Raw genomic sequence first — 72,089 nt, 5'->3', positions numbered from 1 at the left:
AACCTCTACTGCATTAACGCTAATAGTCCAGTTAGAACGTTTTCGCATCGTTTCTTCAGTCAGAAGTGCAACACCAGTCGTCAGAGGATGAGAAACAGTCATCTGTTGCGCAACGCATTGTGTGTGGGTGTGTGGGTGTGTGGGTGTGTGGGTGTGTGGGTGTGTGGGTGTGTGGGTGTGTGGGTGTGTGGGTGTGTGGGTGTCTGGGTGTGTATTGCTCTTAGGGTAAGTTAGTTTAAGTAGTGTGTAAGTCTAGGGACCGAAAACTTCAGTAGATTGGTCCCTTATGAGCTCACACACATTTGAACATTTGAAAGCAAAAGCAAGAACAGTACATTTTAAATTTTTCATTTGGCACATGAGATTAATATCAAGGCGGCTACCTCAGTAACTAGTCTCGTGTAAGACATTTATTTCAGGTATCACATGTACACTAATCTGACCAAGAGTATCCGAACATCTGTTTGTGAACATCAGTGTCAACACTTGGCCTTTGAGTGTTTGATCCCTACCGGGGACGCTTTTATGTTAATGAATGCCGGTGGAGGACTGACAGCCAAAATTACAGAAAGGAGTGAAGTGGGACGCTGAGGTGTGGAGTGCAGTCGATGTTCAAACTCATTCCTCAGGTGTCCTATTGCCTTCAGGCCGTGACTCTCTTCCGTGAGTGTTACTGGTCACGAATCATTGCCTCACTGGTGCTGCTTTCTGACGGGGTACACTCTCATACTGATACAAACATGTGAGTGAGACTGTCTAAGGACGGATGAGGATTACATTTTGTATTTCACCGAGTATTGCATATTTTTCACAACAAACCACATTCGTCTCCCATTAACTGAGTATGAGCGCAGGAGACGCTGCTGTCGACCGTCCTATACGTACTAGGACTGCTGACAACATATCAATGTACCGATATTTTTTCTAAACAACGGTCAATGCATACCGGCGTTATCTTTATTCCAGGTATATCGACATATCGATATTAAAATGGCACCATCGAGAGTTGAAATATTTTTACACTATTTTTTTTTCTCAATCTTCTGTAAATACACATCAGTTTTGCATCACCCCGGTTTCAGAACTTCTGAAGATAGACGTTGACTGTGGATATTGTTTCGCAAACACAGCCCCTTTTTACTGTTCAGAGACGTCACTAAACCTGCCCAAAGATGTAAACAACCCTGCAGGGAGGAGGTACACCGCTAGTGTTGTCTGTAGTTCAGCCATGCCTAGACGCTCAGTACCGCTGTTCGATCGCGTCTACATTGTTATTTTGTGCCAGGAAGGGTTCTCAACAAGCGAACTGTCCAGGCGTCTCAGAGTGAACCAAAGCGATGTTATTCGGACATGGAGGAAATACAGAGAGAGACAGGAAATGTGGATGACATGCCTTGCTCGGGCCGCCCAAGGGCTACTACTGCAGTAGATGACCGCTACCTACGGATTATGGCTCGGAGGAACTGTAACAGCAACGCCACCATGTTGAATAACGGTTTTAGTGCAGCCACAGGACGTCGTGTTACGACACAAACTGTGCACAGGCTGCATGATACGACAGCATATCGGTGAGGCATTCGTCTTCATGGACCACAATTTGCGCCTCTATAACGTACGTCTTGTGATTGACTTCCTTCGTGATGGCCAGCTAGTTCTCCAGACATGAACCATATCAAACATGCCTAGGATAGATTGAAAAGGGCTGTTAATGCACGACGTGACCCACCAAACACTCTGACGGATACACTCCTGATTGCCGCTGAGGACTGGGACAATCTGGACCAAAATGCTTTAACTAGTTGACAGTATGGCACTATGAATACAGGCACGTATCAATGCAAGAGGACGTGTTCCTGGGTATTAGAGGTACCGGTGTTTACAGCAATCTGGACCACCTCCTCTGAAGGTCTCGCTGTGTGGTGGTACAACATGCAATGTGTGGTTTTAATGAGCAATAAAAAGAGCTGGAATGATGGTTATGGTGATCTCTATTCCAATTTTTTGTACAGGTTCCGGAACTTTCGGAACCGAGGTGTTGCAAAAACTTTTTTTGATGTGTGTATATGAAATACTTTTTGTGAAAGTGTAGTAAGGTAATTTACGTTCACTGTGTGAAGGAATCTTATTACTTTTTGAGCTGCCATCACATCCAGTCTTTCTTTTTGACTGTGTGCAGCAGGTATAGGTGGCACCGGCACAAAGTAGTAGTCCGACTGCGCTGTGGGGGAGAATGGGGACGATGTGCAACGAATATCAAGATTTATGATAAGGGAGAAATAGCAATAGGAAAACAGTTATTAATGCAATAACTGTACTGTTTCTTCACATCAACTTGCTTCAAAAACAGTTGCTCAAACAGATGACCATAATCTAAATGACAAGATTTTGTTTTGCGGTGAACGGGAACGTGTGTGTGTGGGGGGGGGGGGGCAGTGGGGGGGGGGAATGCTGACGTAATTGGCGCTCGGTGCTACCAGCAGAATCTGCAACGTGTAACTTCACCACGCTGTTTTGACACTACAACTGCTAAGTCGCTGGCGTTTGCAGAAATGAAGAAAAAAAAAAAGGAATGAAGTGTTCCAGACAAATCTGATATGGGACGAAACCGAACGATGGACTTACCGAACACCTTTTATTATGCCACTCACATGCCGTTATCGCCAAGAGTGGGCGTGCAATGTTTTCCTTTCTATTGTTGCTCGAAGAGGGATAAGTGCGCAGCTAGCTTGCAGATGTACAGTGTATTTAATAATAAATCAGTACTTGAATATACGGATCTACAACCGGCACTACATTTACAATGTGCAGCCTATATTTTTAAAGGCAGGTACGTCGATAATTTTTCTTCAATGTATCGATATATCGGTACCTATTTTCGTTATGTTGATCAGCGATCACATTTTTTTAAATATCGATGTATCGGTATCCCGAGATTTTTAAAAATATCAACAGTCCTAATACATACCACTACCACCACCACCACCACCACCACCACCACCACTATACTAGTGGATGGGCGTTTCTAGTAGGCAATTCCGCATTACTGAGGGGTGTCCGAACACTTTTGATTAGATAGTGTACAAGGTGGTCCACAACTCCACAAATGAAACTTGGAAGATTATTTATTGGCGTTTTTTGAGTGTTTAGGTACAAGCGACTCGTCGTCCACGTCGCCTCGTTAGTCACGGCATTTCGATTTGATTTCTTAACGTCCTCTCCAGCTGTACTGCACTGAAAATAACTACACAGTACTGCGAATGTGGACTGTGTACTCTGTGAATCTTGTTAGGCAACCGTCTCGTTTCATTCACTCTTGGTAATTGCTGTTGAGAACAGTAACGCCGACTTTGTTCTTCGACCGCTAGCTTTTTTTACTGTACTTTTCCGTCTGTCTCGTGTTTGCTTTTCTCACTGTGTTAATTGTACGTTCACAGTGGTATACAGAAGTACGGCTGGGCTTAGTGTTGAACAGCTGGTCGCTATGCACATGACGTATGAATTCACTGAGTGCAGAGGAAGAGCGTGGAAACGAAACTTAAAAGGGGAGTCCACGACAGTGAGATCACAGATTTACTTCAAACTTGGTTTACGTTTAGTAGGCCATTAAAACAACATAATGCGCATGTAGTAAAGCGCACTATTCTGAGAATTCCGAGAAAATAGCAAAAAAAGTTTTAAGCGTTTATGTAACTCATGTACTTGTACTGAGGTGTCGGACGTTAGAGTTCGTGTTGGTTAAGTGGTTGGTACAGTAGCTCAGTCTTCTGTAATTAAATAACTGAGTAAAGGAATCAACGATCAACTTGAATGGCTGCCATCTGAGGTCCGCCCACACCAAACACAACGAACAATATAAAAAAAAAAAAAAATGCCATTCGTCCTCCATGCCATTGTAGGTAGGGTTTCCAATCAATAAGACATATCCTATAGCCCTGCATGACTCGTAAACTAGCTTCCATTTATTGCCTCTCTGTGGTGAACAGATTTACAGTTTGGGATACAGAATATGAGGGAGTCTGCCCTTTAGAATGTGTGGGAGCTGAATTCTTTATGAAAACAAGAATCGCTCATCTAAGACCCAACTTGATAACATGAGAACTTTCTGGCGTTTGAATTTAAACCAATATCAAGAGCAGTGATATCCTACAAAAATTATTTGCTACTTACATGGAATATTTTGAAAACATTCCGTTTATATGTATCTTCCGTTTTCTTTGTCACTCTCTGCATATGTTGATCATAAAAATATTGATCACAAGATGCTAAAATGAGGGAAACGTTTGTTTTCAGGCAGCTGACAGTAGCATGTATGACATGCGAGGTATAAAATTAAGAACTTCGCTGATGAAATATGCTCTGACTGGATTTTATCACTTCCGATTATCTGTTAGTCGAGGAATAAGAACCTCAAGACAGGAAATAAGATTTTACGAGCCCGGTAAGCTCACATGCTTATGTTAATGAAACATTAGGATTAAGTGTATAATTACAATGAGACTATTTCTCCAGCTACTCAGGCTTAACAGAACTGTGCAGAAATGTCTGAGAATGCTCTACGTGAACTTGACGTAACCCATCTAGTGAAGTTCATTAACAAATTTGTATTTTTAACTTTAATATATCAATGGCTTCGGGCCACACTGGCAAATTGGATGCAGAAGTTAGCAACTCATAGAATTATGGAACTCATTCAACCATACTGACTTACAATAAATTACGTAGACTGTACACTGGACAATTTTAAGCATAAAAAGGACCAGTTTGATGTGCACAGAGAGAGAGAATTCATACTTAGCGTTCTCAAGAAAGAGACCTTAACCAAAGTCCTAAAAATATTCACACGCAATGCAATAATAACGATATTACTTACCAGAAGTAGAGAGAATGTAAGCAACAAACTATGCATGCTGCTGCAGCGTGTGCGACCTACTCCCATGTGACGGTATGTATGTGATAGTTGGTTAGTGATTAGACACAATGATATCTAATCACTCGGTGGAAAAATTTGCCTGTCGTCTTTTAAAGGAACTGACGAATCGAATAACTACGTACTTAATCACTTTTGCACAAAACTTCTCCTGAACGCTGGTCGTCTTTCTGATAAAGCAATATCAGATTATCGAACTTTCATTTCAGTACGAATACGAAGTAATTAAAGATATCGTTCTGTAATTGGCATGAAGTGTGAAGTCTGCATTGTGACGGCCACTTATGAGACTGACAGAGTTGGGCATTCTCAGAATTTTTTTCTTTTGCGTGTTCTAGTTTGCACGACAGCCTGATTGTATCATCGCCATCAGTTTCACAAATATTCGTAGACACCTGCCATGAATACGGGTTTTTTTAACTTTCTATGCAGATTCTTCGAACCCCAGTTCAGATTTTGCCCTTCAGGGATTATACTGCAGTCAGTCACATGAAGTAAATAAACATATTCATATTTGCGTTATCTTTCTCAGTACATAATCAGGTCCCCTGTCAATTTCCCGAAACACTGATAAGTCATTTCATCAGTTTGCTGTGTAAACCGTGTAACTGTTTTGTAGACATGTACTTTCGTAGGCGACTGGTGATTACTCAGTGTCCTTTAAACGAGTCGAAACATCTCATTCTCTGTACCTACAAGTGAGAAACGTTACACCGCGCATCCTCACCTATCATTAGCTGAAGGTATTGTAAGACATGAGTAGTTGCAACCATGAATGATTAGTAGTGCAATCAAAGAATAGTAAACGTTTGTTTTTTCCTTGTAGTCTCAATGCTGCAGCTGTTGATGTATATAGTTGGTCTTGCTATAAGATATTCCTACAATATTGTCCAAAAGTGAAGGAATATCAGAAAAGGAGGATTAAGCAAAGAAAAAATGTGAATAATTACTGTAAGCTTAGTCAAGATTTCTACACAAACTGGGATAGTGCTATGTGTATAGAAAATAAATACTCCGTGTATGGAATAGGAACGAAAGTCAGACACAATGGAAAATATGTATGAAACGCATATTATTTTAAACTGCGTGAGAGGCTTACGCACGGATAAACCGAATGAGGTTCCGCTGCTTTTAACTCTTCCTTAATTAATGGGACACATATTTCCCTCTAAAGTAATATGCAGTTTTGAGAACTGGGACATCTATATCATATCCTACCATCTAGCGATAATCCTTTGGAACTTATGGAACAATACTACTGACCATGGATATATAGAAGGCTATGAGCGATCAAATGGGCAGGGGTGTTTATGGCTTGCACAGTATGTTTCATAAAAATCAGATCAATTCACCTTCTTCTACGTTCTAAGTATGTGTGAAGTAAGTCTTTTTCTTATGCAATATAGATATTGTTTTAAATACCCTACAGTACACAGTACTGCTGGTTTGTACGTAATTTGTATTTAGTGGGGCGCAGGGGAGAGCCAGCAAAGTTACAATTGTTGGCAGACTGGCTCTTGGGGTCCAGGATGCTATAAGGCGCTGGTATCACGTGGGAAATGCCGTAATGTATTTCATCTGGAAGGCCCCATCACCCCATCAAGTCTAACATGTTTTCTGTGCCACTCCTCAGAGGTATAATAGTTTTTATGGATTTTAGTTGTGCTGACGCAAGGTAAGATGTCAATTTGCATGTTTCTTATGGGGAGGAAATGTGACTTCTTTTTAATGAAATTGCGTTGACAGTGTTACGTCTTAACTGCATAATCGTTCATGCTGTTAGTTTTTACAGCTTCTGAGAAAAGGCGTCAATGCCGACAAATTCGCCATCTTGGCGATGCCTTCGGGGCACTTTCTTCAGGTGGAAAACGTGGGAATCGTAAGTGTGGATGAAAGAACAACACCACGGCCATAATTACAGCAATTCTTTATATCAGTGACCTAGAAGTAGCAAATAAAGAAAGAAGAAAAAGAATGTACTGTAAAAAGAACGATAAAAGGGAAGCAGCCGAAAAGAAGGTAGTTAAAAGAAGAGTATGAAGAGCAGGAAACCCAACCTTACAAAAACTCTTTTGGACGTCAACAATTAATATACTGAGTGCACGTATAACTAAGAAAAATTTCAGAATCAAGCCAGAAGAGCAGTGGTTAAAGTACCAAGTGTGTTCTCTGTTTCTCAACTCTTGTGCAGAAATTTGTGAGTCGACAAAGTTTGACTTTTATTTGTGAAAAGTATAATTCAAATCATGTTTCACAATAAACTATAATTATTTGTTAAAACAGTTTTTATCCATTATTTTGAGTTTAAAACTTAGTGCCCACTTTGGCTGCTCACGTCGGCCAAAGTTGCCATTTTGACACTTCGTGAAAATTGAATTATTTCAAGCACTAAACAACGTTCTGTTTTGAAGTAGTTCCACGTCCTGCTAGGAGGGGAACCGTTGTCTCTGTTAATCAAATTGTGTGCCAACCTAATTTAATTTGCCTCTATATAAACACTGTATCAAAAACCGGAAGTGCTGGCAAATATCACAGTCTCATCAAATTTCTACCTGTGTCTCTCCTTTAAGCAACATTGTTACCGCCGATTTTGCCAGCTGTTGTAGTCTCATCTGGCGGGGATGTTTGTGCAGCTATCCAGAACCGTGTGAATCTAGCAAACGATATAAATCTTAGCACGCCAACAAGGAATGTTGTATGTACCAGGCTTTCTAAACCCCAAATCGTCTTTCACTCAGCCGAGTGGTGCCTTAATCTTGGAAGGTAGTCGGAATACACTCTTAAAACTCCTTAAAATTCCTACAGTCTCTAACAATATACCTCCAACGTAAGGAAGAAAGGCCATAAATCTATGATCCTCTTTGTGCACCTCCGGGGTATTCCATACACTATAGCCAGACGAATCAGCTTCTCAAACTGTCTATTTTACTTATAAACAGTCATCAAATGTGCAGGATCTTGGGTTAAATTGTCGGCTTCGGAAATAGCACATTCTGCGCGTTCCCAGAATCCTAAGGACGCCATTAAAGTTGGTATGGTGGATGGTAACTCTTAGCATGCAGATAACGATCGTTGTGCATCGGCTTTCAGTGAATACTATGTCCCAATGTACAATTTTGTTTCTTGTAAACCATGGCGTCTAAAAATAAGAGCCTACATAACTTTCAATCTCAATGGTAATTTTAATGCTGTGATGAAGACGGCTGAAGTGGTCCAAAAACCTGTTGGGAGCATTACATAGATGAGGAAAGATGAAAAAGGTATCGTATAAGAATCGCCAGAAGCACGTTGGCTGAAAAACAGGAGTCCTCAGAGGCTTATCCTCAAAGTCCTTAGAAAATAATTGACAACAATGGTCTAAACATTCCTAGTGGTGTCTGATTGTTCTACACTCCTGGAAATGGAAAAAAGAACACATTGACACCGGTGTGTCAGACCCACCACACTTGCTCTGGAAACTGCGAGAGGGCTGTACAAGCAATGATCACACGCACGGCACAGCGGACACACCAGGAACCGCGGTGTTGGCCGTCGAATGGCGCTAGCTGGCAGGATTTGTGCACCGCCGCCGTCAGTGTCAGCCAGTTTGCCGTGGCATACGGAGATCCACCGCAGTCTTTAACACTGATAGCATGCCGCGACAGCGTGGACGTGAACCGTATGTGCAGTTGACGGACTTTGACCGAGGGCGTATAGTGGGCATGCGGGAGGCCGGGTGGATGTACCGCCGAATTGCTCAACACGTGGGGCGTGAGGTCTCCACAGTACATCGATGTTGTCGCCAGTGGTCGGCGGAAGGTGCACGTGCCCGTCGACCTGGGACCGGACCGCAGCGACGCACGGATGCACGCCAAGACCGTAGGATCCTACGCAGTGCCGTAGGGGACCGCACCGCCACTTCCCAGCAAATTAGGGACACTGTTGCTCCTGGGGTATCGGCGAGGACCATTCGCAACCGTCTCCATGAAGCTGGGCTACGGTCCCGCGCACCGTTAGGCCGTCTTCCACTCACGCCCCAACATCGTGCAGCCCGCCTCCAGTGGTGTCGCGACAGGCGTGAATGGAGGGACGAATGGAGACGTGTCGTCTTCAGCGATAAGAGTCGCTTCTGCCTTGGTGCCAATGATGGTCTTATGCGTGTTTGGCGCCGTGCAGGTGAGCGCCACAATCAGGACTGCATACGACCGAGGCACACAGGGCCAACACCCGGCATCATGGTGTGGGGAGCGATCTCCTACACTGGCCGTACACCTCTGGTGATCGTCGAGGGGACACTGAATAGTGCACGGTACATCCAAACCGTCATCGAACCCATCGTTCTACCATTCCTAGACCGTCAAGGGAACTTGCTGTTCCAACAGGACAATGCACGTCCGCATGTATCCCGTGCCACCCAACGTGCTCTAAAAGGTGTAAGTCAACTACCCTGGCCAGCAAGATCTCCGGATCTGTCCCCCATTGAGCATGTTTGGGACTGGATGAAGCGTCGTCTCACGCGGTCTGCACGTCCAGCACGAACGCTGGTCCAACTGAGGCGCCAGGTGGAAATGGCATGGCAAGCCGTTCCACACGACTACACCCAGCATCTCTACGATCGTCTCCATGGGAGAATAGCAGCCAGCATTGCTGCGAAAGGTGGATATACACTGTACTAGTGCCGACATTGTGCATGCTTTGTTGCCTGTGTCTATGTGCCTGTGGTTCTGTCAGTGTGATCATGTGATGTATCTGACCCCAGGAATGTGTCAATAAAGTTTCCCCTTCCTGGGACAATGAATTCACGGTGTTCTTATTTCAATTTCCAGGAGTGTATATTGTCTCTCTACCACTTTCGCGCCACGAAGCTCTGAGCGTGTTTTTTAGGGAATTTACTAGTTTGAACCTGGGACCTGTTGCTGGCAAGGAGACGCCAGACCACACATGACATGTACAATTCAGAAGAGTTCAGTGAGACTAGCGATGATATAACCAAATACTTAATGATCTCAGCGTCAGCTCCACTGCACTCCCTGTAAAAGAATCTTAATACTAACTAAATTTAGTGGAAGGGGTTAAAGGCTTTCCTATTTTTAGTTAGCTGGTAAAACAACGTCGAAAAAGCAGTTACGTTTTCCATGGGAAATTTTATTCTACTCACAAAACAATTGTTTAGAAATTGCACTATTGGTAAAAGGAATTGTTTTAATACAGGATGGTAAAAACCAACTGCGTTCAACAAAAATGTGAACGAATATTCCCTGAATAGGTTTCGAAGTTCTACAAAGGATCGAAGGATGACCTATGCCATATCACATCTATAATCTAGCTTTAAATTAAGTTTCACAAAAGAGCAAACTATCAAAATGGTCTACAGTGACCCTCAATTATCTTTAATTACTCATTTAACTTGTTGTAAATTACAGTGGCTGATGTGGCTTCTCAATAACTATATAACAGAAAAATCGAGTTTCAGATCTTTACTTCAAGTGGCAAATGTGAACACCATGAGCTTTAATTGACGATCGACACTAGTATTACGCAAAAAGGAGGTGTAACAGATGAGACTTCTGCAGTTCTGAGTGAAGCTTTATGCGCTGTTATGTGGCATCGCGGGTGTTCATTACCTTGTCGGTGTTCGTCAGGGGGCCGCGGCCGGCGCAGCTCCGCTCACCTCGCCGTCTCGGAAGCAACTCTTCTGTAACTTCTCGTTACTACATTTACCAAAGTTGGTTTAGAAAAAAACTATCTGGCTGTGTTTTCATCTGACCAATCAGGGTCTCAATGTTAACCTTAAGCTACGCCTACAAAAATTCTGTCAATCCAATGAGAAACGTGATACTTTTCGTGGTGGGGCAATGTTTTTAAAGTTTGCAACGTAACAGAGACGCTAAAAATTCTCACGCTAAAACCTGCAGCTGGTGTGGTCCTTTTAGCGTTATCGTAAGATCTATACTGTTTTTCTGGAGGGCTCTAGCTTTTAACATGGGCTGGGGGGGGGTCCTTGCCGTAACGGAGACGCGAAAAAGTCTCACACTGAAACGTGCAGGTGGTGTGCCCTAGTGGTTAGCTGGCGACTTGGGTGTCCTGTCCGTCCCTTATCGTAGGGCCTTCTACCTTAACATGGTTCTGCTCTCGGCTTCTGTTCTCGTTTCTCTCCTCGGAACTGCGTCGGTCTCAAGGTGGGAAGGTACGACATGCATTTAGGCATTCTTGTGTTAGTCTGTGGTATTCCATTTGCTCACTCGTTACTCGTATTACTTTGGTTAATTTAATGTCACAACTTATTCCGAGCTATGTGACATGCTACTGGATTTGCTTATCATGTCAGGGTTTTCATGGAAGGTGTTGGATTTGCCTGACACCTTACAATGGGCAATAAACAACTGCCCATAACCACGTCGCCACTCATTAAAAATTTTGCCATTAAATGAAAGATGGCTGGATGTTAGCACAAGGCGACAATGCTTCGCCAGCTCTTCATCCAATTTTTTTCTAATCAAACTCGGGGACTCTTGCAGAGGTACTCGTGGAAATAGATGTAACGTCAAAACTCATTAGTAAATTCGAAGGACTAAGGATCAATGATTTCAACCGTCGAATAAAATCCAACCTAAATGGAGATATGGTGTTCACACTTGTCAACATGTGTACTGAGAACAGATCTCAAATACCAGGTGATCAAAAAGTCCGTATAAGTTTCAAAACTGAATAAATCACGGAATAATGTAGATAGAGAGGTAAAAATTGACGCACATGCTTGGAATGACATTGGGTTTTATTAGAACCAAAAAAATACAAAAGTGCAAAAAATGTCTGACAGATGGCGCCTCATCTGATCAGAATAGCAGTAATTTGCATAACAAAGTAAGACAAAGCAAAGATGATGTTCTTTACAGGAAACGCTCAATATGTCCACCATCATTCCTCAACAATAGCTGTAGTCGAGGAATAATGTTGTGAACAGCACTGTAAAGCATGTCCGGAGTTATGGTGAGGCTTTGGCATCGAATGTTGTCTTTCAGCATCCCTAGAGATGTCGGTCGATCGCGAAACACTTGCGACCTTCGGTAACCCCAAAGCCAATAATCGCACGGACTGAGGGCCTGGGGCCTGGTAGGCCAAGCATGACGAAAGTGGCGGCTGAGCACACGATCATCACCAAACGACGCGCGCAAGAGATCTTTCACGCGTCTAGCAATATGGGGTGGAGCGACATCCTGCATAAACATCGTACGTTCCAGCAAGTGTTTATGAGCCAGTCTGGGAATGATGAGCTTCTGTAACATATCGGCGTACCTCTCACTCGTCACGGTAGCATTTAAAAAATCAGAATCACGCATTTCCTCAAAGATAAAAGGCCTAATAACGGTAGATGTGGTAAATGCAACCCATACCATGACTTTCTCGTTGTGCAATGGAGTTTCCACGACAGTTCAAGGATTTTCGGTTGCCCAAATTCTGCAATTGTGGGCGTTGACAGACCCTCGGAGCGTGAAATGAGCTTCGTCGGTACACAACACGTTACTCAACCAATCGTCATCTTCCGACATCTTTTGAAACGCCCACACCGTATATGCCCTCCGCTTCACTGAATCGCCAGGTAACAGTTCATGATGCCGATGGATTTTGTACTGATAACATCGGAGGGTACGCCTCAGTGCCAACCAAACAGTAGTGTATGGAATGCCGGTACGACGTGCAACTGCACGAGCGCTGACTTCCCGGTGCATAGATGAACCCGCTGCAGTCTCCATTTCTTCTTGAATTGTCTCAGCAGCATTACGCCTTGTGCTCTGTGGGCTACTACGGGGTCTATCATCTAAACAGCCCGTGGCTTCTAACTTCTAAGTCATTCTCGAGACAGCTGCATTTGTCAACGGACGTTTACCCGTTCGAATCCCCTTCCTATGGCGATAAGATCGTAACGCTGAACTAGCTCATTCCCATTCCTGATAATAAAGCTTAACTAAAAGCGCCTTTTCAGGTAACGTCAACATGCTGCGATTGCTGGCGCATCTGATTCTCTCTCTCATTACAGCTCTTTTTAAACACGATTGTCATGCGCAGTCACTGACGTTTTGCTGTCCAGCGCCATCTGCCGGACATTTTGTGAACTTTTGTTTTTGTTCTAGTAAAACCCCATGTCATTCCAAGCATGTGTGTCAATTTTTACCTCTCTATCTACATTATTCCGTGGTTTATTAAGTTTTCAAATTTATACTGACCTTTTGATCAGCCGGTACTTCGCTAGCTATAAATGGGTGCACCTAAATTACAAACAGTAGGGCGTAGAGGTGTTCTAGAATCTAGGCGGAACGGCAGCTCCAGAGTGAAGTTTCTTGCACAAATCGTCAGACAACGAGCGCTTTTTCAAAAGGGAAAGTGTGTTGCCCTTAATACTTTCTTTGGGGTCACTAGATAGTTCTCTGTAAGCTGGGTCGTTTATAGTAAATCCATTTTAATGACGTAATCATAAATTGTCAGTACAGGCGTGGAATTTCTACTGCATCATCGTTTCTAAGGGAACGAATAGCTGCTCTCTCTGCAAAATGAGATGTTAGCCCTCGGTGGCCGAGCCAGACGCAAATGTACAAAGTTATATCGTAGATATTCAGAGATACTATCATTCTTCTACAGAAAATAAGTACCTGAACTGAGTTAAGAAAGCAGTACACAAAATAAGTTACGTTCCAAGATGATTTACGAACGTCACTCCACCTAGATGAAGCGATAATAACCATTCTCACAGTACTATTACGAAGACCAAGTACAAAATGGTATACATAAATGTAATGTCAACAGAAACGTTTGATAATGGCACATATGCCGAAACAAGCTTCTCGTGAACTTACGGAATCAACAAGAAATAAATTTGCAGCTAATTTGGTCGAAAGTATAAACATGACTTCATACTATGACATTATGCAAGCTGCGGGTCTAGTAGGAAAGAATTTTATCTTTCCTTGCTTTTCTCAAGTTTAATTTTTTTTACATCTGTAAAAAGGGCTATGGCAGAATTTGGAAAGAGAAGCATATGTGGAAAGCAGGTAACAGGAAGAAACCATGGAAATATTTGAGTTGATCAACGAAAGAAGTACGAAAATGTTCCAGGAAATTCAGGTACACGGAAATACAAGTCACTTAGGAATGAAAGAAGCAGGAAATGCAGGGAAGTTAAGGCGAACTGTCTACATGGAAAAATATCAAGATACCGAAAGAGAAATGCTTGTGCTGGCCGGAGTGGACGTGCGGTTCTAGGCGCTACAGTCTGGAACCGAGGGGCAGCTACAATACAGTTGTGTGTCAAGGCAGAATTTCGAATAAAAACTCTTTCAGCCGTACAAATTTGTAGTGTTCCAACATTTGAGCAACCAGTTTCAACGCTACGTTACGCAATCCTCAGGTCGCCTGAGCGACGTCTAAGAGAATCCCACCTAAGGTCCAGCCAAAATAGAGCCCAGCATTCTATAATAGTGAAGCATGGACTGCATGAAATCCGGAACAGAAGAGAATCGGAGTATTCGACATGTGGTGCTACAGAAGGATGTTGAAACTTATGTGGGCTGATGAGGAAGTTCTGTGGAGGATCGGCGGGAAAAGGAATTTATGGGAAACACTGACAAGAAGGTACAGGATGGTAGGACATCTGTTAAGACATCACGGAATAACTTCCACGGTGCTACAGGGAGCTTTAGAAGGTAAATATCGTAGAGGAAAACAGACTACTCTGAGATGAAGAGACTGGCAGAGGATTGGAATTTGTGGCGAGCCGCATCAAACCAATCATAGGACTGATGCCTCAAAAAAAAAACAGGAAGACATCCTGTCACAAGCCCTCTTCAAGACTTATAAATATTATACGCACATCTTTTCCATATGGTGTTACTTTTTCCGTTAGCTGTTTGTGGCATAATGTATTTTCTCGCTTGATATACCAGCCTTAAACCCAATTTACTCTTCCATGTTTTCTGCTTGCTGTCCCAATTTTTAATTTATGATTCGGCCTTCCGCGCGACTGCTACGGTAGCAGGTTCGAATCCTGCCTCGGGCATGGATGTGTGTGATGTCCTTATGTTAGTTTGGTTTAAGTAGTTCTAAGTTCTAGGTGACTGATGACCACAGTAGTTCAGTCCCATAGTGCTCAGAGCCATTTTTTGATTCGCCCATATAGCGTTTGCATAGAAGTCTTAACACATAGTCCGCTGCCTTATGTTAACTTCGTTGAAGTGACTGCTCCCTTGGAACAACTGTTCTCCATACCAATACCCACAAGAACATATGAACTGTAAGGTAAGTGTATCGCAAACAAAAACCCCTCCTTATTAAATATTTGCCTAAGTGAGGCAAGACTGATTGTGTTAACAGATGGGGCGACATAATCTGTATTCTCACCAAAGTGCGGAAGTGATGAAACCAGTATTACGTTGATGTGTGACTATTATTCTACCTTTCAACTCGACGTTCACGAGCCTCGCACGCGTTTAGTTCTGAGACACGCTCCCGTTTACTGTCGAAGAGTGTTTGGACAGATGGGCGGAAAAACAGCTCTCGCCCACCAAGCACTCGTGAGGCCAGCTTATCGACGGGTGCGTAGGTTTGTCGTGGGCGTTTCGAAAAGCCGTTAACACGCTTTCCGAGTTTAGTGAACCCAGGCGACGGTATGAACTGTCGTTTTGTCGATATTCTGCACCAGTGCTTTCCTCGCCTCGTTACTTACATTAGCATCTGTGCCTGGCGACAGGTCTTCCGAAGTGTAGAACGTAAAAGCTGTCAACTGCATCACAGCGGTTATCCAGACGAGAAAACAAGACCCAGTTTTCTCGACGCGGCTCTCATTAAAATTTCATGCTTAGCATTAGGAATATCGGCCATGGTTGCTAAACCCAGCTGACAGGTTAGTGCTCAGTTCGGTGACATGCAGTTCATATCCCACTGCTGGGGAAATCGTTTACACCAGAATTTAGCTGGGAATGTGAAGGTGTGCAGTTCTGAGTCACATAAACATGTGGAAATGTTTTGGTGGTAGTAAGGTCGCTCCGTAGTGTGTCACAATAGCCTGTTCGTCGAACTGTCTCAGTAGCTTATCGCGAAAAGAATGACTTCTTCCCTCCGACAATTTCCAACTGAATTCTTGATGTATTGATGCAATACAGGCGTGTTGATCGAACGTACAGGTAGGAAATCTAGCAGAATGCCTCTCAGTTGCTCCGATGTCTTCCTGGAATACCACCTGATGGGATTCACAACAACACCGGAGGCGTCCGCAAGAATGGGCCGTATAACTATGTAAACCATGGAACACTTCTAGATAAGCTCATGTACTGTGGTATGAATGGGACAGCCCTCAAATGGTTTAAATCATACCTAACTGGAAGAGTGCAGAAAGTTGAAATAAGCAGTTCACATAATATGCAAAAAACTGATGATTTCTCAAACTGGGAAACAATCAAGAATGGGGTTCCGCAAGGTTCGGTCTTGGGTCCTCTGCTGTTCATAATATATGTTAATGACTTGCCATTCTGTATTCACGAAGATGCAATGCTGGTAGTTTTTGCCGATGATACAAGTATAGCTATCACACCCAACAGACAAGAATGAACTGGTAAAATTGTAAACGAAGTTCTTCAGGAAATCAAGTGGTTCTCTTCAAATGGGCTCTCATTAAACTTTGACAAAACACAGTACATACAGTTCCACACAGTAAAGGGAATGACACCATTAATAAATATAGAATTCGATCAGAAATCGGTAGCTAAGGTAGAATATTCAAAATTTCTAGGTGTATGCATTGATGAGGGGTTGAAATGGAAAAAACACACTGAAGATATGCTGAAACGTTTTTCAGCTACTTATGCTATTAGGGCCATTGCAAATTTTGCCGATATACATCACAGTAAATTAGCTTACCACGCCTAATTTCATTCTCTGCTTTCGTATGGCATCATATTCTGGGGTAACTCATCATTGAGTAAAAGACTGTTCATAGCACAAAAGGGTGTAATCTGAATAATTGCTGAAGCTCATCCAAGATCATCCTGCAGACACTTATTTAAAGAGCTAGATATCTCCGCTGTAGCCTCACAATATAAATATTAATCAAAAGTAATAGCAGTGTACGTGGCTACATCACTAGGAGAAAGGATGATATTCACTACTCAAGGTTAAATCTAACTTTGGCTCAGAAGGGGATAAATTGTGCTCCCACAAGTGTCTTTGGTCACTTACCTAATAGCATCAAATGTCTGATAAATAGCCATATAGCATTTAAGAGGAAATCAAAAGAATTTCTTAATGGCAACTCCGTCTACTCATTAGATGAATTTTGGATATAGTAATTCGGTAATTTTCCCAACCCCCACCAAAAAAATATTAAAAATATTGTCACTTATATTTTGCTCAATGTAATATCTTTTATAGGCACCTTTTATTAACCTGACACGTTCCACATCATTACAAAGTGTCGTATTCATAGTCTATGGAACAAGTACTAATCTAATCTAATCTGTAGGCGCTCTTATTTACAGATAAGCTGCAGTTTTCTACAAGCATCCAGTCAACTGCAGTCGACCATTGTTGTTCCCTACAACCGACCTTGCGTGCTCGTTCCGGTTCATGTCACTTCATAATGTTAAGCCGAGGTATTTAATTGACGTGACTGTCAAGCAGCGCATCGCTGAATTCCAACATTACGGGATTGGTTTCCCTAATGATCTACATCAACAAAACACTTCGCATAGCCTTGTATACGTGTGTGACCAGTACACCGAAGTTCGAAGAATGTCCCATGTTCGGCATACTGTGTGGCAGTACAGGTCTCCATTTTGCTGGTAACATGTGCTTCATGCATCTACAAAGCAGCCATAAATATTGCAAAACATCGACCACGTTTCGCTGCCAGATTGGAAAGTTTTCCATGACACTAAACGAAATGTATTTTCCTGGTTTGTAAGTCGTTTGACATCGTCCATAGCCGAACTCATAAGAACGAATTTATCGACACTTTGTAATTGCAACATCGCAGTCTTAATCCGTATCATGGAGCGATAGTACACAATTATTTGTTTGTCATTATCTAGGCAGTCGCAGAACTGAAAATAATGATTAACAGTCCACATTGAAGCTAGTAAGACAATTACCTGATGGAGGAAGACAATACAATAGAAACCAAATATTGTTAGGTGTAACTTTTGGTTTTATATTTCTTTAGAAGTGAAGGCGAAGAGGAAAATCATATCCACTGGTATGCAAAACTTAAGGTTGAATGTAGCTCTCGCACGATGAGTCATTGACAAGTAAGCTCGATGAAACTTGGACCATATATAGAACCAAAGTACTACAGTACGGTAAAGAAGGTTATGTAGATAACCGCAAGAAATATGCAAGGGAACGAATAGAAATGACACTTTTACTCAAAGAAAATAATTAAACTGATGTTACCGCGATTTATAATGGCCATCTGGACATTACAAAAGGCGGCACATGCTTTGTGTGATCACCACAGACGGCAATTCATGTTCTGCACACAAGACTGGCAATGAGATCTTTTCTTCTAGCTGCGAGGTTGAAAACTACTGGAAGGTGAATGGTGCAAGTCTCCGTAATGCAATTCACATGTGGATTTCTCAGCGGCCAGTTTTGAAGCGTGTCACAAATGTTATCAGTGTGAAATTCGTGGACCAAATCATGTATATCAGAGTGTTAAGCAACAGCACGAGGAACTCTGAACGTTGACCTGGAAGGCCTTATACAGTGGTCAGCAAAAGCAAAATTACCTGATAGTAAGGCCAGGTAAACAACTTGAAAGAAAATTTAAACACAATCTTTGAAGCTGTTTTATACATTGGAGTTCCATTCAGGAATCGGGTGCACAGGGTAACTATCAGTAACATGAACTAACACTATTAACAGTAAGAACGCAATTTATAATTCAATACTATTTGATAACAGTGAAGAATGATAAATTTTATATTATTTGACGCCACTCATCTTGTATCACCTTGTAAGCTGTTGTAAATATTTTATGATAACGGATGATAGTCTGAGGGCCGAAACTGGTTGTATAATAAAGCAATACTTGTCAGCAGCTGGTGAATTAGGTGAATTACGTTTTAATTCTGTGTTTCATAAGTAAATTCTCAGAACGATCTTCCTCAAATAAAGGCTAACATTTGATACGATTTAAAAATTGATGTGTACCGAGTGAACAGCACAAAAAAGTCGCTTCAATGGAAACCAGCCGTGGGTAGGGATAGGGAGTAATGTGCCCCTAGCTTTGAACTATATAATTTAAACAATTCCATTGAGCTGGTTTAACCGGTATCCGAGCTATTTATAACGAGAATCATAAGCTCGTGGAAGGTTTGTTAAATACACTCAATATAGTCGCTAGTCACTGATTGGTCTGTGTTTTCTGGTCGTAACTGCACGACGATGTATTTCCCGTCAACCGTTATGAGGTACTACACTGATGAAAAAAAAAATCACAACGAGAATGAGCTCTGTGACATAAACGAAATGTTGGTACGCATGTTTCTACATCTAAAAGATGAAGCCTACTAAAGTTTCTCGCCAATAGCGAAACTATGAGGATGCAAATTTGGTTTGCTTTAAGTATACACCGAAACGGTTGTGAGCTTTAATTACCTTTGAGGTTGATGCAAATCTGGTTTGCTTTAAATATACACTGAAACGGTTGTGAGCTTTAGTTACCTTTGTGGTTGGACGTTGTGAGTTATTAGTCAAGAACGACTTTTAAAAGAAGAGGAGGCCATTGTCAACATCTAACAGAGTTTGAACGAGGTCATACAATAGGGCTGCGAGAAACTGAATGATCCTCCTGCAGTATTGTACAAATAATTGGCGAGAATGTAGCCACTGTCACAGGAATGTACGGTCAGATAAAGACCGGGTTCCGGACGGTCGCGTGGCAGTTCCGAGAGGGAAGACCATGCTGTTTGGTGTATGGCTCTGACGCATCGCCCTGCATCTACAGCAACAATTTGAGCAGCGGTTGGCACCACAGTGGCACAACGTACCAGAAGAAATCGGTTACTTCAAGGACAATTCCGAGCCAGCCTCCCCGGCGAGGTGGCGCTGTGGCTAACACACTGGACTCGCGTTCGGGAGGGCGGCGGTTCAATCCCGCGTCCGGCCATCCTGATTTAGGTTTTCCGTGATTTACCTAAATAGCTGCAGGCAAATGCCGGGATGGTTCCTTTGAAAGGGCACGGCCTAATCCGATGAGACCGATGACCTCGCTGTCTGGACTCCTCCCCCAGACAACCCAACCCAAATGCGGCTTCATTCATGACAAGTGAGAGCTCATTGAAGGGTAGGGTGGAGTTTTGTTGCATTATATGATGAAAGCTGGCTTTGCATCGATGCCAATGAAGGCCGTGTGTTGGTTAGGAGACCACTTGAGGGCCTGCAACAAACCAGATCTACAAACTACGCACCGGCGCGACACATGGAGTGGTATTCCATATGACGGGGGCAGTACTACCGTGGTTATCCCACGCACCGTGACTGCAAATGTGTTCGTCAGTATGATCATTCGATCTGTTGTGATGCCTTTCATGCACACATGCCGGTGTTGTAGCCCAGCATGCTCTATAGGGTGTCAACGTGTTGCCTTGACCTTCTTGAACACCAGATCTGTATCCAACTGAGAACACATGGGAGATCATCGGACGACAATGACTCCGTCATCCACAAACAGCGTTAAGGGTTCCAGTATTGACCGACCAAGTGCGACAGGTATGAGACTATCCCACAAACTGACATCCGACAACAGTACACCACAATAAATGCATACAGCACAAGGCATGCACGTTTGAATGCTTGCATTCAGTATTACACCGGTTACTAAAGTACCATCATTTCACATTTGCAATGGCTTATTTCGCCCTTACATTACATTACAATCTTGCAGTATTAATCACTTAAATGTGTTACGTAGACAAACATACTCCCTAAAATTTATTACTCTACAATAACTAATTTTTGTTGGAGCAAATACACTGAAGGGGAAAAAATTGCAACATCAGTTGTCCCCTACATTGCTCTGACGTTTTGTTCCTGCAGCCGTAATGAGCCGGCGGCCCATCGGTACCGACCGACCGCTGTGTCAACCTCTGCCAATGGCATCATTGGATGCGGTATGGAGGGGAGCTGGCTGGACACCCCGCTTCCCCAGCTGTTGTCCATTTTTGGTGACCTGAAGTACTTGGTATCATGAGGTTCAATGCAACCCATTCCTTCTACCACTGAGTAAAAACCCCTGGCACTTCAAGGAATCGAACCCGCGTCCTTCACATGGCAATCAGCCGCACTAACCACTTAGCTATGGAGGAGGACAAACAGTGAAGAAATTACGGAAATCTCTACAGAATGAATCAAAAAGACAGTTGCAACTGAGACATCCACAAAGTAGTAAGTGCAAAATGAAGCGTGTCAGAACATTATCGACAAATGCGGATATTTGTATAGTTGATAATGTTCTGTTGTTTTGTATTAGAATGGTCGCGATGATCTAGCGGACTGAGCGCAGTACTCCAGCCCCGAAGGCCGCAGGTTTATTCTCAAGTAAGAGCGGAGAATTTTCTTCGTTCCAGTTCCTCCAGAACGGCCCTGCTCCCTTTCAGTTTTTTATCAGATTAAGTGCTGGAGATAATTTCCGGGGCTAAAAGATGACCAGGGCGATGGACACGCCCCACGCTCCTGTCTGGTGGAGCGGCGACCTGTAGGCTGTACTCCACCTGCAGTTAGACCAGAACCCTATTCACGGGTTATGAGCCGAAGATTTTATTTTTGTAATTGTGTTCGTGTTAAGTTTCCAAACCAGCTAGCGAATGTCCTGTTCGGCGGGTGGTTTTTGAATGGAGCAGTATCGAAGTATTTTGAGGTCTTGAGATATTAATCTGTCTAGAAATGGTCTGCTTAGTCTATATGAACACCTGAACTCACAGAGCACGCCCTATTGGGCAATGTAAAATCCTCATGAATATGTCGAACAACTTGTGAAAAGTGTTGGGACATGTTTGATGCGTCATTTCCGAACCATCTTTTTCTTCGATAGACGCCACTTTGTTTGGAACTTCCTGTGGGCCTGGAAGATTTAAATCCCGTAAGAGATACGTGAACTAAGATATGACCGAGCCCTCAAACGACTACATTTCAGTAGAGATGATGTCCAGCGGCGAGAATCTGAGGCGAAAATTTTGGAAGAAGCTGAATCTCACCGAAACTGGCGTAACGCTAGTAAAGGCAAATCTGATCAAATGGGGCCTTATAGATGAATTCGACAAGAGATGTGATAAGGGCGAATATCAGGATACAGAAAATCTCCTGATCTGAGGTAACTGTCCCAGTAAATGTAACCTCGATGAATTACGGGATAGAAGACATCAAACATTGACATTGTCCAATTTTGCAGTGAAAAACTTTTATTACAACCGTTATCCAGAAGTAAATCAGCTCTGCTATTCACCAAGCGTCGAAGAGAAAGTGGCAAGTGGCTTTTATATTAATGAGACGAGAATTCACATACGGTGTGTTGCATGGAGCCTCAGTGCTGGTATAGTGACAGTGTATGATGGTAATGCCAAGCCTCACTCGCAGTCATCAACAGATTGTTATGTACTGTGTCGTCTCTCAGTTTCAAAATTAATATCTCTATAAAGAAAGATTTGATAACTACTAATTGTTGTCGCAATTGGTCTTAAGAATCGTTGTATAATCTTTCTATGTTCGTTTGACCACAATACAGCAGATCGCATTGGCCTGGGTAGAAATAAGCCAACATCTGAAGAAAAAAAAAACAGTCTTAAGTGCCTACGTTAGTCCGGGACAAGTCTCAAGTTGGGCTTTAAACCAGAATTCAGGGAGGCGTAAAAATGCTAAAAGCTGAAAAATCTTTAACTCCAGACCGAAATCTGTAATGGCGCTCTTTTTTCTAACGAAAAAGTAACCTAACATCAGACGTTAGTATACTGTAACTCTAGGGCACATCTTTTAACATATACTTATTCTCTGATGATTACATTAATTACAAGAAATAATTTTTAATAATTAAAATAGACCTACTTATTACATTTTCAACACACAATAATTCTTATCGTTTTGCGAATGTTTGTTAGATAAACCTTCATCTATTTTTTATTATTCATTGTTCCTAAGGGCAAGTTATAGCATACATGTAAGGGCTCTAGTGCCACTTTACTGCTTTTTGGGACAGCGTGTATCGAAACAAAAGCTTCTTGTCGCTTAAATAAATAACGAGTCATATTTAACGTTGTCAACCAAACACACTGATTTTTGTTGTACCAACACTTGTTTTTAAGAACTGGTTGTTATTAGGCCATCGTCAGGTAACTAACTAGCATTACAGCCTTGCCCGATGATGTGTAATAAGCCGAAAATCAATTCGTAAGAAATAAATATAAGAGGAACAAAACACGGTGTTTTGGCTTTTCGACCTTAAGCATAAAACTGTTCTGCTAGAAAATGAAGGAAATGTCTTTTAAGGTAACAAGCAATATTATATTAACGAGTTTTAGGTTTGGACTGTCTTTATGTAAGTGAATAGAAGCAATATTCCTATTTGTTTTTACCTGAAGTCTTTCGGGTTTTGCCGGTCGAAGTGGCCTTGCGGTTCTAGGCGCTAGTCTGGAACCGAGCGACCGCTAAGGTTGCAGGTTCGAATCCTGCCTCGGACATGGATCTGTGTGATGGCCTTTAGTTAGGTTTAATTAGTTCCAAGTTCTAGGCGACTGATGACCTCAGAAGTTAAGTCGCGTAGTGCTCAGAGCCATTTGAACCATTTTCTTTCGGGCCAGTTTAATACAGTAATACCAGTGGCCTGAAATACATATAAATTTTGATTTGTGTGTATGACTTTCAGCATCGTATTCTGCTGTTAAACATTTATGTTACAAACAGATCTATCCTATGTTTGAAGTAAATCGCATGTATATTGAACGGACGATGCCTACTCGGAACTGTCTATAACTCGAATTTTTAATAGCAGATTATGTAACCTGAAAGTGCTGCATACAAACGAAAATGTGTATGTATTTATGGTGTCTGATGATGCCTAAATAAACTGAGGCGAAAAGCCTCTGGCAAAACAAATATTGCCTTTATTCAGATTTGTACAGATGGTCCGGGTTTAAAAATTATAGATATAATACTAATAGCCACTGACGATTAGCAGACCAATATTAAGTATATGACGAGTAATAATTTAACACAAAACAACGACCCTCAGTGTGTTACAGAGGGTCACCTAGAAGCTTTGTCGTCTTCGATGTCGATACACGTGACATGCAAGATAATCTCTAAACCAACAAAACTTAAAATTCAGCCCTGATTTCTTACAAAACTGTGTCTGTTACTAGGCAGATATTATGCTGAATTTTTTGTGATCAATTATGAACACAAACCTGCGATAAATTCAATACACAACACAAGGCAGGAAAGTTTCATGACATAAGATACGTTTTCATAGTTTGAGTAGTCGTGAACCTACACAACTACTACGTGCTCGACCAGGAAATGTTCAGCATGGCGACGAGGACCTAAGATGTATGCCGCATGTATGCACTCCTCCTAACAAGGGAGAGGATGTAAGACTGAATTCAAACACTGAGATTTCAACTGTCTGCCATCTGGGTTCTAAGCAGTCTAAGTTCGGCTGTTGACTCAATCTGGAATTTAACCTGAAATTAAGACAATCTGGTGATCTCGGTGTTAACAGAATAGCGACTCGGCTTTAGAGAGAAAATTCACAAAACCAAATAATACACCGTAAGGGCGTATGGAGCTGGATGTTGGGCAGTAAGAAACAACTTACGTATAGGCTACCCAGCGCAGCGTCGAATAAGCTGAGGCTAATGCGTGGTCTGACATTGATCGACAGTTGTAGCTGATTATCAGAATGTTGGAAACAACTGAACCAACATGATTAATGTGGCGTTGAACACTATTAGCCTGTCATGTCACCCTACTGCAGTTCGCGGTTGTTTCCAGAGGCATTTTCTGTCGTAGGTAGATTGTGTGGTGTGAGGGAAAACGTTTGTCGGTGTTTGACTGTTTTGATTGATATAGCCCGCCACGATTTCTTCGCATGTGCCATTCTCTTCATCTCAGTGTAGCACTTACACCAGGCGTTATCATTTACTTGCTGGATGTATTCTAATTTCTTTCTTCTCCAACATTTTTAGTCCTCTACGGAGGGGTAATGGGAAACTGTGAGAACACACTTACTTTCATTCTGTCCCTTTTTCTAGTCAGTGTTTCCCACATATGTCATCGACGATTCTGCACAGAATCTCCTAATGTCTTGTCTTATCAGTCCATTAGTTTTCGCCGTCCTTATGTAACACTACTGTCAAACACTTCGATTTTCTTCGTTTCCGGTGGTCCCACAGTCCGTGATTCACTGCCGTACAAAGCCGTGCTCCAATCGAAAGAATCACACAAATTTCTTCATCAAATTTAGGACTATGGATGATACAAGTGGACTTGTTTTCCTGAGCAATGCATTCTTTACCTCTGGTCTGCTTGTAGTATCGTCCTTAATTCGTCCGGCGTTATTTTGTTCCTGAGGGAAGGAAACTCTAAGTTCGTCTGCTGACTGAAACTTTCACTGAGATGCCATGTCGTCAACAAACTTTACATTGATATTCTTTCACCCTAAATTTTAACCCTACCCTGAAGCTTTCTTTTACTTCCATTATCTCATCTTCGATGTATTGGTTCCCTTCCACGCTTCCTAATCTGTCTGTATTACACCAAATCGATATATCAACACCGTCATTGTAGAATGGCAGAATTCCGTTCTGATACTATCCAAACTGTTGGGACATCGACGACAAGGTCCTCCTAAGTCTCTGTTTCCTCGCAAATTACATTGCAGCACTTCATGTGATCACTTACTTTCTGGTATCTTAGTAATTCGCTGCTAGCTTTTATAATGACACGTCCGTAAATCATGTTCAAATCGCTCTGAGCACTATGGGACTTAACATCCGTGGTCATCAGTCCCCTAGAACTTAGAACTAATTAAACCTAACTAACCTAAGGACATCACACACATCCATGCCCGATGCAGGATTCGAACATGCGACCGTAGCAGTCGCGCGGTTCCGTAAATCATGTACTATTTCTTTTGCATACTATTATTTTCTTAAATTTTCACTTTGCATTTTGCCACTCAAAGCTACGCTATTTAAACAACGTAAAAATACCACCAATGCGCTTTTTATTCTGGCTTTATGGTATTTGAGAAAAGTTTGCAATACACTTACGTAACATGACAACACGAAGCTAGGTTTGTATTTGTTTTCTTATTGACTTATCAAAGTTTCATATTGATTTATCAAGGTTTCTTTTTAATACTTCATTTCATTTATTACACTTTGCTAAATTCCTCTTTTTGCCAGCCTGGTTTACAAATTGTTGATAACTGTCACCCAGTACATGTAGTCTGTTGCCTGTCACATTATTTTATTGGTGTCTTTAATGTTTAACTGTTGAAAGAATTTTTGCAATTGCAGTCGGTGCTTTGTTTTAAATTCTAAAATCTTCACATCACACTTCCAGAGTGGTTTTCATTGTGCATTCACATTTCAAACATATTCTAATTTAGATATTACATTCTTCCTCTGGTAGAGTCTTTTCATGTCTTATTACTGCTTCCTCATGCATTCTGCAAATTGAGTATGGCTCACTTTCCTTGAAGCGTATGGTTTTGAGTCCCCTTTATTTTCGTGTTTGTTTCTATGACTTGTGGAAGTTAGAATATTATTTAGGATCCTTCATCTCCTCCCATATTGGAGCTCCAATTAATATTTTGGTTTTCTCGTGCTGCAGTGTTAGGTGCATAATTACTTTCTTTCCGTTAGGATATTATTATTCCTAAGATACACATATATAGTTCGAATTAGTAACGAATATCTTGGTAAACTGTTTTGCGATATTTTTCGTAACTGTGGCCTGTAGTTTCTTTATAGCCGCTGTCACTAATGCACGCCTGTGCGATGACAGAGGTTGCCAGTTCGAAACCTGGTGGTGGAATAAACCTTCAGCGCCAGTATTGACCAGAAGGGGGAGTAGAGGTAGACGTAGCGATCTAAGGCTTTTGATCACCAGAATATGCAACAGTGTCTAAGATTAAATACCAGATCTCTCCACAACCTCTCATGGAGTGAAGGCATGTGAAGTCGTTAATGGGGATTCATCCGTCAGATGGGGGTTCGGTACGCCCGGAAGTCCACTTTATAGGCTATGTCCATCTCCTCAGAAAATCACACAACAGAAAAAAGACACAACTCTGTACACTCTTCCCTCCCCCCTCCCCCTCCCCCCCCCCCCCCCCCCCCCACCGCAAGTATAGGAACCTGCACTGAGCAGACACACTTAAGGGTATAGTCCTCTCAGAATACATGACAAATGGTGATCTTAGTGATATTTCAAGTAAAATAAAAAGTAATGCTATATCTGAGGATATAGTTAGGTTTCTTACGTTTTTGTCCTTACGAAATCAGGTCTGTATTCGCTGTACCGGGCTGAAAGACACCTTGTTGCCAGAACATCTGTCATCGACTGGATTTCCCGAAGCGTTCCAACTGAACCTGTAACAAAATATTTTTATGTAAGTCATTTCCATGCATTTTCCATCAGCATGCGTGGTATAATTGAAAAATATTAAGTTCTAATGAAATGGTGACGCATGAAAACAAATATAATTTTCTTCGGAAAAAACCGTAACTGATAACAGACTGTTCAAAACATCGCAAAATGGCTACATACGCTGCTAGAGAATCAATTGCGAATGCCAGTGTGAAATTCCCATCACAGTCATATGCTCAGATCTGAAGTTATGTTTTCTGCAAGTTTGAAAAATATGGATTCGAGAAAAACGAGTTTAAATTTTTGGGTTACAATGTTACATTTTGTGTAAAGTCAAACATACCTTAAGCCAGCGACCACTGGAACAGGCAGCAACCCTTCCAGATCCAAAATGAGATGGTCCTACATCTTCTTTGTGCCTGGCTGGTACTGTGGGATTCTTACGCAGCTCCTGTCATTCGCTACTCTGTTCATCTGATACGCTTCTCGACCATTTGCGTGCAGAACTTGAAACAGGTTAGTCCGATTTCAAAGCATGTTCATAAGTTCGATAACGCCTGTTAATCTATTTCTGAAATTACATTCTTCCACAGAAAGTGCGATGTTGACTGTTTATTTCCTGCTGTGAATGGTTTTCAAAGAACATTTTTCACTAATCGCTTCATAACTCGATAAAGCTGTTTTTGGCGAACTTTGGATGTACCACTATAATAAAATAAACATCCCAGAGAATATTTTAACCCAAATAATATATTTTTTAAATTTTCAAGGAGACGTATCTGGTTCTCGTAAATTACGTTGAAATTGACCACCATTTTCCGATTAGCTGGCTGAACATCATCTCAGGATCTCCCCGTAAACAGTGCCATTCAATTCAGTTTTCTCAGCCTCATATAAAAATCATGAAATACTATGGTCTTTGGCTTTACACCTTCACTTTCTCCACCTCATACTGTTTTCTAGGAAAAAGTAACTCCTCGTAACGCTCGCCCGGTTAGCCGCGCTATCTGACGCACTGCTTTCCGGGCGGGAAGGCGTGCCGGTACCCGGCACGAATCCGTCCGGCGGATTAGAGTCTGTGGATGGTTTTTAAGGCGGTTTCCCATCTGCCTCGGCGAATGCGGTCTGGTTCCCCTTATTCCGCCTCAGTTGCACTACGTCGGCGATTGCTGCGCAAATACTTTCTCCACGTACGCGTACACCATAATTATTCTACCACGCAAAAATGGGGTTACACTCGTCTCACACTAGACGTTCCCGATGTGTTGACTGGGGACCGAACCGCACAGTAACCCTCGGTTCGGTGTGGGGCGGCGGTTGGGTGAGTGGACTGCTGTACCCTGCTGTGGGGTTGTGAACCACTGAGGGCTACGGCGGGGACGAAGCCTCTCCGTCGTTTCTAGTTCCCCAGTTCAGTTCAATACAATACAATACAATACAACGCCGAGCATTCTTTTCATTTATCACAGCAGTGAATCACTTGTATTTGAAATACAAGGAAGGACTTTTGATTGTTATTCGACGTCTGTCGACATCTAGGTTCCATAATTACGTAATATATTTATTAGTTCTCATTCCGTTTAGATTGGAATAGACTTCATAAAACAAGTAATTTACGAGTAAAGGCCAGGTGCGTGTTGTCAGAGAGGTATCTCTGCGTGGAGGTAAAATAAATGTCTACACGGGTTAGTACTTCGCACGAACAGTGAAATAAAAGCTCTCTCGAGTACACTTGGCGCAAGGTGTCGCTCAAACATTAATGAAGGTCTGGCGAGAATTAATTCGACTGCATATTACAGAAGTGCGTGGGAATGGGACAGTTTCAATCGTGCCTCACCTGATTTGGAGCCAACTGCTTGGGATGTCTAATGTAGCAGCAGCAGTATTGGCGACCTTAAAGGAACAAGCTGCGCTCGAGTTAAAGCCTGGACTGCTGTCACCGACAAATAGGAACGCGAATAGCTGCTGAGGCGTCCAGTGTGAAATAGCCGACAAGAACAAAACACTTTCCGATCTGTCTGTTCCATTGCTATTAAGCTGTGATGCTAAGATTAGCTCCGCGTTTTGAATACGGTATGACAGAGTGAGTCGCCTGGCGAAATACGCCGTTTCGTATTTTATGAGCCGTAACCAGCGAGCCTGGAACTGGTAGTTACGAGGTTTGCGACCGTCGACACAGCTGATATGTTTTCTACGTAGTCTCATTTCCAAACGTAATTACGCTCATTCGCTGCTACGCTGTTCGGTTGCCTGCTCCACACGTTACGTCTGCTTTCCATGCCACTGTAACGACCTCTTCTCTTGTTTCTTTGTTTTCGCTATGATCCTGTCTGAAAAGACACACACCTGGCTAATTTTATTGTTCCTCTGGAAGTTACGCCCAAACTTGAAATACAGAGTGAAGAGTTATAATATCTTTGGTTCTTTTCCCTAGCGTTTCGCCAATCTAGTGCAAGATCTGTTTTCCAGGATCTGACAAATTGTATTTCACCATCAAACTCTGCGGCTGATGTCCCTGCTGACGCTACCTCGTCAAATTAATCTAAGGGACGAGAGTCGCGTGCGCCATCTGCCTGTGTAAAATTTGGTCTTTACATTATCATACTTAAACTACCTGTGCGTAGTATTCTCCGGATTGGAATTTGGTGACCTGGCCAGCATTTACCTAAACGTTGGAGGGAAACCACCTAAAACTCATACTCAAGCTGTCTGGTGTACCACCCTGCAGTCGTTCTCCATCTACAACTATATCTAGATTACGAGATCTGTGCAAAAATTTCCGGAACTTTGTCGACAACCTTTTTCTACACTTCCTTTTTACTTACTCTGCATGGTGTCTTTCGCAATCTTTCCTCCACAACTGGTTCAAATGGCTCTAAGCATTATGGGACTTAACGTAAGGACATCACACAGGATTCGAATCTGCGACCGTAGCAGCATCGCGGTTCCAGACTGAAGCGCCTAGAACAGATCGGTCACAGCGGCTGGCCTTCCAGAACTGATACACCGCTCCGAACGCCAACCCCGGAAGCAGTATTGGTACGCCTCTTGCTGCATTGCGTGAAGCGCCGTCTGCCAATTTTCTTTTATCTCCTCTATCATTGCATATCTTCGTCCTTCAACGGGGTTTTCAACATAGGAAATTAAAAAAAGCCCCCATGGACCATATCTAAAGAGTACGGTGGATGAGGCACCTCAGCGATTTCATATTAGTGGAATAGTCACGCACCAACAGGGATGAATATGCGGGTGCGTTATCGTGATGAAAAAGCCATGGGTTATTTCGCCACATTTCAGGCCGCTACCTTCTCACATTTTCTGGCTGGTGTCGCAACACAAGAAAACTGTCAGCATGGTTTTGAAATTTGACGTGACCTGGCGAGCTTTTTTTGGTCTTGGAGAACTTTTCTCAACATCATAACCATGGACCCACGTCTCACCGCCAGTGATTGTTCTGTTAAGAAACGTCTCGTTCTCACCTGCGTGACCCAGAAGCTCTTCACAGATTGCGAGGCGAAAGTCTTTCAAGACTTGATTCGTGAGCCGTGGGATGAACTTGGCGACAACGCTGTACATTCCAAGATGCTGTGCCAGGATTTCATGACATGATCCAACTGAAATATTACATTCTTCAGCAACCTCTTGGACAGTCAGTCTTCGACTGTCACACACAGTTTTACGTTCCTGACGTAGGCATCGTTGTTAGACATCGAAGGGCGCTCTGAACAAGGGACATCTTCCGTCCGGCCATTTTGAAACCGTGTGAACTGTTCGTAACACTACGATTTAAGCAGTCATCTCCGAAGGCTTCCTGCGTTATTTCATGTGACGCTGCAAAGGTTTCCTTTAGTTTCCCGCAAAATTTAATGCTGACGCGTTGCTCCTCTGACGCTGCGACTGTGCGACACAACGTTCTATTCAATACAGCACCTAACAACGGCTAACAGACGTACAACAATGAGACTTCAGGCACTTACAGGCGTGTATATAGATGCCAACCGCATTTGGCTCCAACACACCATCGGCGCAAAATTAAGAATGATCCGGAACTTTTTGAATATGCCTCGTATACTCCCCACGCCACCTTTCGGTGTGCGGCGGAGGATACTCAGTCCATCAGTGTCACTTCCCCCTTTTCCTGTTCCAGTCACGGACAGTTCGCGGGAAGAACGATAGGCTGTAGGTCTTCGTGTGAGCTCGACCCCCTCTAATTTTATCTTCATGGTCTTTCCGCGAGTTATACGTAGCAGAAAGCAATACATGGGCTGACTCTTCTAGGAAATACGCTGCCGAAATTTTGATAGCAGGGAACACCGTGATACAGATAGTCTCTCTTACAGCGTCTGCCAATGACGTTGGCTCAGCACGTCCCTGGCGCTTTAGCTCTTACTAAGTGAACCTGTAACGAAACCTGCTGATCTTCTTTGGATCTCTATTTCCTTTATGACTACTATCTGGTACCGATCTGAGACTGACGAGCAATATTCAGGTATTGGTTGAACGACTGTTTTATAAGCTACTTCCTTTCTTGATGGACCACATTCCCTGCGGATTCTTCCAAAGAATCTGTCTGGCAACTGCCTCACTGGAGATTAATTTTATGTGGTCGTTCCACATATCAATTTGCTCCGTATATATGCTTCTAGAAGTAACAGCTTCCAGTGATACCACTGAAATCGCTTAACCATAAAATAAAGATGCTTTCTGTCTATATATTCGTGATGCTGGATGACAGCTATTGAACTATATAAAAAAACGTAAATTAGTTTCGAACTACGGTGTGCACGCGCTTTATCCAATGTGTAAACGTCACTACAGATATTCGGATTTAGATTATGACATGTTCGATATGCCTTCCATCATTGATGACGATATGGCGCAGACGAATTCTGCATGACCCGCTGAACTGTCGGAACATCAATGCTGTCGATGACCACCTGAATGCCTATTTTCAGCTAAGCAATGGTTTTGCTGTACACCTTTCCTTTAGTATAGCCCCAAAAAATGGAGTCGCATGTGTTCAGATCTGGAGAATTGTCGCGTCCCAGCACAGTTTAGTGCGATCCGAACGTTGTCGACAATCTGAGGGTTGTTTGAGTGTCCACTTTTTTGTCGCAGATTAGAGGGAGAAAGCTCTCAGAGGTAGACTGGGTGATTATTGGTTACAGTGGTATTCTTTTAGGATCAATTGCAGGCTGGGTATGCTGAAGAATTCAGTATTTTTTAAAGTAATATCTTTATTCTCTTTATAAAAGAGGTGCCAGTATCTAACACCTTTCTGTATTACTGGTCAGACTCAGTTTACTCTTATCAACAGGCCACTCGCATAAGCTTACAAGAGACAATTATTATTCCATAACATATTCTTGTTAATTACGAAGCTAAAAATGCTACCTTTTCCTTGAGACAAAGACAAATCGTCTCTGTTCAGAGCTATTCCCCAGAATAGATAATGATTACTTATCTTGCAGTTGCTGTCTGTGTCTCCAGATCTGATCACCGACTTCTCGCTGCGAATATTACTTCTGCATACTCAGGTTGCGTGGCGGACTGGCGTACTACACATTTCGGACTCCTCCACCAGACTACTCCATCAGACTCCTCCGTCACTCTCTCTCATTTTCCCTCTTGCTTATTTAGCGTCTAACTTGCGGCTGATCCTCGATAATAGCCTTTCGGGATATTTACGTTAGCTGGCTCCCCTAGCAAGTAAATACCTGGTCGAATTTATCCTAGAGGTTTCCGCTCTCATCGACGTATACTGGAAAGCTTCTGTTGACGTCAGGGATGTATCCCTTGGTGAACTCTCAAATAGTTCAATCACGTGTTTACTCCGTGATCTGAAAGGCTGCGCAGCCCGCATCTCGTGGTCGTGCGGTAGCGTTCTCGCTTCCCACGCCCGGGTCCCCGGGTTAGATTCCCGGCGGGGTCAGGGATTTTCTCTGCCTCGTGATGGCTGGCTGTTGTGTGATGTCCTTAGGTTAGTTAGGTTTAAGTAGTTCTAAGTTCTAGGGGACTGATGACCTTAGATGTTAAGTCCCATAGTGCTCAGAGCCATTTGAACCATTTTTGAAAGGCTGCTGGAGGTCCCTACTTTACATAACATATGGACAACTTCTGTTGTCGTCCAACTGCGGTTCAAATAATGTCTTAATGTGCGCGTTTTGATCGTATGTGTCTTACCTCTCTCCCCTTCACAAATATGTTCCACTAGGGTTTCTCAGTGTTTAAACTCTGAGGCTTCTAACTTCAGGAAGTGGCAATTGTTCTCCGCTCATTTTATCTGACAAGTATTGCTTGATAAAATCTTTATTAATTTGTTTCTTTCTTGGGACTGGACAGAATATGGTCGTCAGTGACTTTTGGGTACTCCAGAGGCGGATGGTGGTGGTGGTGGTGGTGGTGGTTAGGGTTTAACGTCCCGTCGACAACGAGGTCATTAGAGACGGAGCGCAAGCTCGGGTTAGGGAAGGATTGGGAAGGAAATCGGCCGTGCCCTTTCAAAGGAACCATCCCGGCATTTGGCTGAAACGATTTAGGGAAATCACGGAAAACCTAAATCAGGATGGCCGGAGACGGGACTGAACCGTCGTCCTCCCGAATGCGAGTCCAGTGTGCTAACCACTGCGCCACCTCGCTCGGCGGAATGCGGCCCCCGAAGTGCTCCTCCAGGACACCAAACACTTTCCTGCTTCGATGACGTCCAGCTCCGTTTTGCTTGAACCACATCTTGTCGAAATCAGGGTCACCTTGGATAATGGGGATGAAATCATCTCCCGAAAGCTTCACGTACCTTTCGGCAATCACTGTGCCATCAAGGAATATCGCACCGATTATTCCGTGACTGGACACTCCACGCTACACAGTCACCCGTTGACGGCGAAGAGACTTCGGGATCGCGAATCTCAGTCCCCCATATGTTCCAATTTTGCTTACTGAAGAAGCCATCCAGATGAAAGTGGGCTTCGTCGCTATATCAAACCATACATGCGCTTACTAATTCCCAACATGCCCCGCGGCCAACCACGCAGTTTGAACGCCCGAACGCAAATCGTTCAGAAGTTACCACGATTTTATTTCATATTGTTCTATAGATGTCACCCTGTGTATTGTATTTGTTTACGTTGAGCGTAAATTGCCACTGCCTGCACCAAGCGTCGATGCTGTGCAGGTCCACCTACATTTTGGGGTAATTTTTAGCTACTTCTCTGCGTACAAGAGCACCATCCACGAAATCCGTCACTGAGCTTTCGACGTTATCTGCTAGGTCATTTATATATTTGTCGGAAACTAACGGTTTTATGCCACTCCCTTGGGTCACGCCCAAAGTTACTTTTACTTCTCTCTGTTCCGAATGACATGCTGTACTCTATTTGCCAGAAACTCTTAGATCCAGTCAAACAGTTTGTCTGACATTCTTTACGCTTGCATTTTGTTTATTAGGCAGAGGTGCGGAACTGTACCGAACGCCTTCCGGAAGTCAAGGAACACAGCGTCTATATGGGCGCCTATATTTACTGCTTTCTGGGTCACGTGGATGAAGAGGGCGAGCTGGGTTTCATACGATAATTGTTGATTCCTAAACAAGAGATTTTTCCGTCTCCATAAATTTCGTTAATTCACTGAGCGGATTCGATCCGCATCTGTCGTACATACTTCTGTCAACTTAGCGCACTTCCCTTGGAAATCCAGCTGGATACACCCCGTACCATAATACTGACCCCAGCGGACTCCGTGTTATCCGCGCGAAGTTCAGACTCGGCGCTATGGCTCATGGGAGCGACTGTAAAGGAGTTTCCCATTTACAGTCGATCCCATCAGCCAGTGCACCGATTGACAACTTCGTTTCCTAGAGTAATACATGGTGCAGTACCGATCCCATGTCCACTGTATTCGTAATTACCGAAGTTGCTGGGCCAACATGGAAACACTTTACAGGTCACTTGCTACCGAGCCCCATGTCACCTTTGCATAGATGCGCACGATTCCCGTTCCGTAGTTATGGTACACTACATAACTAATGCAGCAAATGGTACGATTATCTGTAGAATTGAAAGCGTTACTCAAGAAAGAAACATAAATGAAAGTGTAAGACAGGAACTGCGAGCCGATGTTTTCTTTTTGTTTTTTGTTGGTTCTTTTGTTTTGTACATAATAAGAAGCGCACGTCATTCATTGTTAGTCCACTGTGTATTTTGTATCCTTAGAGAATACAAAATGCATTTTATAAATCATAAAAATTAGTTTATTCCGTAATTTCGGCACTCTTACGTAATCGAATCAATTACTTTTTATGCATGATGCTAGCACGCATTACATGCACACACACACACACACACACATATATATATATATATATATATATATATATATATATATATATATATATATATATATATATTGAGGGATCTACGCCGAATCGCGGTTGAGGAGTGGGACAATGTGGACCAACAGTGCCTTGATGAACTTGTGGATAGTAAGCCACGACGAATACAGGCATGCATCAATGCAAGAAGACGTGCTACTGGGTATTAGAGGCACCGGTGTGTACAGGAATCTGAGATCTCTGAGGGTCTCGCTGTATTGTGGTACAACATGCAATGTGTGGTTTTCATCATCAATAAAAAGGGCGGAAATGATGCTTATGTTGATCTCTCTTCCAGTTTTCTGTACAGGTTCCGGAACTCTAGGAATCGAGGTGACGCAAAACTTTTTTTGATGTGTGTATTTTCGTTTTGTGTGTTGTTCTGTAGTTTACCTTTTTGGTGAAGAAATTGCCATTTCTAGCAGTTTCCTGTATTCTTTATTTCCACTGCAACAATCCTATGTTTCACATTTCAAATCAACAATTTTCGAATAAAACTAGAATTAAACATTGGTAATTTCAAAGTTGCTATAAATAATGTTTATATTTTAGAACCAGACAGAAGGATACTTACTTAGAACAAAAACGTACCACGTGTTACACAGCCCTTTATGTATCCTCACTAAGTTTCGTGATAGTTTACGGCTTCTGATTTTTAGAGTAATCTAGTAAGATAGTGATTACATACATAAAGAAAGCGATCATTATGAGGTAACGCCCGATATGAATGCAATACAACTAACGTATTGCTAACTCAGGTTCGATGTTTACTGACCAAAGCTACAAGTAATTCTGTGGTCTACCCTTACTTGCAAAATCAAATAGGGGTAATGCAGTAGTAAGTTTAATAATGAATAAAAAAATGGAGTACGGGTAAGCCACTACAAACAGCATTCTGTCCGTATTACTGCGGCCAAGATAGACAGCCCACGCCTACTGCAGTAGTACAAGATTGTGCCAACTAGCTCAGCAGATGACGAAGAAATTGATTAGATCTATGATGCGATAATAGAAATTATTCAGGTAGTGAAAGCAAACGAAAATTTAATAGTCATGGGTGACTGGAATTCGAGAGTAGGAAAAGGGAGGGAAGGAAACATAGTAGGTGAATATGGATTGGAGCTAAGAAATGAAAGGGAAGCAGCCTGGTAGAATTTTGCATAGAGTATAACTTAATCATAGCTAACACTTGGTTCAAGGATCATGAAAGAAGGCTGTATACGTGGAAGAAGCCTGGAGATAATGGTCTCAGACAGATTATATAATGGTAAGACAGAGATTTAGGAACCAGGTTTTAGATTGTAAGACATTTCCAGGGGGAGATGTGGGCTCTGACCACAATCTATTTGTTATGAACTGTAGATTAAAACTGAAGAAGCCGCAAAAAAGGTGGGAATTTAAGGAGATGGGACATGGATAAACTGAAAGAACCAGAGGTTGTACAGAGTATCAGGGAGAGCATAAGAGTACGATTGACAGGAATGGGGGAAAGAAATACAGGGAGGAGGAATAGGTAACTTCGAGGGATGAAATAGTGAAGGCAGCGGACGATCAAGTAGGTAAAAAGACGAGGGCTAGTAAAAAACCCTTGGGTAACAGAAGAAATATCGAATTTAATTGATGAAACGAGAAAATATAAAAATGCAGTAAATGAAGCAGGCAAAAAGGAATACAAACGTCTCAAAAATGATATCGACAGGAAGTGCAAAATGGCTAAGCAGGGATGGCTAGTAGACAAATGTTAGGATGTAGAGGCTTATCTCACGAGAGGTAAGATATACCTGCTTACAGGAAAATTAAAGAAACCTTTGGAGAAAAGAGAATCACTTGGATGAATATCAAGAGCTTTGATGGAAACCAAGTTCTAAGCAAAGAAGGGAAAGCAGAAAGGTGGAAGGAGTATATAGAGGGTCTGTACAAAGGCGATGTACTTGAGGACAATATTACAGAAATGGAAGAGGATGTAGATGAAGATGAAATGGGAGATATGATACTGCGGGAAGAGTTTGACAGAGCACTGAAAGACATGAGTCGAATCAAGGCCCCCGGAGAAGACAACATTCCATTAGAACTACTGACAGCCTTGGGAGAGCCAGTCCTGACAAAACTCTACCGTCTGGTGAGAAAGATGTATGAGACTGGCGGAATACCCTCAGACTTAGAGAAGAATATAATAATTGCAATCCCAAAGAAAACAGGTGTTGACAGATGTGAAAATTACCGAACTATCAGTTTAATAAGTCACAGCTGCAAAATAATAACGCGAATTCTTTACAGACGAATGGAGAAACTTATAGAAGCCGACCTCGGGTAAGATCAGTTTGGATTCCATAGAAATGTTGGGCGGCAAGACAGGCCCTACGACGAATCTTAGAAGAAAGATTCAAGAAAGGCAAACCTATATTTCTAGCATTTGTAGACTTACAGAAAACTTTTGACAATGTTGATTGGAATACTCTTTCAAATTCTGAAGGTGGCAGGGGTAAAATACAGGGAGCGAAAGGCTATTTACAATTTGTACAGAAACCAGATGACAGTTATGAGTCGAGGGACATGATAGGAAAGCAGTGGCTGGGAAGGGAGTGAGACAGGGTTGTAGCCTAACCCCGATGCTATTCAATCTGAGCAAGCAATAAAGGAAACAAAAGAAAAGTTTGGAGTAGATATTAAAATCCATGGAGAAGATATAAAAACTTTGAGGTTCCCCGATGACATAGTAATTCTGTCAGAGACAGCAAAGGACTTGCAAGAGCTGTTGAACGGAATGGATAGTGTCTTGAATGGGGGGCATAAGATGAACATCAACAAAAGCAAAACGAGGATAATGAAATGTAATCGAATGTAGTCGGGTGATTCTGAGGGAATTAGATTAGGAAATGAGACACTTAAAGTAGTAAAGGACTTTTGCTATTTAGGTAGCAAAATAGCTGATGGTGGTCGAAGTAGAGAGGATATAAAATGTAGACTGGCAATGGCAAGGAAAGCGTTTCGGAAGAAGAAAATTCTGTCAACATCGAGTACAGATTCAAATGTCAGGAAGTTTTTTCTGAAAGTATATGTGTGGAGTCTAGCAATGTATGGAAGTGAAACATGGACGATAACTAGTTTGGACAATAAGAGAATAGAAGCTTTCGAAATGTGGTGCTACAGAAGAATACTGAAGATAAGGTTGATAGATCACGTAACTAATGAGAAGGTACTGAATAGGATTGGGGAGAAGAGAAATTTGTGGCACAACTTGACTAGAAGAAGGGATCGGTTGGTAGGACATGTTTTGAGGCATCAAGGGATCACCAATTTAGCATTGGAGGGCAGCGTGGAGGGTAAAAATCGTAGAGGGAGACCAAGAGATGAATACACTAAGCAGATTCAGAAGGATGTAAGTTGCAGTAGGTACTGTGAGATGAAGAGGCTTGCACAGGATAGAGTAGCATGGAGAGCTGCATCAAACCAGTCTCAGGACTGAAGACAACAACAACAACAACAACAACCCTTGCTTATTATAGTCTATAGTTCCTACGGTAATTTACAACTCTACACGCGAGACAAGCAGGCGAACACCTAGTCAGGTTCGCCATTTCCGAGATGTTCGTTCCCTGGTGTCAGCCATAACTATCTTTTCCTTGCAAAACTGTCATATGCCAGCGATTATCCCCACTTAAGCCATCGTCGCTAAAATGAGTCCCGCTAGATGTCACTGCCATAGGTCCAACCGATTTAAATAGGAACCCCATTTTTAGTACATATTCGTATAGTGTGTAAAGAAATATAAATGGTTCAGTTGGACCACCTTTTTCGCTTCGTGATACATGGCGCTGTAATAGTCACAAATGTATAAGTACGTCGTATCACGTAACATTCCACCAGTGCGGACGGTATTTGCTTCGTGATACACTACACGTGTTAAAATGGACCGTTTATCAATTGCGGAAAAGGTCGATATCGTGTTCTTGTATGGCTATTGTAATCAAAATGCCCAACTGGCGTGTGCTATGTATGCTGCTCGGTAGTCTGGACGACGACATCCAAGCGTCCGGACCGTTCGCCGCATAGTTAAGTTATTAAAGGAAACGTCATCGACTAACTGCAACAAATTATGATGCCCAAGTAGGTGTTTTAGCTGCTGTCGGGGCTAATCCGCACACCAGTAGCAGACAAATTGCACGAGAATCGGGAATCTCAAAAGCTTCGGTGTTGAGAATGCTACACCATCCACTGCACCCGTACCATATTTCTATGCAACTGGAATTGCATGGTGATGACTTGGAACGTCGTGTACAGTTCTGCCACTGAGCACAAGAGAAATTACGGGAAGATGACAGATTTTTTGCACGCGTTCTATTTAGCGACTAAGCATCATCCACCAACAGTGATAACGTAAACCGGAATAGTATGTACTACTGGGCAACGGAAAATCCAAGATGGCTGCGACAAGTGGAACATCAGCGACCTTGGCGGCTTAATGTATGGTGCGGCATTATGGGAGGAAGGATAATTAGCTCCCATTTTATCGGTGGCAATCTAAATGTTGCAATGTATGCTGATTTCCTACGTAATGTTCTACCGATGTTACTACAAGATGTTTCACTGCATGACAGAATGGCGATGTACTTCCAACATGGTGGATGTCCGGCACATACTCGGGTGCTGTTGAAGCGGTATTGAATAGCATGACAGGTGGATTGGTCATCGAAGCACCATCCCATGGCCCGTACGTTCACCGGATCTGACGTCCCCGGATTTCTTTCTGTGGGGAAAGTTGAAGGATATTTGCTATCGTGATCCACAAAATGCATTGAGGTTGACGGTCATCATTTTGAGCATTTATTGCATTGATGTGGTATTTACAGGTAATCAAGCTGTTACAGGATGCGTTTTCATAAATGATAAGTTCACAAAAGTACATGTATCACATTGGAATCTACTTTTTGTATTTTAATTTAAAAAACCTACCTGTTACCAACTGTTCGTCTAAAATTGTGCCGGCTGTTGTGGCCGAGCGGTTCTAGGCGCTTCAGTCTGGAACCGCGCCACCGCTACGGTCATAGGTTAGATTCCTGCCTCGGGGTGGATGTGTGTGCTGTCCTTAGATTAGTTAGGTTTAAGCAGTTCTAAATTCTAGGGGACTTATGACCTCAGATGTTAAGTCCCATAGTGCTCAGAGCCATTTGAACCTGAAACTGTGAGCCATATATTTGTGACTATTACAGCGCCATCTATCACAAAGCGAAAAAAGTGGTCCAACTAAAACATTCATATTTCTTTACGTACTACACGAGTATGTAACAAAAATGGGGGTTCCTTAAAAAAAAAAAAAGGCAGTTGATGTCCGTTTGACCTATGGCAGCGCCATCTAGAAGGCCAACCATGGCGCCGTCTCGTTTCCCCCTTCAAGGTAGACGAGTTACGTTCTTTGTAGTGTTTTCGTTTGATGTTTATTTCGTGAGATATTTGGCCCGGTCACGATCAATGGAACACGCTTGTACTTTCTTAACCGCGAAACGTGAACGCAACACCACAGGCGTCATTTAATCTCTCCGTGTGCAGTGGTTATATGTTTACTGCTCATCAGTGTCAGTAGCGTAACAAGTTTACTATTTATTCGGCCATATGTAATCGTCTGCGAAATGGACGAGAGATATAAAAGGTTGGCACGTTCGCCATCGAGATAACAACGAAAGTAATTGGAACGTCGGAGCTCGCAGAGTCGCACTTGTAAACAATATCTCTAGCAAGTGCCGCCGGTAAATAAAGCAGGCAGCTAGGAAGGAAATTACGAGTGTGTGTGTGTGTGTGTGTGTGCATGTTGTGTGTCGTCCGCCTACTCGGCAGTCAGATGCAGAGTTTACGTCCGGACTGCGCTCGCAGGTTACGTGGGAGCGACCGAGGTGTGAGCGACGAGCAGGCCCCGCCCGTCGCTCACCCGTGGCCCGGCGTGCCCGCGCGCCCTCTGGCCCTCGTTACGTGAACGTGTCGGCCGCGGCGCGGTGCTCGCACGACGCCCGCCCCAGCGCGTTTACGACGGTACGGCGATGTCCGGTGTGGGTGGAGTTGTGCAGCGCGCATCCGCACACCGCTGCGTTGGCCAACGGGCCACGCACTGTAGGCGTCGCTGGGCAGCTACCAACAGACACTACCCGCTCGCCCACTGTGTAACACGGGGGTTTCCAAACTACGGCCCGCGGGCCGAACCGGCCCGCGAGAGCCGGCAAACCGGCCCGTGTTAGCTGGCCGGACATCCCCGGTATCCGGCCCGCCAAATATTTGAGGTAGTACCTAAACTACCAACAGTTGAGTTTCGAGGTCTATCGCGACCAATACACCGCGACATTGGCTCTGCTACTCGCTACAAGACCACATAACTACACTTGATGTTGCGCCGCTTGAAATAACAATGTGTTGACATACTCTAGCTCTGTTACGTCTTGCAGTAATAGTGTTGCTAACAATGATTTTGAGATTCCGTTAACTTTGCAGGACGATTTCGTGAAGAATGTGCAGTGACGTACTTCTTTGCCGGTGAAATTTACCAGAATAAAATACGCCAGAATTTCGGTCACGTACGTCCACCAATCAAAATTATGTAATTAAATATAAATCGTAGTAAATCGTAGCTCGTTTCAGTGCTAGCTATTCCCACAACCTTAGACTTTTATCGACTTCATCTTTCCTCTAGCCTTACATTACGGTAATCGAGGAGTGCTGGGGTGCTTTAATCCCACTAGGTACATCTTGGCCCTTATGACTTCGTGGAGGAGTCAACGTGGCCGGCGGACTAAAAAGTTTGGAGACCCCTGCTCTAACACACCGTGATGTACAGTACAGGAGGCCCACTGGGTTACTCTCATTTGGCAAGCTCAATAGAAACTAGACGTCATTTTGACGTTACACAGAATACCGACGGGGCCAACGAGAAGTCGGCTCGGTTCCGCGCAGGGTCCACGGGAAATCAATATTTAATTGAAATGGTACCAACTAAAGTTCTTAACTGTATCATGTGCAATCGCGAGCTAGCAAGCATTTAAATGGGCAGTCAGCAAATATTAAACTCGTCTGAAGTACGAGTATTGGCTGGCCGGAGTGGGCGAGCGGTTCTAGGCGCTACAGTCTGGAACTGCGAGATCCCTATGGTCGCAGGTTCGATTCCTGCCTCGGGCATGGATGTGTGTGATGCCCTTAGGTTAGTTAGGTTTAAGTAGTTCTAAGTTCTAGGGGACTGATGACCGCAGATGTTACGTCCCATAGTGCTCAGAGCCATTTGAACCATTTTTTTTTGTTAGTTTTTGAATAAGGAATCACAGGATGCGGGCTGTGATGTTATCCATGCGTCTGGGTATGATTACTCATTGACATGGTCCATCACGGAGAGCGATCGAAGGGTAGCGGTTGTAAGGGCAGAGGAAAAAAGTGCCAAGGTAAGTGCCAAGGGAAAAAAGGCCTCTGCGACAGTAGGACGGGTAGTAAGGGCGGTAGCGGCTTGTCAACTGCGACGGTGCATGCAACGTGAGGCTATGTTAGTGCGAGGTATCGTGCAGCGTTACCTTTGTCGTTGCGGAAGCTCGTTGTGGGGCTTGCTACAGTTGCTGCGTCCCAGCAACAGTACGAGGTCGTCATACAGTAGTGGGCGATCAGTCATAGATGGGATCACAGATAGTGTAAGGTGTGTGTATGTGTGTGTGTGTGTGTGTGTGTGTGAGAGGGGGGGGCTGATTTTCGTGTTGTTTACAGTATGGTTTCCCTGCGGTTTCCCGTTTTTAGGCGGGGCGAGCATCTGGGGTCACCAGTAGTAGCTGTGTTGCAGGGGCTCGCCAGTATTATACTGTTAGCGTGCTATGGACCATAGATCTTTAGTTCCTTGCCAATAGTGGCTTTGGACTACTATGTTTCCATCTATTGTTTTGGTCGTAGTTACCCAGAGAAGTAGGCGTCGCTCCTGCCGCCGCTGGGCAGCTACCAGCAGACGCTACCGACCCGCTCGCCCCCTGCCTAAGAAACCGTGACGTGCTGTGCAGGAGACACATTGGGATACTCCTATTTCGAAAGCCCACACAAACGAGACGTCATTTTGACATTCCGCAGAATGTCAACAGGGCCCACGCGAAGTCGGCTCAGTTCAGTGCACGGAATTCAGTATTAATTGAAATGCTACCCACTAAAGTTCTTAACTGTATCATGTGCTATCGCGAGCTAGAAAGCATTTAAATGGGCAGTCAGGAATTATTAAACTCGTCTGAAGTACACTGAAGCGCCAAAGAAACTGTTATAGGGATGGGTATTGATAGGCCGGAGTGGCCAAGCAGTTCTAGGCGCTACAATCTGGAACCACGCCACCGCTACGGTCGCAGGTTCGAATCCTGCCTCGGGCATGGATGTATGTGATGTCCTTAGGTTAGTTAGGTTTAAGTAGTTCTATGTTCTAGGGGACTGATCACCACAGCACTTAATTCCCATAGTGCTCAGAGCCATTTGAACCATTTTTGGAGGCATGGGTATTCAAATACAAAGATATGTAAACAGGCAGAACATGGCGCCGAGGTCGGCAAAGCCTGTATAAGACAAGTGCCTGGCGCAGTTGTTAGATCGGTAGCTGCTGCTGCAATGGCAGGTTATCAAGACTTAAGTGAGTTTGAACGTGGAGTTATAGTCGCCGCACCAGCGGTCCGATTCAGCATCTCCTAGATAGCGATGAAGAAGGGTTCAAATGGTTCAAATGGCTCTGAGCACTATGGGACTTGCCTTCTGAGGTCATCAGTCCCCTAGAACTTACAACTACTTAAACATAACTAACCTAAGGACGTCAGACAGATCCATGCCCGAGGCAGGATTCGAACCTGCGACCATAGCGGTCTCTCGGTTCCAGACTGTAGCGCCTAGAACCGCTCGTCCACTCCGTCCGGTGACGAAGAAGGGATTTTCCCGCATTAACGTATTACGACTGTACCGTTAATATCAGAAATCCGGTAAAACATCAATTCTCCGACATCGCTAAGGCCGGAAAAAGATGCTGCAAGAGGGACCAACGACGACTGCAGAGAATTTTCAACGTTAACGTGAAACCCTTCCGCAAAATGATGCAGATATCAGTGCTGGTTATCAACAAGTGTCATCGTGCGAACCATTCATCGAAACATAGTCGATCTGGGTTTCGGAGCCGGAGGCCCGCTAGTGTAGCCTTGATGACTGCACGACACGAAGCTTATGCCTCGCCTGGGCCCGTCAATACCGACATTGGACTGTTGATGACTGGAAACGTGTCGCTTGGTCGGACGAGCCTCGTTTCAAATTGTATCGAGCGGATGGAGACAACCTCATGAATCCGTGGACCCTTTCAGCAGAGGACTGTTCAAGCTGATGGAGGCTCTGTAATGGTGTGGGATGCGTGCAGTTGGAGTGATGTGCGGCCCCTGATACGTCTAGATACCACTCTGACAGGTGACACGTACTTAAGTATCCTGCTGATCACCTGCATCCATGTCCATTGTGCATTCCGATAGACTTGGGCAATTCCAGTAGGACAATGCGACACCCCAAAAGTCCAGAATTGCTACAGAGTGGGTCCCGGAACACCTTCATGAGTTTAATCACTACCTCTGGGCACCAAAATCCTCAGACATGAACATTATTGAGCATAACTGGGGTGCCTTGCAACGTTCTATTCAGAAGAGCTTCCCACACCGTCGTACTCTTCGGATTTATGGACAGCCCTGCAGGATTCATGGTGTCAATACGCTCCAGCAGTGCTTCAGATATTAGTCGAGTCCATGCCACGCCGTGATGCGGTGCTTCTGCGTGCTCACGGAGGCCCGTCACGATATTAGGCATGTATACCAGTTTCTTTCGCCCTTCAGTGCAGTTACTGGCTCCCCGCCGGAGACGGCTGCTGGCACTCGTAAGACATGCAGTGTCACGTGCTGTGACGTGCGCTCCACGACTTGCCTTTCTGGTGCGCATCGCAGTATCGACAACCACATGGACTGCTATAACCTTTCGTCCGCGTTCGGTACGATCCTCTCAAGACTTCATGGACGTGTATCGACGAGGAGAGGACGTAAAATGTAGAGTGGCAATGGCAACGAAGCCTTACTGAAGAACAGAAATTTGTTATAATCGAATACAGATTTAAGTGTTAGTAATTCTTTTCTGAAATTGTTTGTATGAAATATAGCCAAGTATGGAAGTGAGACATGAACGATAAACAGTTTAGACAAGAAGTAAAGGTGTTAAATGTGGTGCTACAGCACAATGCTGAAGATTGGGTGGGTAGATCATGCAATTAGTCAGGAGGAATTGGGGAGAAAAGAAATTTGTGGCACAACCTGGCAAGAAGGAGGAATCGATTGATAGGTCACATTATAAGACATCAAGTGATCACTAATTCAGTATTGGATGGAAGTGTGGAGGGTAAAAACTGTATAGGGAAGCCAAGAAATGATTACAGTAAGCAGACTCAGACGGATCTGGGTTGCAGTAGTTATTCGGAGTTGAAGAGGCTTGTGCAGGATAGAGTAGCAAAGAACGCTGCATCAAACCAATCTTCGGAGTGAAGACCACAGCAAAACAATGGTTTATCGACGGTTAATGCTTTCATACAAGTGTGCTTTCTGCGGAGTGAGATGCTTTCGTCAATAATTTACTAATTAATTACGTGTATTATAGTTTGTAGTATATCGTATGTTCACTACGAGACTGGGCCTGGGTAACGTTCACTTCACGAGACATTCTGAAAACGTGACGTCATTTTGACGTCACAACTCAATATCGACAGTCGCAGAAAATGCTATCGACTCTGTGAAAAGGAAGGATATGTTGTAGCTCCTTTCTCTCGCAGCAGTTTTAGCTCTTATCTTAGGTTCCTGCCTGACCAGACACTCGGAAGTCGCTATATATCCATTTCGTATTTCTCTAATCAGTCGGAAATGTAAATACCGTCGAATATTGCAGAACATACCTTTATTACATTCATACGAAACTCATAGAATTTGTTAACGACGCTTGTATACGCATGTAGCGGAATGCCAATCTACAGCCTGCGAGTCCATAAACCATGACGTTGTCCATTATGCTAACACTTAGTCATGCGATATCAGTTTCTTGTCTTGGTTATCGAAGTATGTATTCAATGCTTATGGCGTTGATGCACTAATAAGTGCTGTTAACACAAACCGTTGTCATTGTGCTTTCTATTCGGTTTTTGACTCCAGCACAATTAAAAACCCATGACACTTTCTTTTTGTGTCGTTTTTGTCCTAAGGCTTAAAAACCTATTTTTCCCATCCGAAGTGGTACAACCTTGCCCTGGTGGTTACGTAACTAACAGTGCCACGACTGTTTACTACTGAATCTGTGCTGTCACGCGTATCGCAGAGTACAGATGGTATAATATTCAACTCAAACCATAGCCGTTGTGTTGCGATTCGTCTGGCACAATCTATTGCGTTAAGATGCTTTCAGCGCCATCTATGTGCAAAACCTTCATCACATGTTTCATTTTGTTCCTTGACGTTTCCTCCTGCGTCAATAATATGCTGTTCAAAACTGACATCATTCTCAGTAGTAATTCTATAACGTTTTGAAATTAGCATCTTAATTATGGACACCCTATATATCCAGTTTCCAGACGACAGTTGTTTTTCCCTTGATCCACTTGCAAACGGAACTGGAAAGGGAATTACTAGCAGTCGTAAAAGGTACTCTTCGCCACGCACCGCGTGGTAGCGGGCATAGCATTTATGCAGATATGGCTCGTTTCAACTGGGTGTGACAGTAAATTATATATATTTGTAGGAGGGGGCGGCAGCAACAAAGTCTTAACCTCCAGAATCGAGGCTGGAAAGTAACGCATTTGAGATGGATTCAGTCACTAGGTTTCCGTTTGCAGCAAAATGACAATAAAATGAAATTAAATAATTGTCTCGCTGCGAGTAGGACTAGGTTACTGAGGGTTCCATGCAAACTTAGTTACGTATACAAACAGTTCATTCATTCCGGGAATGGTAAGATATCGGTCCCGGCATTCCAAGATTTTCGAGAATTCTTCAATTCCAATGATACAAATGTGACATAAAGCCATGCATGAAACAGGCGATCGTTTTTATAGTAACCAGTAATTCTCCATTCAGGCTGACCGAGTCGCAGTGGTGAAAGGCGGATATCAAGCAAGGATGACTTTATTGTTCATCTGACGCGTTTCGGATTTTTTCCATCATCAGTCTAGTATGCGAATATTTGTTTCACATACAGCTAGAAACGAGATATCTATGTGCTCCTCTGTATCGCATGATGGATACATTCCGGAAGGCGTCACATGAGCAATAAAGTCATTCCCTGCCTGTTGTTTGGCTTTTACCAATGCGACCCGGTCAGCATGAATGCAGATCTACTGACTGTTTTATTATCAAGTACGACGTCGGATAACAAATGACAAAAGAAATATTATTTCTTATGATATAATTACAAACTAACAATTTTCAGTTATTTTCCTTTATTTATACTTCCAAATTTGATCATTTTAAACGGGAAGTATCCTATAGGTTTTGATGAGTGACGAGTTTGTTTGCGTGTACACATATCAAACAACTCATTGTTTACAAAATCAAATGGCTCTAATCGCTATGGGACTTAACATCTGAGGTCATTAGTCCCCTAGAACTTAGAACTACAAAACCTAACTAAGGTGAGGACATGACACACATCCATGCCCGAGGCAGGATGCGAACCTGCAACCGTTGCAGGAGCGCGGTCCCGGACTGGAGCGCCTAGGACCGCTCGGCCACAGCGGCCGGCCATTGTTTACACTAATAGATAAAATAATAGAGTAGAACTACTACAACAATAATAATAATAATAATAACAATAATAATAATAATACCACCCAATGCCGTTTCCGCTCACTTCTCTATGAACCTCTCCACAAAACATTTAATCCAAAACGCAAATCAAATGAAAGTACAAATTTTCAACCATTTTCTGACAGGTACTACATTGATATTCAACATTCTACAGAAAAGGTCATGCATCTCTCTCTCTCTCTCTCTCTCTCTCTTCCTCTCTGTCTCTCCCTCACACACACACACACACACACACACACACACGTACCCACACGGATATAAACATAACAGAAATGAAAAGCCTTTAGTTTTCAGCAAATACTTCTTAGGTTTTCTGTGTTTTGATATGTATTATGCGTAGATTATAAAAAAGTTCACTTCTCACTTTTTATATAAATAAGTGATAACTTACCTTCGCGATTTTGATTGGCATCTGCGTTTCCTCTCGTCTGGTCGCATGCTGAAGATCGCCCATATTGTTGTGATGCACTATCAATTTTCTGTCACGAATACAGACATTTTATCGAAAACAGTAACTTAAAGACGTAACTACTTTGAATTCTCTATATATCTCGCCCTGTTTGGTTTGTTTGTGCAAACAAAATGAAAGTGTATCATGAGTGTATCATTATAGATCATACGAAGTTGATCGTCGGTAAAGCAGATGCCAGACTGAGATTCATTGGAAGAATCCTAAGGAAATGCAATCTGAAAACAAAGGAAGTAGGTTGCAGTACGCTTGTTCGCCCACTGCTTGAATACTGCTCAACAGTGTGGGATCTGTACCACATAGGGTTGATAGAAGAGATAGAGAAGATCCAACGGAGAACAGCGCGCTTCGTTACAGAGATAAACTCCAGTGGAAGACTCTGCAGGAGAGACGCTCAATAGCTCGGTACGGGCTTTTGTTAAAGTTTCGAGAACATACCTTCACCGAAGAGTCAAGGAGTATATTGCTCCCTCCTACGTATGTCTTTCGTGGAGACCATGAGGATAAAATCAGAGATATTAGAGCTCACACAGAAGCATACCGACAATCCTTCTTTCCACGAACAATACGGGACTGGAATAGAAGGGAGAACCGATAGAGGTACTCAGGGTACCCTCCGCCACACACCGTCAGGTGGCTTGCGGAGTATGGATGTAGATGTAGATAGATTCCACTGATAGTGTCGTAAAGTGAAAAAAAGGTGAAATGCGTCTGGGAGAATAAAACACAGTGCAGCAAGAGAAGGCGTTTTTTATTTACGAAACAAGTATGTGATGCGAGTATCAAAATAAGTGTTATAAATGGTCGACCTTTTGGTTGCATTGACTTATAAGCTTGAGTCCCCTACACCGCCAAGGGTCCACAGACGTCGGTACTTCATACTCCATGAGGTAGTGCCTGAATGGTAACACGCGGTGTACAGCTGCTGCTCTGTGCGGACCAGACGTCCATTCACTCGCAGAGCTCCGCCGACGTGAGCCGTCAGGACGCGGCCAGCTGCAGCGGCGGCGGCGGCGGAGGCGGCTCCAGCTGCCGGTGACCCAGTTGGCCGCGATTGCAGCAGAGGCCCGCGGCCGGTGATTGATTGGAGGCGGCGGGACAGAGCAGGCCGTCCTTTCTGGTTCCTGTCTGGTCTGGCTAACAGGCCGCGCGCCTGTCATTGTAAACACCGTGGGCGTAACGTCAGTGGCCACGTGGGCGCTAAGGGTGTCCTGAACAGCCACGTGGGCGCACGGGCTGCGTACACCACTCTGGATTCGACGTTGTTTGAAGACGACATGGGCTGGGTCGAGGTGCAAGCTGCAGGAAATAAGTCGCGCACTCGGAATTCACAAACAGATTCCTTTCTTGCTGTTTTGTAATTATTTTTGTTGTTGTGGTCTCCAATCCGTAGACCGTTTTGACGCGACTTTTAACACTGCCAGTACTATTCTTTCACTAATTGGATAAAAGATGCTTGTACAAAAAAAAAGATTACACAGTGGTACCATCATTTCTTAATAAACTGTTCTTCTGTCCTTCGGTGGCACTTCACGTATTGTACGCCGACCGACGTGCGGAGCAATAGGGCAATCAATATTTCTTAACGACCTGCCAATACTTTGCACTGGGGCTGTAGCGTTGCTTGTTTCATGTCACCTGTCACCTACCGCGCGGAGTCTCTCTCGTGGTTCAGTAGTTTCTTTCGCGTAAGCAGGTATACGACAGTTTTATTGAGCCGCTCTTCTCGTGTCGAAGCCAGTTCAGTAGTGATGAATGATCACAAGATACCCGGAAATTGTCACATTACTAAAAGAACGTTTATATTTTTCAGCTTAATTTAGTCGTACCAGGTTTACGGACCCAGTTGTCTAAAGTTGAACCGACCCTGATGTGCAACAGCAAATCATTGCCGTCTCGAAGTCTTATACGAATCGGAGAAACTCCGCGAATAATGACGATACATGGCAAGGGCACTACATTAGTAGTGCGTGGCTAAGTTGAGAATTATGATCTGACGGGAGGCGTGCTATGGTGGACCGTGCGGCTACACTGGGCACAGTGTCCGCATGCCTCAGTGGTCACAGCCTCTGCCTAGTGAGCGGGAGACCCTGGTTCGGATCCCGGTCCGGTAGAAAGTTTCGACTTTACCCAGTGATTTCATGCAATGCTCACTCGCAGCTGTGGTATCGACAGCTACGATGCCACGGCGTAGATACAGGTTGGCGCTACGACACCGCCCTCTAGCCGGTGCTGTGCAGCTCTACGAGCGCAGCTTCAGATTCAACCCATTTGATCAATAGCAGAAGACCAACCAACTTAGGTTCTATTTAATAGGGGGCTAAACATGACAGACTTTGCCTTTGTTACTTCAATGATAGTTTGTCCAAATACTCGTAACTGTTAGTTTTGATACATGAACGACTTTGCACCTACGCGATCATCTGTACGCAACGTTAAGTAATACTATAATTTGTATATGTTCATACATCAGTAAAAGAGCTTTAACCTGTACGCAGTCCCGAAGTACTTCACCTTTTCATACTCCTACTCGCGTCCTTCACCCTCGGCCTGTTTTGCAGTTCACAGGAGCAGATCCATGCGCCGCCTATCCAGGCGGAATACAAAAGCAGTTAATGTCTGTAATTCGTGTGTGTCTTAACTAAATTATTAATTTCGCTACTGTGGGTGTCCCATACGACAGTATTGCATCTCACTTTTGTTACCTCTGTAGATCACCTGCCCTCAACGTTAAGACTGATATAACTTTGAACGGAACTTCGTGCATCTTTGTAAACTATCGTGAGTAACCGTTTACACAGTACGATCCCAACTTGCTGTTACTAAAATCTGTTTATTTTGAAATTCTGTTTCATGTATCGTCTTAGTACGATTACTGAAACTCTCCCTGAGCTCTGAATTTCTAATTTGTTTACGTGTTTATATGATAGTTATATTCATATCGTTAACTGATCGGGGTCCGAAGCTACTGCATGCGTTACCATCAGCCCTTGCTTCTTCCGTGCTATCCATCCCCACGTGGGCCACCTGTTAACAGCAGCCACTGCTGGTAACGGTAGCTCGTCCAGAGTGCGACTTTCAAACGATTCGCATGCTTGCACTCGACGTATCTGGAAACGGTGCATAACACTTTTAAAAAATGCTTGGAAGGGAACGTGTCGTTTCTGATGGATACGGTAGAAGCTTACCAAGCTCTTCTCTGCATAGTTTCTGCAACCTGCATCCATTTGTGCCGCCTTGCCGTATTCTGGCCTCAGTCTGCCTTTAAAATATTAAACCCGACCCCTTCTCCCTCCCCTCCACACCTCCCTCCATTACTACTCGTAAATTGACTATTTCTTGATGCCGTAGGATGATCCCGTCCTTCACTGACTCCCCTACTAACATGCCGGTCATGGTACCTTTTCTGCCATTGATCTTTCTCTTTCTTCTCCCTCTCTCCTCCCTTAATTACACTGGTCGCCACAAGATGACCTTTGTGATAGTGACCATTTCCCGTTGATACTCTCTCTCTCTCCCTTCCCGCTTCCCGATGGACAGGTTACCTCGTTGGTCTTTCCAACGCGCCGATTGGCCTCTATACACTGCACAGGTCGTGTTTTCTCCCTCTTTGTCGGGTTGTATTGATGACGTCCTACCTGACGTGTCTGACGCGATTGTACGTGCTGCTAGCCTTGCTGTCCCGCGCTCATCTGGACCATTTCGTCGCCGGCAAGTCCCGTGGTGGAGTACGGCCATTGCCATTGCCATCTGTGATCGCCTTCGAGCTTTGAAACACTTTAAGAGGCACCCATCCGTAGCCAGCCCTACTAACATTAAACGTCTTCGCGCTAAAGCCCGTTATTTAATCAAACAGAGCAAGCGGATATGTTGGGAACGATTTGTTTTTTTCCCTTGGTTCTACTGTCCCTCTGTCACGGGTATGGGCTACACTTTCCTCTCTCCATGGTTTCCATAGGCAGTCCACCCTCCCAGGCCTTCACCTCCCAGATGGCCTTTGTACGACCCATTAGTTCTTGCGGAACATCTTGCGACCCATTTTGCACTGGCATCAGCATCAGCCTCCTATCCGACTGCTTTCCTTCACCAGAAACAGCAGGCTGAAGCTTCCACCTTATGCTTTACCCCTTTGTGAGTCAGAATCTTACAACGTACCTTTTACTAAATGGGAATTTCTTTCTGCTCTATCTTCTTCTCATGATACGGCCCCTGGCCCAGACTCTATTCATAACCAACTGCTCCAACATCTCAGTGCTACACAACGGCAACATATTCTTCGGGTGTTTAACCGTATCTGGCTCCAGGGTGACTTCCCTTCTCAGTGGAGGGATAGCATCGTGGTTCCTGTCCTTAAGCCTAGTAAGAACCGTATATTTGTTGACAGCTATCGGACAATTAGTCTGACCAATATTGTTTGTAAGTTACTTGAACGGAAGGTAGCCTGTCGGCTCAATTGGGTCCTCGAATCTCGGGATCTATTGTCCCCTTACCAGTGTGGCCTCCGAGAGGGACGGTCTCCAATCGATCATTTACTTGGCTTGGAATCCGCAGTTCGGCTGGCTTTTTCCCATCGCCGCCATTTGGTTGCAGTATTTTTTGACCTTTGCAAGGCCTGGCGCCATCACATCTTACTTACCCTTCATCAGTGGGGTCTTTGGGGCCCACTCCCGATTTTTATCCGCCAGTTCCTGTTGCATCGGTCATTCAGGGTTCGGGTTGGTACTGTTTTTAGTTCTCCACGGATCCAGGAGACGGGCATCCCACAGAGTTCTGTCTTGAGTGTCCTTCTTTTCCTTATTGCTATCGATGGGCTTGTGTCCTCTGTCGATCCTTTGGTCGCGCCTGCCGTGTATGTGGATGATTTCTGCATTTGGGTTGGTTCCTATTCGATGGCCTCTGCATAGCGGCAGCTCCATGGAGCTATACGGCGTGCCTCTGCATGGACCCTCTCACACGGGTTTCAATTCTCTCCTCTAAAATCGCTGGTGGTCCACTTCTGTCGCCGTACTACGATCCACCCTGATCCAGAGCTATATCTCGATGCACAACATTTGCCTGTGGTCCCAGTTTCGTTTCCTGGGTCTTCTTTTCGACAACAAGCTCACTTGGCTGCCCCGTATCAGACTTCTGAAGGTAGGATGTTTCCGTAAACTCAATGTTCTTCGCTTCCTCTTCCACTCCTCTTGGGGTGCGGACCGTTCCCTCTTTCTCAGTCTTTATCGTGCTTTAGTTCTTTCTCGCTTGGAGTATGGTTGACAAGTTTATGGTTCAGCTGCTCCTTTCACACTGCATGTGCTGGATCCAGTACACCATCGTGGTATCCGTTTGGCCACCGGTGCCTTCCCTACTAGCCCTGTTGATAGTCTCCTGGCTGAAGCTGGGATCCCCCCCACCCCTTTTTGTTCGGCGGTCCCAGCTTCTGGTGTCTTATGCACCCGCTACTCGTTCCTCTCCCACTCATCCTTCCTATTCTATCCTGTTCCCAGGGCATGGACGTCGCCCACCCAATTCCCGCCCTCGGGCGGGTTTACCGGTTGGGCTCCGCCTTGCGTCTCTTTGGCGTGATTTTCAACTTCTTTCTTTGTCCTGTCTTCCTCGCTTCCTCCCCTCGCCCCCCCCCCCCCCCCTCTTGGTTAGTTCCTCGGCCTCGAATTCGGATGGATCTCCGCCGAGGTCCGAAAGATTCCATCCCCCCAATGGTGTGCCATTCCTTTTTCCGCCAAATTTTATGGGAGTTGTTGTTTTTTACACTGATGGCTCTAAATCTGTTTATCATGTGGGATACGCCTTCACGTCCTCTGTTGGAACGGAAAATCATCTTCTGCTACCTACATGTGGGGTGTTTACTGCGGAATTGATGGCAATTTCCCAGGCCCTTACCTTTATTAAACAGTCCCAACACAACTGCGTTTTGTCATCTACAGTCTCAATGAGTGGCCTTCTGGCTATTGACCGGTGTTTCTCGCGCCATCCCTTGGTCTCTGCCATCCATGACCATCTCGTTGATATTCACCGTGCTAATTGTTCCATTGACCTCCTTTGGGTGCCTGGCCATGTGGGTATCCCGGGTAATGAGCTCGCTGATCGTTTGGCTGGGGGAGCAGTCACTTACCCCCCGTTCATGTAACCCGTCCTGCAGCGGGTTTACGGCTTCACATTAAATCCCACTTCGCACAGTCATGGGCCAACTCTTGGGAGGCTATTCCCTGTCTAATAAACTGTGAGATTAAGGTGACACCAGGCCCGTGGCGTTCTTCCTTGCGTGATGAGCCACCCCCACTTCGTGGTTGTGGAGCCTTCCAGTCAGTAGCCCACATTTTGCTTGAATGCCCCCTTCTTTTGGCTCTGCGTGCTAAGTACAGACTCCCCCACACTTTACCTTTGATGTTGGCTGACGATTCCCGGATGGTCTCTCTGGTTCTCGGTTTCCTCCGGGAAAGTGGTTTTTATTCTCAGTTTTAAGGTTTTTAATCTCTCTGGTGTTGGGGCAGGGCGGTGAGTGTTGGAGTATCTCCCACTGTAAGCCGTGCTTGGAGATTCCCGACTCACCTCCCTGACCGAGATCCTCTTTTCTTCCCCTTTTACTCTGTTTTTACCTTTTTTAAAGGATTGGTTAATCTCCTTTTCCCATACGTACTTCTACATTCTAGCGGTTGCACCTTTTAAGTCGCAGGTGGTCTTGCCTCTGCTGCTACAGCACAGCGTTGGGTTCGTTCTCTTGCTGACTTCCCTCATTTTGTTTTTACCATTGACAACATGACTGCTCTTTTACATTTTTAGCCTTTTCCTTTTTTATTGTTCTGACTTTCCTGAGATGTCACATTAGCGGAATGGACCACATTCGAAACAAGGGACTGATGACCTTGCTGTTTGGTCCCTTAAACCCCAAACAACCAACCAACATATCTGCTTTTATGTCCACATTCTACTTCCGCTCAGGGGTGTTTCCGACAAATACCTTCAGAAAAGACCTCCAGACATTTACATTTGTATTTGATATTTCACTTTTTCACAAACGATTTTCTTTCTCTCTGTTTTGCCATTATGTCTCTTGTATCTTCTCTACTTCGATCAGCATTATTTATCTTCTTCCCCCCCCCCCCTCCCCCCCTCCCCCCCCAAAGAAAGACGTTCACAACTTTGTGTCTCATTTCCTGATTTAATTCTCTCAGCGTTGCCCGTTTAAAGTCCACAGCATTCCGTTACCGTCGTGTTTCTTGAAACTATATTAATGCACTATTAATTCCTTTCAACATACATTCCACCCTTCCGTGTCCTTGGCTGTGTCTGATAGAATTTTATCTTTTATACTAGCTGTAGACAACAATTTCGTAACAAAATTTTCGCACCATCCATATTTTAGGTGGAAAATATGTAAGGTGTCACACAAATCCAACACCTTCCATGAAAACCCTGACATGTTAAGCAACTCCAGTAGTATGTCACGTAGCTCCGAATAAATCGTGACATTAAATTAACCAAAGTAACACGAGTAACGAGTGAGCAAATGGAATACCACAGACTAACACAAGAATGCCTAAATGCTTGTCGTACCTTCCCACCGAGGGACCGACGCAGTTCCGAGGGGAGAAACGAGAACAGAAGCCGAGAGCAGAACCGTGTTAAGCTAGAAGGCCCTACGATAAGGGAGGGGTTGGACACCCACGTCGCCAGCTAACCACGTTTTAGCGTGAGACTTTTTTGCGTCCCTGTTACGTTGCAAACTTTAAAAACATTGCCCCACCACGAAAAGTATAACGTTTCTCATTGGATAGACAGAATTTTTGTAGGCGAAGCTTAAGGTTAACATTGAGACCCATATTGGTCAGATGAAAACACAGCCAGATAGGTTCTTTTTCAAACCAACTTCGGTAAATGTAGTAAGGAGAAGTTAGGAGAGTTAGTTCCGAGACGGCAAGCTGGATGGCTGGTGCGCCGGCCGCTGTCGCCCTGACGCTGCCTAAACACCGAAAAGGTAATGAACGCACGCGATGCCGCATTTTTGAGCGCATAAGGCTTCACTCAGAACTGCAGAAGACTCATCTGTTACACCCTTTTTTGCGTAATACTAGTGTCGATCGTTAATTAAAACTCATGGTGTTCACATTTGCCACTTGAAGAACAGATCAGAAACGCGATGATTTTTCTTTTATATAGTTATTGAGAAGCCACATCAGCCACTGTAATTTACGACAAGTTAGATAAGTAATTAAAGATAATTGAGGCTCACTGTAGACCATATTGATAGTTTTCTCTTTTGTGAAACTTAATTTAAACCTAGATTATAGATGTGATATGGCATAGGTCATCCTTCCATCGATTGTAGAACTTGGAAACCAATTCAGGGAATATTCGTTCACATTTTTGTTGAACGCAGTTGGTTTTTACCATCCTGTATTAAAACATTTCCTTCTATCAATAGTGCAATTTATAAACGATGTTTTGTGAGTAGAATAAAATTTCCAGTGGTAAACTTAACTGCTTTTTCGACGTTATTTTACCAGCTAACTAAAAATAGGGAAGCCTTGAACCCTTTCCACTAAATTTAGTTAGTATTAAGATTCTTTTACAGGGAGTGCAGTGGAGCTGACGCTGAGATCATTAAGTATTTGGTTATATCATCGCTAGTCTCACTCAACTCTTCTGAATTCTACATGTCATGTGTGGTCTGGCGTCTCCTTACCAGCAACAGGTCCCAGGTTCAAACTAGTTAATTCCCTAAAAACACGCTCAGAGCGTCGTTGCGCGAAAGTGGTAGGGAGACATTATATAGAACAAACAGACACCACCATGAATGTTTAGAAATAGACGTCGAAAATAGCAATATAGCAACAATCTAATCACTTATACGGCAAATGTCTTCGTGCAGTTCATATCGGAATATGACTTCTTATGATGTTCTTCCAGATCACGCGAGTCTGTAGGCTTTGGCCAATTATGAGACAATTATTTTAAGGTAAAGGAAATTCAGAGAAGTTGATTTAATTTATTTACTAGAGGGGGTTATATTGCTTTGGGACTCTCGACAAGAAGTAATGGGCTGAACGCAGCAATCAGGAGAGGGAGGACGAGGAGATGAACTTATGGCAATTAATAGAAGAACTCATAGTGGTGTCAGATGCGAAACCTCAAGTTTAGGAATGTTAATGTTATGCCATAGGCCTGCGGAGAATAGACGTCCTTAGGCGCCGAGGAGGAATGGAGCTACTGTCACGGGAAGTACTGTCACAGTAGACATTACGTGTCTTGTTCGGGGAACATTTCCGTTATAAACCACTTTATAAAAAGAAACGTTTAGCCTAAATTCCTGGGCAAGCGTGTGCTCTACGAGACACCAAGGAAGAGGACAGGATATTTAGAAAAGATAATGTGTCAGTAAACAGCGGACCACAGAATAAACACTAGAAGGTCATCCAAGGCACAAGCACGTGGGCAGTGCTTGTCAGAAGGCCAAGACGCGAAGGCACCAAGCCACATTCATGATGGAAAGATTCGATTAAGAATCCCGTCTTTTAGACATAAATTAGTACGGATGCATAGCAATAGAATGTTCCAGAAGACCAGGAAGGTAATGAAGGGCGTCAGGCGCAATCGTACCTCAGTGGAAAAGATCCCTAAGAAACGTATAGAATGGCAGCTAAGTCATTATCAAAGCAGTATCAACGAAGCAGCCAAGCGGTAACCAGGCAGGAGCCAGTGACGTTGATTGAAGCATCAGCTACTGGTCGAACAGTAGAACGTCATGTTCGAGAACACATTATTACTTCTGGCTTAGCAACTAGACTGCTTGATAAGAGGGAAGCTTACAAGTGTCTAATGCATGTTTCATTGAATAGTGTTGAAGAGACACAGTCCGTCCTTTTCTCAAATAGAAGTGAAGCAGATTTCATTTTCTGGCAGGAACAAGTAGATGAATAGCACTTATCTCCTGCGAATTAGGTCAAGGGGAGATATAATAATCATTCAGTGATGCAAAACAAGTGGAAATATTGCACTTGTGTCTCAGTTAGTGCACCCAATACAGATTAAAACAAGAAGCCACGTGGCTCAGAGAATTTCGGCTCGTCTGGTCCTTATCTTCCCACATCCTCCAAACTGCCCATCACTGTGAGGCAATGTAAGCCTCATATAGAAGTCATTACTCAAATCAAATTTGTTTTATTATTTTTTATTTAGCATATATTATGGGCCAAAGGTTCTTTCTTATGTGAGGCTAGGGAATAGAACATGAAAAAGGTTTTGAATTACAATAAAATTAAATAGCTCTACAGACTATGCTTACATAAGGAAGAAATATGTTTTGCTTTTCAACAGCCACTGGAGAAGCTGATTAAAGATTAGGACGATCCAACAAGAAAGGTATCAAGTCTGAAAATCAAAATGACGACATCTGTGTGAACTGTCTACACTCGCAGGTAACATTGCTTTGATCACAGGTACACCAGAAAATTCAACAGTCCAAAGAGAAAAACCTAAATTTGCAAGTAGGAAAAATCATTTTATAATTTTTTTCACAAATACAGAATTTATAGCACACGTCAAAAATCGTTTACAGAAGTACTAAAAAAAAAAGGAAGTCACCATAGTTAAATATTTTCGTGAGTAGCTAGTAAGCATTAACACAAATTAGGACAGTCTAGAAATGGAAGTAAATAAGATAAATATTGCATTCTAGAACACAAGAAACGTATACACAGAGCAGTCCGAACATTATGACCACCGATATAAACATATCCAGGCAATAGCAGCCTCACCTTTCGAGAAATGGCTGTTAGCCAGACACGCTTACGGTGAATGTAGTAAGAATGAACGTGCTGTCCGTGTGCGGGATGAGAAGGCCACGATCTGTATGACATGTCCGAAACAACAGACACCATATCCATATAAGTATATAGTTCTGGCAATACGGGACATGACCTTCTTATGTGCGGATGCACACATATTATCAGAACTCTTACGGGACTTGGTACGAATATCTTCCACCGGTAATGAGTGTGTTGGGTAGGGACACTACAATGTAGTGTGTGGACATATAAGGTGAGAATGTGGGTCTCGCGGCAGGCGTGAGCGAGATAGTACCTGCAGTCGCACTATCCTCTGTGCCCTCGGTGGCTGAGATGGATAGAGCGTCTGCCATGTAAGCAGGAGATCCCGGGTTCGAGTCCCGGCAGCGGCACACATTTTCACCTGTCCCCGTTGATACATATCAACGCCTGTGAGCAGCTGAAGGTATTAATATATAATTCTAATCTCAGTGCGTGTGTCCGACGTCGTAGGCTAGGCAGACTGCTAAAACAGGACGGGTGGCGAAATGTGGCGGGACTAACATCAAACTTTAATTCTAGGCAGAGGACAACTGTGTCTGAACATAAAGTCCACCGAATACTCTTATCGATGAGACATCACAGCCGACTGCCAATGTTAACACCACGTCATCGGCAACTACAACTGAAGTGGGCACTTGAAAATCGGCACTGACGTTGGCGCAGTGGCAGAGCGTTGCATGGTCTGATGAATTCTGATACCTTCTTCATGTCGGTGAGACGGCGTGAATCCGCCGTCGTCCAGGGGAACAGCTCCTTGACGCCTGTACTGAGGCATGGAGACAAGTTGGCGGCGGCTCCATTATGCTATGGGGCATCGGTGCTTCCAGTGAAGCTTGTGCAAGGCGTCATGACGGCCAAGGAATATCGTACACAGGTTGCAGACGTCATACACCCCTTCATGACGATCATATTTCCCGAAGGCATTGGCATTTTCAAGAACATAATGCGCCACATTACAAGGCATGGAGTGTGATGGAGCGCTTCGAGGAACACAGTGGCGAGTTCCAATTGATATGCTGACCCTCCCAACTCGCCATATCTTAAACCGATCGAACACATTTGGGATGTGACTGAACGTGGCGCCAGAGCACATGGCGCCCCTCCCCTGAATTTACGGGAATTAGGTGACTTGTGTGTTTGTAGATGTGGCACGAACTCCCTCCAGCAAACTACCGAGGCCTCATTACTTCCATGCCACACCTCGTCGCCGGTGTTATCAGTACTAAAGGTGGACATACAGGCTATTAGGTAGGTGGCCATAATGTTCTGATGCTCAATCTACGAGAAGATTGCTTTCACGTTGGGCAGAATAATTACACATTACAATATGGCAGTGAGACCTGAGCTCTGCATAGTGTCGAAACACTACAACAGTGTCGCTGGGTGGCACGCACAAAATGATGAAAATAGTAAGAAGCCTGGTTAGAAGCATGTGTGTCCCAAGGACAAAAACAGAATACAATCTATCTATGAACGATGAGAGAACGTAATACACACTATACATTCTTTGGACATCTGGCTAGCATGATGGTGAGAGATTGACGAAGTAAATCCTTAGGAACTGAAAGGACAACCAGGTTAGTTTAGAGAGACTCTAAATGACTACAAAGATGCAAACATAAACGCAACGCACACACACAACAAGAATCTATTTGGAAAAAAAAATTCAGGAACATCGATCAACTCCTGACGTAGAAAGCAGAATATATGAAACTAACGTAGCCAAAAAGGAAGAAGAATGCACGCTGTAAGAAAAAATATTTCATCGAACCTCCGTTGTAAGGCTTATGTTCTAATAAGTAAATAAATATATTTCGACCCGGTTTAGTAATATGAGACAGAAACTTTCCGAATGTGAGAATGAATGTCTTTTGGAATGTCAATACTACCGCTAGAGCTTTACATATCAGGTGTGTGGCAAAGAGAACTTCTCGCTCAACCACGTGTTAGTGTTTCTGCCGGTTCAGTTCGCCGAAAGATGGCCTGTGCTAATCTTACCTGAGCAATCCCGACGGGAGCGGTTTGTACAGGGTTGTAGTACATCGCTATCTAGAGTCTTCACTTAATACTGGTCTTGAAACTTTGTAATTTGGCTTTTGTCGGATTGTTTTGCAAGCAGTCTTCCTTGTGGACTGATTACATATTCCAGTACTTTAGCAGTGAATCGAAATCTACCACCTGCTTATTTGTTTAAGTACATTGGTTCCAGTTGAGATTCCCTGTTATTGTAGTCATAGGACAGTATGCTTTCGCGTCTTTAGAACTGCACTGTTTTAACACAAGATGCCAGTCCTTGGAAGCTTTGAATTATTGTCATCATTTAACGGAATGTTAGTGCGGATTTTTTTCCTGATGGTACCTCAATGTAGACAACAGCATCATCTACAAAAAGTCTGATGCTATTGTTAACATTAACTGCCAGGCTGTAATTACACAGCACGAACGGTAGTGCTCCCAGACCACTTCCTTAACTTACAAAAATGGCTCTAAGCACTGTGGGACTTAACATCTGAGGTCATCAGTCCCCTAGCCTTAGAACTACTTAAACCTAACTAACCTAAGGACATCACACACATCCATGCCCGAGGCAGGATGCGAACCTGCGACTGTAACAGCAGCGTGGTTCCGGACTAAAGCGCCTAGAACCGCTCGGCCACAGCGGCCAGCCCTTCACTTACACCTGAACTTACTTCATGTATGCCGACAGGTATGCACCCAATACGACACGTTGCCTCCTCCCTCACCTCAAACGCTCAATTCAGTCGTCATTTCTTTGATACTCCAAGTCGTCGTGCTTTCGTTAATAATTCTTTCTATGGTATTGGGTCAAACGTTTTTCCCATTTAAAGAAATACTGCATTTACCTGAAGGATTATTCCATTGTTTCCAGGATGTCATGGAAGAAAGGCGCAAAGTTGGTTGTTCGGAATGTCTCTTTAAGTTTCAGCTAAGAACATTCTGTAGCTAATGCTAGTATATTCTAACGAACGCTAAAAGAAGTAATGATAGACTATCGCCACTGAAGACTTAGTGATAAGAGTAAGGTCTGACTGGACAGCGTGCACTTGTTTTAATGGGCTAAGGAGAATTTTCAGAAACAATGCAGATATTATTGTTATATGAGAGAGCTGTCCTCTGATATTAGTAGTGTGACTCCGTGCTCTAAAACGAGTGAGATCATTGAAAGACGGGTGTTTAGAAAAGGCAGTTACGTGATGGAGCAGGACGAAAAGAAGATAGCTATGTTGTGGTGTTCAGATAGGAATGTTCAAGTCATAGAGAGATACGAGTGAGGGTCTGTAGAGGAAACAGAATGTGTGGAAATTCCATGCTGCTGTCAGCTCGTCGTCGCGATAGTTACCCATAAGATGGAGAAGTAAAAACCAAATATTCAAGGTAGGAAATACCTCTATTTTCAGTTCTTGTGGAGACATACTTATCCCTTCTTAGAAGATGTAGCTGTGTGATCTGCTCAAATTAAGGTTTCTTTTGATGTTAGTGTCAGACGTTTTGCGGAAGACTAAAGGCGGAAAGAGTTCATGAAATACAGAACAAATGAGGCAGATAGACCAACGGGGAGCGTTTGGGTTTCTGACGTAAACCCGCTGCTGCGACACTGCGCGCACATCAGATCGCGGCCATGCTCGCGTTTTCCGACCTTGGTGTACAGGGAAGCAGACCGGATCAGCCGTGCGTTTCTAGGCGCTGCAGTCTGGAACCGAGCGACCGCAACGGTCACAGGATCGAGTCCTGCCTCGGGCATCGATGTGTGTGATATTCTTAGGTTAGTTAGGTTTAATTAGTTCTACGTTCTAGGCGACTGATGACCTCAGAAGTTAAGTCGCATAGTGCTCATAGCCAATTTTTTGTATAGTTGCAGCGAGGTAATAAGTCATGTGATACTGAAACCTTCCCCTTTCTTCTATATCTCTTTTGTTAGGCAGTAACCGTCTCCTCTATATCTGTTTTGTTACGCAACCTTCCCTTTTACAATAACTTATTAAACCTTCCCTCAGGATTTCTATCTCTTGCTTAATAATAACAAATGAAATATTCCCTTTGAAATTAATTCTCTTTCTCAATCTTCACATACAAATTAAAATGCTGCTTATTAAAAGTGATTTTCTGATTATTTCTACGAAACATAGAATGTGTCGTCGTCGTGGCCCTCAGTCGTTACCTGCAATAACCCAAAACTCTTCCTTGCCTTTTTTACTGTTACTGGATCGCCATCTAACTGCTACATCGAACTGCGACATGAATATACTTACTGTTTTACTATACTCTGTTAGCTGGTGGTGGTCTGTCTTAATAAGTGGCTGTATTTATTACCAAAGCTGACGTTATTCTTTAATAGAAAAGCTAACGTTAATCTTTAATTAATTTGACTGAAGTTACGCAATTAATATTTAAACTTTTTCTTGACAACTACAAAATTTTGCGGAGTTTTACGCTGGTGGTTTTTGAGATGGATTATAATCAATACTGCCATATTGCTGGCAAAAATTAATTACATTCTGAATGAAATCATTTTACAAACGTTCAGATGGGACTTACTTTTTACAATAATCTTACAACAAGCAATGCGCAAACATATCTTCAGCAGTCTTGAGTTTCTCAAAAAATTAATTCGATAATACACTCCTGGAAATGGAAAAAAGAACACATTGACACTGGTGTGTCAGACCCACCATACTTGCTCCGGACACTGCGAGAGGGCTGTACAAGCAATGATCACACGCACGGCACAGCGGACACACCAGGAACCGCGGTGTTGGCCGTCGAATGGCGCTAGCTGCGCAGCATTTGTGCACCGCCGCCGTCAGTGTGAGCCAGTTTGCCGTGGCATACGGAGCTCCATCGCAGTCTTTAACACTGATAGCATGCCGCGACAGCGTGGACGTGAACCGTATGTGCAGTTGACGGACTTTTAGCCGTCTTCCGCTCACGCCCCAACATCGTGCAGCCCGCCTCCAGTGGTGTCGCGACAGGCGTGAATGGAGGGACGAATGGAGACGTGTCGTCTTCAGCGATGAGAGTCGCTTCTGCCTTGGTGCCAATGATGGTCGTATGCGTGTTTGGCGCCGTGCAGGTGAGCGCCACAATCAGGACTGCATACGACCGAGGCACACAGGGCCAACACCCGGCATCATGGTGTGGGGAGCGATCTCCTACACTGGCTGTACACCTCTGGTGATCATCGAGGGGACACTGAATAGTGCACGGTACATCGAAACCGTCATCGAACCCATAGTTCTACCATTCCTAGACCGGCAAGGGAACTTGCTGTTCCAACAGGACAATGCACGTCCGCATGTATCCCGTGCCACCCAACGTGCTCTAGAAGGTGTAAGTCAACTACCCTGGCCAGCAAGATCTCCGGATCTGTCCCCCATTGAGCATGTTTGGGACTGGATGAAGCGCCGTCTCACGCGGTCTTCACGTCCAGCACGAACGCTGGTCCAACTGAGGCGCCAGGTGGAAATGGCATGGCAAGCCGTTCCACAGGACTACATCCAGCATCTCTACGATCGTCTCCATGGGAGAATAGCAGCCAGCACTGCTGCGAAAGGTGGATATACACTGTACTAGTGGTGACATTGTGCATGCTCTGTTGCCTGTATCTATGTGCCTGTGGTTCTGTCAGTGTGATCATGTGATGTATCTGACCCCAGGAATGTGTCAATAAAGTTTCCCCTTCCTGGGACAATGAATTCACGGTGTTCTTATTTCAATTTCCAGGAGTGTATTAGTTCCTCTTATGATAATAGTTAGCTGATGTGTCTGTACATCCGTTTACAATCTCTTGTAAATCATAACTGGTGGCTGACAGGCACACCACTCCTCTCAACCTCTCGCTTCAGACCTGCTACCGACTCGCTTCACATCTCGCTTACTACTGACTTCCTACGAACGCTAAAGTGCGGTCTCTCCTGCCAACAATGCTTTCTGGTGCAGACAATCCTTACTACCATTACAAAATATATCAATGCGCGGCCTTTCCCGCTATTTTCTTAAAATGTATCCATACGCTGTCTCTCCCACCCTTTTTAAAATTATATTAATGTGCGGTCTCTCTTGCCAACAATAATTTGGTGCAGACGTTCCCTGATACCACAATTACTTGCAACATAACAAATATTAATTATTCCTACTTAAACCTATTAATAAAATATAAACATTTTTCAGAATTGTGGTTTGACAATAGACAGTAGAAATATACACGTCTTACAATACCTCCTACTACCGTGTCGGGCCTCGTTTTGTCAGGCGTAGTACAATAATTCGACGTGGCATGGACTGAACTCGTAGGAAGTTCCCTGCAGTAACACAGAGCGGTATTGACTCTATAGCCGTCCATAATTGTGAAAGTGTTGCCGGTGCAGAATTTTGCGTATGAACTGACCTGTCGATCACGCCCAATAAATGTTCGATGGAATTCACGTTGGGCTATCTGGGTGGCCAAATCACTCGCCCAAGTTGTGCAGAATGATCTTCAAACCAGTCGCGAACAGCTGTGGGCCGATGAGAATTCCATCGTTGTTTGGGAACATGGCCTATGAATCGCTGCTAATGGTCTCCATATAGCCGGACATAACCACTTCAAGTCAATGATCGTTTCAGCTGGACCAGAGGACCTAGTCCATTACACATAAACAAAGCCGAAATCATTATGGAGCCGCCACCGGATTGCACAGTGCTTTGTTGACTGCTTGGGTCCATAGCTTCATTGTGCTTGCGCCAAGCTAGAACCCTGCCATCAGCTCTTACCAATTGAAATCGGGACTCTTCCGACCAGGCCACGATTTTCCAGTCTTCCACGCTTCAGCATATACGGTCACGGGCCCAGGAGAGGAGCATCAGGCGGCGTCGCGTTGCTAGCAACGGCACTCGCGTCGGCCTCTGCTCCCGTAGCTCATTAACGTCAAACTTCATCGCACTGTACTGAGTGATAAATTCTTCGTACGTCTCATATTGATTTCTGCAGTTATGTTACGCAGTGTTGCTTATCTGTGAGAACTGACAACTCTGCACAAACGCTGCTGCTCTCGGTCGTTAAGTGAAGGCCTCCGGTCACTACGTTGGCCGTGGTGGGAGGTGATGCCTGGAATGTGGTATTCTCGGTATACTCTTGACACTGTAGATCTCAGAATATTGAATTCTAAAACGATTTTCGAAACAGAATGTCCCGTACGTCTCGCTCCTACTACAGTTCCAATTTAGAAGACTTAATTCCCATCGTGCAACAATAAACACGTTGGAAATCTTTTCACATGAATCACGTGAGTACAAATGACAGCTCCGTCAATGCACTGGGATTTTATACCCCGAGTACTCTCTATCACCGTCATCTGTGCAAGTGCACATCACTGTCACACGACCTTTGCCATCTCAGTGTATAACGGGAGGCCGTCAGCATACGTGAGATGTTTAGAGTGGGTCATGACACTGACATATAACAAAGCGATTATCTTGCCTGATGACACCTGCTTTGGAGTTGCAGACATCAGGTGCTCTTGGCGCGATGTCAGACTCGAGCGAAACCATTGTACTGCTCTTGGAAAAGAAAAATGCTGCTAAGTTCGGATATTTAAGAGCCAAAGTCAACATTAGCGAAAGAGCTTAAAGAATCGAACTTTCTTATGTAAAAGAACTTCAAAGACTGATTACTTTACAAATGAGTTAATATGTTAAACATTTACCTTTAAGCAGGTAGGCGAGTCAAAGAGTAGAAATAGTATGAAATTATGCTTAATATTTGTTGGAAGCCGCTAAGTACTCTCATTACGAAATGCGGGATGAATATAAAGTAGGTAATCGGCATTCCATTTTAAGCAAGAGCTACTTTTTTACGCATTTCAATGTTTATGACATCATATCTCCTGAGCTGTAAAATATCATGTCGGACGTACATTAAGTGATGTATGTAGATACTGTATGCAAAGCGTGTTGCGAATGGAGTTGGCAGTAAAGAAGTAATAAACTAAAACGTCTTGTCTGATGTTGGAGTCGTATTGCTCGAAGAGCGAGAATGTAATAAGCCATACACTTTTCTCCTTTTCCCGGTTTGTGTGGGGTTTTAACGAGAAAAAGTTTCTTAAAAATATTAAATTATGTGTGAACTTGGTCGAAGTCCCGAAGTGTTCTCATTTTCAAATATTTGGTGACTGATATCTGTTTATATACAAGCCGCCAGTTGCACTCCCTCAAGACAGAGAGTTTGTAACTGTAACACTTATCTTCTTGGGCTAAGCTTTTGACACAAGATTATACCCCTTACCGAGTGGATTATGACTGCATTTTAAATTTTTAAATTTGAACAATACTTTCGCAAAATGTACAAAATCGAATTTTTGTTTCACTTCGCTACATCTGGTAGAGTGTTCAAGGTTCCGTTTTCCGGGAAAACGTTTTAGTATTGTAGATTCATGCACCATCTATTCTAAGACCGAAAACAGCGCAGAATATGAATGGTGTCGTAGTCAGAGGGTGATGTGGCCGCGGTTGGTCAGTGGTTGGACATGTTCTAGGTTCAACGTCATTGGGAATACTCGGGCAATCAACGAACGATTGGCGATACCTTTTATTGTAGGCGGTAATGGAACAATAATAAACCTCATCATTTACACTTTAACGCGATCGTGGCCAATACATACTATTACAAGTGACAATTTTTTCGGCGTGTTTCAGTTACACGGCAGACAAATATTTTTTTGTAGGTACCATGAATTTACAACCTGAAGTGAACAAAAAGTCTTGCAGTATTCATTCCATTCCATCGTTGGCTATCTGAGACAGCAAGTAGTTTTCATAGTTATATTAGGAATGAAACAGTCACGGTTTGCAAAGTTATTATTATTTAAAACTACCGCGTTTCGCCATGGTTAGACATCATCGGATTGTCTAAAAGGAAAAAGGAGGCTGATTAAATAACTGTCCTGTAAACATTGTAAGTCATGGTTATAAGCTGCGCCAAAAATCATAATATTAATACGTGAACATGAAAATTGAAGTAATTGTAATATTAATTGTACAGGGTGGCCAATGCTCCATATATAATTGGTTAGATACTTTTCCGTAGATCTGCACAAAGAAAAGGTGTGTGTATATAGCCGTTAAGAGTGATGAAAGGAAGTAGAAGCTTTCACATTCATAAAACTGATATTTCGTTCTCTATCACGCATTAAAACTCCAATACCTGAACATCGAAAACTGAAGCGCTATCAATCTCTGACCTGCGCACCGATCAAATGCTATGATAGAAATGACTCACGAAAGTATCAACATTTCGTGAAATCGCTTTCTAGAGGCTTTCATGTTTACATGGTTCATTTGTAGTAAAACATGCATACCGGGCAGCTATTAGGGCAGCTGCTAGGGTGATGATGACGCCAGCAGCGAAATCAACATATCATAGTAACGAAGTCTGTAAATAACGTTATACATTGGCGTAATTATTTCGTTTACTTTTCTGTAAGAGTAACTGTGTGCTCATTTCCTGTCGTTATGAGAAAATTTTAAGTAAGTTCCTAATTTTCAAATTCTTCACTCCCAATAACTGCGACTTCCTTTTTGCGGAAACTATATTTGTCTAGAAGTAGACTGCTAAAGGGGCAGAGTTAAAGACGCAGAGTTAGACAGGCAATTTTTGCGTAGATAAAGTGATAGAAATGTGGGAATTTATAATGATAATAAAAGTTTTATTTAACGATCATAATGTAATACGTGAGCATCGGAAATTCATTATAGGAGGAGCCCAATGAAACCTTTGCCGTAATCGTGCAGAAAAGAAAAAATATGTGTAGACGTAGCCATAGGTAGAGTTAAAACGAAGTTGACACACACACACACACACACACACACACACACACACACACACACACGCACACACACACACAGGTGAAAAGATTCCTTTGTCTCTGACTTTGCTACCAACTTCTTCCACGAGTAACGATCAGGTGTTATGACAGAAACGACACACGAAAGTAACGTTTCGTTAAGTTGTATTCTACGAACGTACGTGTTTAAATATTGTAGATGTGGTGTCACCGCCAGACACCACACTTGCTAGGTGGTAGCCTTTAAATCGGCCGCGGTCCGGTAGTATACGTCGGACCCGCGTGTCGCCACTATCAGTGATTGCAGACCGAGCGCCGCCACACGGCAGGTCTAGAGAGACTTCCTAGCACTCGCCCAGTTGTATAGCCGACTTTGCTAGCGATGGTTCACTGGCTTCTACGCTCTCATTTGCCGATAATTAGCATAGCCTTCAGCTACGTTATTTGCTACGATCTAGCAAGGCGCCAGTATCCGTACTATTGACATTGTGAATCATGTAGCATAAAGAGCGACGTTCGTCATTAATGGATTAAAGTTAAGTATTCCACCAGCTACGTCCGTTTTTCTCAATTCTAATTCCCTTGTCAGGTTCCAGACCTCACGCCAGCCTGAGTGAGCCGAGACGCGTGCATTTCGGCCTCCTTTAGAAAAACACGGTTGGCTCTCCTGCCAACCACAACAGTAGAGAGCTCATTTGCAGTAACACACACATACCTGGCAGCCACAATGCGTAACGCCTACGTCCTTGATGTTGGCAACAGTGGAAAACGAAAAGTAGTAAAGAAACCGTAGTGTACAACAAACGTTGTATATTAGCGTTGTTTTTTCACTTACTTTGGTCTAAGAGTAGGCGGAACTAACCCTGTGTTCGTCTGCCGTCATCACCATAAAATTTAGAGTGTTCCTCATTTTCAGTATCTTGTTGTGAGCAGCGACAACCCCTCGTATTATAAGGAAACTATATTTGTTTTAGGCTCGAAGAAGAACATCAACGGGTCTGACAAAGAAGAAAACTTAGAGATGGAGATGTTCATATCGGTAATTTTATGGTCGTTCTGAAAGATACATTTAAATGTGCATTGTACATAATCATAAATAATTTTGAGAACTGTAATTGCGGTGTGATGAATTTACAGTACAAATTTTGTAATGCAAATTATTTCACGTCTTAAGTGAGCTTACGTTATACAATGGCATTCACGTTGCGTTGCCGTGAGGGTAAAGTTAATTTGTCGCCATTAACACAACATTTAGTTTTCAACGCATTTTATCAAAGACTGTCTTCAAATGATCGAACATTTAAATAGAAATTAAATTATCATTTCAGGAGTACACGTAACTACAAAGCCGTACTTGCAACGGATCAGTACTGCGGTTAAAATTTCAGGCACTGTAAGGTACATGACATTTACCAACACAGATCAGGTTCACTGACGCAATTGGTCGAATTTCGCCCACAGGTGATACTAGTTCAATTAAAACCGCAAATAATACTCACGTAAAAATGTCAAATGAAGTTCATTATGTCGGATATCAAAGCTCTACGTCAGCCACATACGCATAAAACACTATGGATGAAAATCTGGCCGTGAGACTAAATAAAAGGAACTGTGTGATTCTAGACAGAAAATTTCGGGAATCTAGACACAGCCACAACGGAAGCAAGGTCAGACAAACAAATAAAAGAAACTAACGGGAAAACTACAAATACATTTGAAATGTCGTCATGCCAACGGCTTTGCCACGTCTTAGCACCGGTTCCCGTCAATGTTCAGCAATGTCGTGTTGGGCTAACAGTTGGATGGGTGACCATCCGGCCTGTCGAGAGCTGTTGGCAAGGGGGATGTACTCAGCCCTTGTGAGGCAAATTGAGGAGCTAATTGACTGAGAAGCAGCGGCTCCGGTCCTGTAAACTGACATACGGCCGGGAGAGCGGTGCGCTGACCGCATGCCCCTCCACATCTACATCCGCATCCAGTGACGTCTGTGGGCTGAGGCGCACAAGGCAGCCTGTCGGTAACGTTGGGACTTCGTAGCCTGTCCGGGTGGAGTTTAGTTGTAGTTTGAACTGTTACGGCATCAAGTAGAACACAGCGCACAGTCACTGGTAAATACTGGCCTGGATGCCAAACAGCTCAGCGGTCTAACAGACAACGGCACTAGAATTACCAAACGGCGGTTGGCCGCTTATAGCCGCGCTAAG

This window comes from Schistocerca gregaria, chromosome 1 (assembly GCF_023897955.1).
Source record: "Schistocerca gregaria isolate iqSchGreg1 chromosome 1, iqSchGreg1.2, whole genome shotgun sequence".
Classification (NCBI taxonomy): domain Eukaryota; kingdom Metazoa; phylum Arthropoda; class Insecta; order Orthoptera; family Acrididae; genus Schistocerca; species Schistocerca gregaria.
The sequence above is the reverse complement of the archived record's forward strand: the minus strand, read 5'-3'. Positions refer to the sequence as shown.